The sequence below is a fragment of the Ascaphus truei genome, chromosome 7 (assembly GCF_040206685.1).
Source record: "Ascaphus truei isolate aAscTru1 chromosome 7, aAscTru1.hap1, whole genome shotgun sequence".
Classification (NCBI taxonomy): Eukaryota; Metazoa; Chordata; class Amphibia; order Anura; family Ascaphidae; genus Ascaphus; species Ascaphus truei.
Window position 1 is genome coordinate 28,394,258 of NC_134489.1, and position 72,089 is coordinate 28,466,346.

Below are 72,089 nucleotides of genomic sequence, written 5' to 3' on the forward strand. Positions count from 1 at the left end.
TTGGCCTGGTCTTCTTTTCACACCCCTGAGGTCACAATTATGGGGTATACTTTGCCAATCCTGATTTCCCAGTTTTAAGAAATAATATAAACCATGTCTAATGTAAAAAAGGAAAACATTTTTAATAAAAGCTGCAAGTATGTAGGTCTAATAACCCTCATGTCACACATTACAAATCTGCCAATCGGACTTTCAGGCTGTAAAAGCCGTGACAAGAACCCGGGGCATCTCTTTCAGTCATTGGTATATCCTGAGTTCTCGCATTCTGGCAGCTGATTGGCTGCTGCTTTGCCCCATCGCTATATATAAGGGACACACCAGGTTGGATGTTTAACCCAGATATCCAGAGAGAGAAGATCAGAGATCCCTCACACCTGTGCAGGACAAAGCTATTCAGAGAAACTTATTAGGCCATATAATGGATGTGAGAATATACATCCCTCTTCTGGCCTGTCTGCTGGGACCTGTCATGGGTTTACCTTTGCAGGTGAGTCACTGAAAAACTATCTGTATATGGACAGTATAGACCTACATAACATATTATGTGGACATGTTGCCTGATACATATAATACATATATATTTTATTTTATTATTCATTATAATACATTTAATTTGTATATTATCATATAGTAACAGATTTGTTTTTATATATTTCTTGCAGACTGTCTTTAGGAGCCTTAAAACAAGTGGTAAGTTGGACATATATTACTTAAATCAATTTGGCCAATGGTCAGATGTTATTTTATATATATATATATATATATATATATATATATATATATATATATATATATATATATATATATATATATATATATATAAAGCAACTGTAAATATTCCTGTATATTCATTTGTATGTCTTAGACTGCAGCCCTGTCTTTCACCATTATCACCCAGCACACAGCACTTCCACTGCAGCAAGGGATTCTGGGAAATGACATGCAAATGAGCACACAGTGCCACCTTTTATCTCAAGCTCACATTACATGAGCAACCCTTAGCCAATGCATGCTGCTTTAGTATGTATATATATATATATATATATATATATATATATATATATATATACATACTTACACACACACACAATCTTACATCTCTCACATTCAGGGACTATTTAACTCCTCAAGTCATAAAACGCACACTACACAGGGGGGGGGGGGATGGGCTCTAGTCACATTCCAAGATGCACTGTTTTTGAGTAAAACCCTTGCCTGCTTTATTCAATGTAACATCACTGGAAGAAGAGATCAGTGTATCTCGAAAGCTCGCACAAATAAAAGCATTTCGTTAGCCACAGAACGGTATCGCCACTGCTTTGCTAGTGCCCTAAGCATGTGCTTAGGCTGCCTATTGGTTAACCCGCCCTGGGATACTCAGCAAAGCATTGGATATTCAGACACAGTGACTGTTTAGTTATTGGATAGATCATTCCTGGATCTCTCTATCAAACCCAAGCAAAGTTTGCTTTGACGCACTGCACTTACATGTAATAAAATAAACCCAAATTCTTCCATCTGGTGCAGATTGTTAGGCAGAGATGTTTATTCCACCTCAGAGCTGGCAAATTTTCTGATGCTGAGAGGAGAGGAAGAATGAGGCTGAATATGATACATTCCATTATAATAAAGGGTTCCGGTTTTCGGTTTTAACCGAAAAAAATCCCAGATCAAACACCACCGACAGATCATTGTTTTTTTTTCGGTTAAAACTGATAGACCAAAAAAAGAAGACTGAAATTGAAATTAGCCGTAGACAATCTTCATTGTGGGAGTGTCCACATGCTTCCTGCAGGAATATGGCTGCGCGGGCATGAATAAAGGCAGCAGCACCGGGCAGCCAATGGGAGGAGGAGGAAAGGGCATACGGGAACCAGGTACTTGAACCCCTGCCCCCAGCACACTGAACTCCCCAGAACTTTAACCCCTTTCCCAAGTACACCGCCCCCATTGCCATGTCAGGTGGCATCTATGCTATTTGATGTGTGTGCATGAAAAACATGACAAAAGCTAAACACAGAATTATACTGTTTTTTTGCGCTTTTTTTATTGCTATATATTATTTAAACATAGAAAACGCAGATTTTTGGCATCTGGAAAAATATTAAAAAAATAAATTATATAAACACTGATTTTACCCCCCAAAAAATGGAATTCATAATTATAATGTGTGTTCAGGGAAACTCCTTCTAGTAACACTGCACAAATTACAAGCAGACACACCAATTACCACTATTAATTGATGCAAACAGACACAAAAAGAATATGATTTTCTTTGCACCAATTTAGGTCCAAAATATCCTTCATACATATGCCAGGATTCATCAGTCCCTGATGCGGAGTGTTGCCCCAGATGAGGCATTAACCACCATTCATGTCAAAAGCAACTAACGGTGTGATACCCCAGATCAGAACATGATGAAGGCACTCATATGCCACACGTAGGAGGGAGGTGTATGTCATACTTGGGTTATTATAGTGATGTTAGGGTGGCATAAACTGTTTTATAAGATCAATATATTGTATGTATTAGCAGTTCTAATCCAAGGTGGGGAATATCTCTAAATGGAAGAATAATTCATTATTCTAAATAATTGGTTAGATATAATTATCAATGGGATGTTCCAGCGCTATAATTTACATAGCAAGAGAAACACATCTTGGGATCTATATACTAAAGTGTCTGGGCTGCAAAACAGGGGCCAAACCAGTGGGGGAAAGCCTCATATTTATGAAAGGGAAGGAATCCCAATGAAAACAACTGAAGATTTTCCTTGGATAATTCTGGTGCAGTTTTTGCACTGGTTCTGCCTCAGTTTTGCAGCTGGAGCACGTTAGTGAATAAACCCCTTGAGTCTCCTCTAATTCCACATAACCCTCCTGCAGCTTATTACTGGTTATGCTTAAGCTTTAACATGGGTATAGAGTGAGGAGCATCTTCATTAGATGCAGCTACAGTTGTTAAGCGCTGAAAGATAATGTCGTTGAACAATATTACTGTTAATAGAAAATAAATGGAGCCCCCGTTACACAATCTGTGTGTGATTTTCAACAGGAGTCAAAGAACTGACAGAGACCGAGGATATTTTCAGCAGGATTTTACAATCAAATCAAGGTAATGCCAAAGGAATGATCTCTGAAAGCATGTGCTCCCAATACTGATTTCTATATTCACTTCTTATACTCATGATCAAATTTTTTTTTTAATATTTCTCCCTAATATTAATTTTCATTCTAAACCCTTCTCCCCCGCTACACACCTCCTTCACACTGCTGATGGATATATGGTCCTACATACTCTTCAAATATCTCAGTAACCCTTTCAGCCATTTATTGTCCTGTCTGTTTATTTACCCCGCTGTTATGAATTCTCCACAACTCCTATCTTAGATTATCTGGGGGGGGGGGGGGTCGGGTTCCATCTGTGTTAAACTCATGGAATCTCTGTAAATCAGAATTGCTTGACATGAGGAAGAGAGTATAGCTCTAAAAAGAATGTCTTAAAATATCATTTGGAAGTCCAAATAAAAAAAGGTATCACCTAATACTGATGTACTCATTTACTCTGCACTATCGTAACTGGACAAACACAGCTATTTATACTTCAGTCAAAGCAGCCAATACATACAATCTAAATACATCAGTCCACAGGGATTTCATATATCACCTTACAGTTACAGTTATAGAGATGTTAACAAAATGAATGAAAGTCATCATAGACCTCCAATTAGTGACTGCTCATACGTTTCTCCTTATTACATTCACTGCTATACATATTGCTCCACAACAAGTCAGATCACGAGGTTTAGATGAGCCTGAAATGTTCTGATGTTTTAAGTGATTCGCACTATTAAATCTATTAGGAGAGACATGTTTTGGAATAACATGTTAACCAGTGAAACAAACCTCTCTGACGGCTTCAGAGTTTATGCAGAATCCTAATTTGTGCTGCAAGGAGCAGGGATCTCTCTGCAGATCTGACACTATACAGATTGGAAAATGTACAGGGATCCCATTACAAGCCTCTGATAACCCAGGGCACATGTCTTAAAACCCCATATCTATTATAGGAATCTTTCTCGTCCCTAGTAATGTGGTATTTGGACCTAGTAAACCCTTTAATGAAGCAGTGACAGATGGTGCATCATTATTTTCAGCCCATAGAAAAATTGCACCTCACTCTCTAGTTCTCAGTACATTGGAGAAATAGCTCATTCTATTCTTTGGTTTGTTGTGCTGCTAAGAAAAGGTTTTGCAGGAAATCCGCGCTCGGGCTGTCCTCAATAAGGGCTTTTATTCTGGTGCTGCCATCCTTGAGGAGAACTCCTTAATCTCCTAAAGAGTGTGAGCTCCCATGCGGGGGCTCACACAACAAAATGCACAAAGAAAACGGAGAGAGCGCACTGAGTATAAAGTATATAAATGTACAGTATATATTAAAAAGTCCCACTGGGTGGGCAAGAACAATAACAATAAAAATGATGAAACAAATAACTTACAAACTAGCTAATTTTTATTGTTATTGTTGTTTCCCACCTAGTGGGACTTTTTAATATATAAATGTATATACTTTATACTCAGTGGGTTCTCTCCAGTTTCTTTGTGTATTTTCTGCGCTGTTAAATGCACGGAATGAAATTTTGATGACTTCCTTTTCCATACTTAATCCAGACAGCGAGAAGCTGTTGCGCGAAGGGGACATTGCAATTAAACCTGGTCGCAGCGCCAAAAAATGTGATGACTGCAGGTGGGACAAATCCAGCACTGGAAATGTAATTGTGCCGTACATCATGTCTTCTGGTTACAGTGAGTATCCATCTCTTCTATTGTGGGGTCTCCATTCTTTATTAGTAGATCTTCATTTCTCCTCCCCAACTGTACTTACTGTATGGTTAAATGGTTTCCTCTTCGTATATCTTTCTCCCAGATGACGCGGAAGTCTCCTTGATACATGAAGCCATGCAGGAGTTTGAAACTGTGACCTGTGTGCGCTTTATGCCTCACACTGCAGAGCAGAATGCCATCAACATTACAATTGGATATGGGTATGTTCTAATGTTAGGGCGGGGATACTTCTGTATATGATCTGTATTACTGATCAATATCTTGCTTTAGGTTTTCTGAATTGCACAAAGTATCAAGTTTTATACTTGATATAAAGCAGCAGCAAAACCTTCCAGAATTCTTTTTTTTTTTTGGAAGTGGCAATGTGTGTGTCCCTGGCCAAGATAAATGGTGTGAGAGATCAGGAGCCACAGATTTACTTTTTGCATATGACACGGAGCAAGAAACCTTTACTTGCTCTTCCTAACTAGTAATGTAAGTGTAGCAGGGTACCCTCCCTTGACTCCTCCCTGGCAGTGGTCCCGTTGTTTGGGAAAGTTTAGTGAGCTGTGCCGATCATGTTGTGGTTGGCGCAGCCACATATATAGGGGCTGTGTGTAAGGCAATGGCCATCTTGAGGTTGGCGCTGAAGGAAGAGTCCTGTCATTCAGGATTTCCTCTGTGGACTGGAGGCGGCGTGCTCAGTCCTGAAGGAGCCGATGAAGCGAGTTGTAGTGTCCAGGGAGCTTGTCAAGCCCCTTGACAAGGCCAGACCCATAGGCCCCAGCTAGTTCTCCTACACCATAGTGGAGTATTGTAGGGCTGGCCAACAGTAAGGGACTTGACCCTTAATGTGCGGACAAGTCAGGGGAGCAGACGGAACCACGGTGAAGGATTCTCCAGACCTGGTGGAATGGCCGCGTGGCATTTCCGGACATAAGGTGAGACGGAGATTGTGTCGGAGGCCCTGCATTGTGGGATCACTGATGCGGCCTGTCTGAATATACCCTGGTGTACCCGAGTACCCAGGAAGATACCCACGTGCACCAATACAACACGGGGAGGGTACAGCTGCCCTCACATATTTCTGGAAGGGTCTGTTCTGATGGACATTGGGTTTCAGGTGCCCAGGGCAGCCTCAATACTTTGGGGGGATGTTTACTGTGATTGTGTGTGTATACTCTATTGCTGAGACTGTGGGACCATAGTAAATAGGTTGCATATACTTTGTGTGGATTGTGGTTATTGGAGGTATACATATAGGTATACTGGTTCCCGTGAGGGGCTATCCCGCCAACACAGGGATCCTCACGGGTGGAGGTGCTGCACCAGCCACCCTAGGCTCCCCAAGCACGGAGGCTTAGGCCTCTTGTAAGCCTAACAGGTTAGCACCATAACACCGGGATCAGCCAAATCTCCCTGAGGAGGAGGGAAGTGGTGTTACATAGGCAACACAGTAACCATACCTTTGGTAGTTGTGCTTAGTGGTGTAGGACTCTGCTGTTGAATCTTTCATATGGAGTTTCTTCACATTGGAGGGGCTGGATTATCACAGCGAGTTATTATAAAGGGTTCAATTAACATGTAGGAAGTGTTACTTACTAACAGAAGTCCATAGTACACATATTGTTAAATTACCAGTGTCTTGTGCTTCAGGACACTATAGCAGGCTGTTCTTTAACCACTTTCCACACTCCCAGTCTTGGACTCACAACAGGTCAGCAAGATGTTAGTGGTAACAGGGTCATACAGGTCCTTCATAGCAGTATAATATAGCAGAAAGATCTGAAGTATCAGGGCGGTACTACGCCCTACATAGCAGCGCAGTTGAGCAGCCACTCAGATTCCTACATAGCGGGTTTCCTTACTTAGTCTCTGAGTTCAATTAGCCCTCTAGACTGAACTCAGGCAATCGTGGAACTTATTGAATCACATTCTCTAGTACAATTACTAGGGAGGATTAAAGATATGAAGATCTATACTATTCTCTAATGACAAGTTACTATTTTGTCACAGGTGCAGCACTGGTAATATTTAGTGAATGGTAACAGCTGTAACCTTTACAGGTCTGCTTACCAGAACACAGCTCTTATGCTTACATTTCTTCCAGTAGCTTGTACATGCATCTAAATGTACAGTAACTAGTAATAAGCCACTTACAGAAAAAATGTAGGTAAGTCTGTCTAAGAGAATTACATGAACAATATAGAGACCTCAAACTTGCCAAAAGTGACCTCTTGCATGTTGCTATTAAATACTAAATCATATCACAAAATATTTGTTCACACAGTCCAACATTATGTCCTAACTTGTCATATATACAAATATTCTCCATATGAGGATCTCAGAATAGTCTTTGCCAAAATAAGTGTGATTTTATGGTAAAGGAAAAATGGGAAAGAATCTGGTTTCATAAAAATGCAATGTGTGAAAAAATAAAATATGTTAGAAATCGAACCTTATGTATTTTATTCCTCCGTTTGTCATATCTTTTTTTCAAGGTGCTGGTCCTTAATAGGCAGGACAGGTGGTATTCAGGAAGTTTCAATAGGAGTTGGCTGCATGGCTAAAGGAATTGTTCAACATGAGATAATCCATGCTCTTGGATTTTACCACGAACACAAAAGAAGTGATCGGGATAACTATGTCACTATCATGACCCAAAATATCAACCCAAGTAAGCTGCAAAGCATGTACAGTATATTTTTTATTATAGGACTGAAAGTCACTATATTTAAAAGATTATGGCCCATGTTTACTAAGCAGTGCTATTCCATGAGACTGTTTTCGGTGCTTTAAGACACCTTATGGCCCATCCAAGTTAATGGATCAGAAGGTGTGTTCTTGCACAGGAAGGTGTATTATAGAATAACATTTAGTAAATATGGCCCTATGCACTTTAGTTTAAGTTAACATAGACACAATAGATACTGTAGTCTTTAGGCATGTTCAAAAAAACAAAAATAGGACTGAATGTATTTACTTTTTCAACCCTTCATAGACTATCTTGGCGACTTCATAATAAGTGATTCTGATAATCTGGGACTGGAGTATGACTATGAGTCTGTAATGCACTATGGAAGGTAAAACCCTACACACTAGAGTCAGCTGTGAAAGATTTGTAACATTTTTGTAAACTGTTTCTGTATGTGATCACTTAAAACTCCCAAAGAATTACATGTATGAACTTGTCTGTGTCATCACATCACTGTACTAATAAGTTATTCATTTCATGTTGGTATTTTACCATTTCCCAGTTGGTTTGGTTAACATTATGTTGCTCCGCAGAACCACATACACATCAATATATTCTCACAAGATGTCTCTTTCTCTGTCCCAGATATACATTCAGTAATACAGGAGAAGAAACCATAGTACCCAAGCCTGATCCATCTGTACCAATTGGACAGGGATATGGACTGAGCTCGTTGGACGTCTCTAAAATGAACAAGCTGTATCAGTGTGGTACGGATGCCATGAGCTGAGTGTTAGATACTGAGATTGTGCAGGAGGAAGTGTAAATACTGAGCCTTGTTTTTAATTAAAGTTATGACTATTTTATTTCTTGATTCTGATGGAATTTGAAGTAGGAAGAATGATTAAAGAGATCAAAGTGTGAGAACATTTAGGAGCAATGTACTTTTGCTAATATTACAATTCCTGGCTACCTCCCTTCAGATATCTGTAGTTCTTTGCTCCATCATCCCAGTGGAACTGTGATCTCAGCCAATTACCCCTCTGCATACCCGAATAATGCCAACTGTGTCTGGCTGATACGGACCCCATCTGATCAGGTAACTTATCCATGGGATTAATGCAAAATTCATACTGAACAAAATAAGGCACATACAGTAGGCATCGATACATCAAGCTATAATAACCCAAAAATATGCCATCACTGCCCCAAAAAAGGCAATATATATTTATAGTGCAATACATCATTGCAGCACTGCTAAAAAATAATGCATGTTTTATCGTATCTGGAAAAAAGATCACATCCGGTGAAAATAAGCCTAATAGCGTATTTTTTTGTATTATCGGCCACTCATCATGTTGAGTATTTATCGGAATGGGATTAACAGGAGATATACTGCACAATTTTAATCACCTACTCGAGGCTGGTGTTACCCCTATCTTTCCTTTGTGCAAAATGGCCAATATATTGACCATGATACATAAACAAGATAAGCTAAACCAAACTGAAATAGATGATAAAATATACCTTTAAAAATATTATAGTAAATATTAACCCCTTAGTAGCTCGTGGTCAACCAGTCATGTTTTTTTTATGATTAGCGGAGCACAAAGGGATAAAAAAGGGTTTAATATAAACATTGAACTACAACCTCTACCCCTGTTGGACGACCTAAATGGCTTATAAAGTATTGCTATGCAATACTTTACTAATTATTAATGTATTCGAGGGGTTAACCCCTGCCACCCTCCCCCTTTGTGGTCTAATCACCCACCCCTAGCAACTACTCTGATCACCCACCCCCCTAACTCCATCGTCATCAAACCTACCTCCACTTCACTAGACAAATGTGGCTAATAGGGCTTTTGTCCATTGAAAGCCATTTCAATAAAAATAAGTTTTAAATAAATACAGTAAAAAATGTCACATTATAGACAATTTTGCCATTAAATCTATTGATTGCCACTGTGGCTACCTAGGCCCGCAATGGAGGCCTAGATAGCCACATTGGCAATCTATTTTGGCCATTTAAAAAGAATGGATTACTTACCCCCGTTGGGATGAAGTCTGTCCTCCACATTTTCAGGGCGGAACCACCCCTTGCACCAATCCAATAAAGGACCAAAAACCAACTATAAAAAATGGCTTTCGTTCCAGCTGGGGCAAGTAATCATATTTTTTTTAATGGTCAACATTGATTGCCTATGTGGATATCTAGGCCCTGATTGAGGGCCTAGGTTGCCAAAGTGACAATTAATGGATTTATTCGCTATTTTGTTTATGTGATGTTTTTTTTTTAACTTTATTTATTTGAAGCTGTTTTCATTTAAATGCTTTATAATGGGTAAAAGCTCTATTAGCTACATTTGGTTAATAGGGTTATTGCCCATTAGTTTGCTGGGGAGGTGGGGTTAGGGAGGTGGGTGATGGGAGTATTTGCCCTGGGAGGTTGGGTTGCTTGGGGGGTGGGGGGGACGGTGTTAGGGGTTAACTCCTTGATTAAGTTAGCATTAGTAAATGCATTGCCACTGAGGTGGTCAAGGGGGGTATGTAGTATACTGTATATTTCTTTTTAAGGTATTAACCCTATTGGTGCCGGTGGTATACCTTGGTATGCAGAAGCCTTTGATAGAAATATTAGTAAAGCGATCGAAATGCGGTAATTAACGCATTATTAATGGTTGCATTAATTCCCACATCGTGACTCCGAGTCAAATATCACACCTGATACATTACCGCAATCTTCATAAATACCTGATTAAAATTGCAGCAATAAGATGCAGTTTAGTTTCTTTACCGGGTGCAATATTAACAATATTTGTACGGAGTTTGGTGTATTCGGGACATAGCGGTCTATGTTAAGTATTGAGGTAAATGTGGTACAATTCTGAGACACAAACACTGCGCCTGATGTAACAAAGTAAAACATAACCCATTTAAAGCCATTCTAATTTGATACAACTGTAATGTCCCAGAATTGCAATATTTATGCCTTCACCCATAGTCCAATATAAGCTTTGCAATGACATTGAACACCTCACCGTGCTGTAAAACACACAAGTTACTGGGCTGTAAGGTGTCTTAATAAATATGGGGCGTAATCTAATATATTATCTAAAATGATACAAATGAGCGCTTAAACTGAAAACATTTTTCAAAAGTATCAAGACAATACAAATGATGCTAAAGGCGTTTACTTCATGAGAGTAATACAGCTCAACTCCGGTATAACGCGATCCGTTACAACGTGAGTCGGCTTATAACGTAATGCAAGCGTGGCTCCCAATTGTTGTATTTATGAATACTTTACAACATGATTATTGCTATTTTAAATAGTTTATTGTACAATGCATACAATTGCACATTATTTCTAACGCAATCCACTTATAGCGCGATGTGATTCTTTGGACCCCAAGCACAGCGTTATAGGGGGTTGAGCTGTATGCGCTGTAAACCACATCAACTCAAACACAAGAAGAAAGTACCAGGTGACAAAGTTATAGTCTGTTTACTTTCTGCTTCTTATATACACAAATTTGCTTCCATACGAACGTGTGTTAAGTTAAACTTATGGTAATGTCCAATTATGGTTCATTGACTTTCAACTAATTTGCCCTCACCCTGCATAGCAAATGATTTCCCAAACTGTAACTTTATGTTTAACCAAAGTGGGTAAATAATGGAACTAACCAAATATTAGGAGGTCAGTGACCCTTATCTGAAGTTTAACATTTCCTGCTTTAATAGCAAACCATAACACTACCTTCCCGTGGCTTTATATTATCCCCTACACAGCAATGGGGTTCTGGGGGTCTCTGGCCAGGTAATAGTTAATAATTAGAATGATTATAAAGTCAACTTCACTTGATAGAGAGGGTAACATTCTGCTTGTTACTCATATAAATCAAGTCCTTTAAAAACCATACTGAATTCCTATGTTATTCATATTTCCAGGTTTCCCTGAAGTTTGACGCCTTTGATTTGCAGTCTTCTCCAAAATGTGTCTCTGACTACATTAAGATTTATGATGGAGCAAGTAAGACATCTCCTGTGTTACTGGACAGGACTTGTGGGGCTGCAAAGATCCCCCGACTAATCTCCTCCACAAACCTGATGCTGATTGAGTTTGTCAGTGATGGGGCAGTTACAGCGACTGGCTTCAAAGCTACATATAATGCAGGTGAGCATGAAACCTTATTGTTGATAGAAATGATGACCTCCTGTTCTACATAATATCTCTGTCCTACCTGATCTTGGCCACTGACACGATGTGGCAATTATTTTTGGGAACTAGCTAGATTTATAGGATTGGGGATAAATAGAGGGGGTGGTTGCAAAGATCTCCCTCTAAGAATGGGGTCTAAAAGATTCATTGAAATCCACATTTTCCATATTGAAATTCAGTATTCCTCACATAATTCTGGTCTACTAACATCTAAACATCACCTGATTTTAATTACAATGCCAACTCCTTGTCATTATGGCCAAATCCTTATACAGTATTACCATGTGCCTTAGGCTCCAAAATTAAATTACACTGTCTTTGGGGCAGGGATTTATTGTGTCTGTAATTGTGTATTCAATGTTCTGTGCTTGGTACTATGTAAAAAAAAATAGATGTAAAATGTTCCTTTTTCAAATAAACTTGCAACACCTGTTTATGCCAAACTCTTCATTTAACGTACAGATATCAGAGCACATGGGAAGTGGCAGTTATATTACACTACGTTATCTGGATGGGATACTTGTTCAGGATGAATATCACGTTATATTGTTCTAGAATTGTGTTTGGAAGCGTCTTACCTCCCATTGAACTGGAATCATAGATTTGATGCTGGTTTTATTAAGTGTGGGCCTTACTGTGAACTAAAATGGGCCATGATGGGTAACTTATGGTTTTATATGGCCCTAAATCTTTACTATTGAGTTGTTATGTTAGGAAGAAATTCTCACACTGGGTTGAAAGTGGAGAAGTCCTATTGAAAATGAAAAGTATAGAAATAAGAAAGGATATGTTTGTATTATAAGCTTATTGGAGCTCAGAGATTGTATGTATTGTATTGTTATTGTCTTACATAGTCCGTTATTCTGGTCTGTGGAATTGATTTGGGTTGTTGCTTAATACTTAAATTAATAATAATGTGCTTGCCCCAGAATGATGAATCAAATATATAAATAATATAAGTAGTAATATTTACAGATTGCTTTATTTTACACAGTATCGTATCTGCTTGTAAATGTTTTGTAATAGCAGAAAGCAATTCACTTATTGAATTTGTGTTTCCTTCCAGAAAAATGTGATGGGAAATTCTACACCCCATCAAGGAACTTCACCTCTCCTGGATACCCTAATGTATACCCTGCTGACATTGACTACTGCTTTCTTATCACTGCTCCTGCAGGATACAAGGTGAGCAGTGATTGCACCAATGGGTACAGTCAATGAAGAGCACTGGATTCTAATGAGCAGAGAAGTATATGGATACTTATAGCAGCTTTAAGGCACTCATTAAGATAACTTTATTATTTTATAGGTTATTTTCCACTTGAAGATACAATCCCACGTAGCTGGCCAGAAAATAACCTTTTGTAAATAATGTAACAATCTGATTCGCTTCCCTAAGCAAATCTAACCATGGTGATATGGTTGTCTGGTTTTGGAAATTAATTGAATGAAAAAGAAATAGCCATGTTAGTCCAGTTGCGATAGTGCAGAGTAAAGGAAGATACCTTTTTTATTTGGACAAACAATTCACATAATAAGTGTTCTCTCTCTTCCTCAGGTCAGCAATACTGATTTGAAAAATATTCAATGAGTTTAACACAGATGTAAAAAACAAGATAGCAATCTAAGGAGGATGATGTACTGTAGAGAAACAATGGAAGAGTTGATAGTAAATAAACACAGTGAGCAATACATGGAAATAAGGGAAAGTGAGTAATGTGGAGAGCATGTAGGACTATATATCCATGTGTGTGCTGGGGGAGGGAGAAGAGGGTCAGAAGGGAGTGAATAGGGGTTACGTTGTAAAACAGAGGCAGGGGAAAATATGATAGTGTGTAAGAGACCCCATATAAGCGTTAGGTTCGCTTTTTGTTAGTGTCAAAGAGCATTATCGTTTTGAGTTCAAATGTTTTCCATTCTTGAGTGCTTTTAAATATTCCGTTGAGGATTTGAATGTTTAAGTCATTTATGATCTGACTGTGAGAAGTGGGGTCCCACTGCAATGTAATATCTTCATGGTGTGTAATTATGTGTCTGTGTAGGTTCATTCTGGTATGAAGTTTTGGTCTCGTTTCACCGATGAAGCATCCATGGTCCCATTTGCTGCATTAAATCATATATTACACATTCCTACAGATGCAGCGGCCGTTATTCGAACATATCACTGAGCCGTTTTCGTGTGCGCTGCTGTACTCCACGCGGCCAAACACGTGGTTGATTTGTTTGAATTTCATGGATCCCGATTTCTTCGGGTGCAATTATTCGCGTTTCCGTGGCAGAAATGAATGAATTGTAATGTGTACAGTACAGTACTGTGTCAATTTGCAGGTGTTATCATAAGGTGATAAGAGGAGTGATGGAGGAGGGGGAGGAGCCTCTGTTTGTGCAGCTATTGTTAAACACACAATGATGACATCAAACAAAAGGGACTGAGTAGCCAGACAAAATCTATCCCCTCCCAAGTCTCAGCTCACCATGTTACCCAAGATTTAGGTAAAAAGGACATCAATCACTTAGATGTAATCTCGTAAACTCGCACTAGCATTAGTACACAGTTGGACCTTGGAGCGATTGCCCCTATAATGTTTACTACCTTAGCATATATCACCTTTTCACTCTTTCTATGGTTAGGTTATTATTTCATGTTCATATTGATCTTTAAATCTAGAAATAATATTAACCTTGTGTTCAGTCTCATTCTGTGGTATCATTAGCTGTGGAGTAATTTATTGTAACCTCTACCCTAATCTGATTAAATAAGAGCAGGTCTCTGTGTTAATAACACACTTACCTGAATAGATCCAGCGCATGTTGATAACAATATATTCTATGTATTTGTTACACACAGATCATATTAAATATAAGTGACTTCTTCCTGGAGTATGAAACGTCCTGCGGTTATGACTACCTCTCTATTTTTGATGGTGACAACTCTGCTTTTCCTCGGCTGTTCCATTCCTGCGGTAATGTGGCAGTTCCCATCCAGGTGTCTACTGGGAACACAATGCTGCTCCAGTTCCACACTGATAGCGCTATGGAATACAGAGGTTTCCAGGCTTCATACACTATAAGTAAGTATTCATGCCTTCTGTGACTTTATGATGCAATACATGCCCAGAAATACATCAATGATTCTAAATAAATTGAATAGTAGAGACACTGCAATGTGGATAAATACATTACAAAATAAAACAAGATCATATTCTAGTGCTGCAAGTGAACACCTCCCAGCATCTAGATGCATAGCCAATAAAAAAAATAATTCAACAACCCAGAAATAAAACTAATAAAATATCAGGGGCAATATATAAAGAATATCTTTTTTTTAATAAATTGAAAGAGTGCATTGCATCAAAAAATACCAATTTCTCACCAAAATATTGGCATTTGTTGGTGTGTCTTATTCATGTTCTTACATTTGACGCACAGTTTCTCATTCTTTGTATGGTGTGCGCCATGTTTATACATATGAATGTGTTAAGGAAAATATTCTTACAGAAGACACACAAACACTGGAGTAATTCTTCAGCTGGACTTACTATATAGTAAGATTCAAGCTACACTAAAAGTAAACTCACCTCACAAAAGAAAGAATATTACAAAAGATCTATTCATCATCCTACAGGGGAGTAACATACATTGATGGCATCGATTGGATAGAGCAGTGCGTGTGTGACGCATGCTGGTGTCTGAGTGGAGGGTGGAATGTGAATCTTGTCATATAAATAATAACGTGTGCAGAGAGGTCTGTGTCGGCAACGGATTGGCTATGGTAGAAAATATGTGAGGGTCGGGTGCAAAGATGGATGGGCAACACATTTAGTGCTGTGTAAATGTAAGTGCCGGGTGCAAAAACAAAAGTAACACTCTAAAAGAAAAAATGAACAAAGAAACAGCAAAGCAGATTTTGTACTTATCCTTAAAAGGCCATTCACACAAATCCTTTCAAATGCATTAAGGAACGCTTGCCTCTAATTGCATTTGTTTTTTTACGCCAAGAAAAAAGTTGACGGGCATTTGTGGCGCACAAAGTGGAGCATGTTGGCAATGTTTTTTTACATATCCCTTGCACCAACAGCATCCAAACTCCACCTGCAACTCCACCCCTGTGTAATTTATGTATTAATAAAATAAGAGTTATTAGACATGCCACACAACACATCAAAATATTTTTAGACATTGGTGCACAAAGACGCATCAATTTATTACTCCTCTGTGCGTCACATTTACAACAAAAATTGCTTTAAAGGACACTTTATGCATAAGCCCCGTATGGTGCATAAAAAATGTAACTGATGTTTCGTTGCCATATGGGGTTGTCTTCAGAATGGCCCCATAAGAGACCAAACGTTAATTCACCGTGGCCTCATTGTTTTCCTTTTTTTATAGTGAACAGAATTCTGCTTTACAGATCCCAACATCACGGGTCAGTGTATTTAGGCACTTTGCATCCCTTTGACTTCTTGAGTATCAAAGTAGCAATTTAGGGGTTTTTATAGGAATGGCGAAGTGACACACATAATAAACCTATTATAAAGGGATCTGCGCACTCACGTCCAGGTAGGTGTATATATTGAAAACAGAAAGAACACACAATAGTGCAATAGAGTATGCAAAATAGGGCAAAATTCCCAAACAGTGCCCAGATGTAATCCTACTCACATTTTATATGAGTAGTTAGAGCCTTGTGGTTATTAAGAGTAACCAACTCAGGTTGCAGATCACCAGGAGGATATGGAGGAGATATCCAATATATGGAAGAGAGGACACAAGATATAGTGCAGATCGCTTTATAAAAAATTAATATTAACAAAATAAGTAGCACTCACAAACATATATGGGTTTTGAGAATTGGGACCACCTTGGGTCATGAAGTGAGGGGAAGTCCAATGCTCCTTCTTTCTTAGGAGAAGCCTTATGGTGGCTGTACACAGCGGTTCCCCTGGATCCAAGCAGTCAATCGCGGGTGGCCAATCCCTCACAGAACACCATAGTCCAGCACATCACCTACATCCGTAGAACTGCCCTACGCGTTTCATTCTTTCAAACTTCTTCAAGGGACATGTGAGGGATTGCCTGCTTGGATCCAGGGGAACCACTGTGGACAGCCGCCACGAGGCTTCTCCTGAGAAAGAAGGAGCGTTGGACTTCCCCTCACTGCATGACCCAAGGTGGTCCCAATTCTCAAAACCCATCTATGTTTGTGAGTGCTACTGATTTTTTTAATATTCATTTTTTTATAAAGCGATCTGCACTATATCTTGTGTCTTCTCTTCCATATATTGGATATCTCCTCCATATCCTCCTGGTGATCTGCAACCTGAGTTGGTTACTCTTAATAACCACAAGGCTCTAACTACTCATATCAAATGCGAGTAGGATTACATCTGGGCACTGTTTGGGAACTCTATTGCACTAGTGTGTGTTCTTTCTGTTTTCAATATATACACCTACCTGGATGTGAGTGCGCACCCGATCATTTGCCTCTACTGCCTCTATGGATTTGGATTGAATCCATCTCAGGAGCTGCACCCATTACCAGACAGTATTTATACCTCTTGCTGTTTGTTTCTCATTTATTTTATACCATTTCTAATACAGTAGTTGTGCTTGATCTTTGTTCACACATGTAGGATATTACTTGAACTGCCACTTTAAACTCCAGAAAAAGCTTATTTGGTAACAATCTTTTTATTTACTTTATTGGATGAACTTTTACCCTGGAATCAAAGAAAGGGGGAGAATAAAATCAATATTTTGGTACTTATGCAAATCTTTTCCAATCATCGTGTGGATGGATAAGTTTTATTGAAAATGTATTCCATTACAAGCTCTTATTTTAATAACGTTGAGAATACTTTGATAGTTAACTTGGAACAACTTTTTATTAGATCAAATTCTGAGATCAATTTCTGATATTTAATCACAATTTAAAAATTTATTTTCAAAAGGATTGCATATATACTCTCAATTTACATGTATTTACATATAGCAATGACTTATTTTATTATTATTATGTTTGGGAACTAAGCTGTAGTTAGTTGGACACTATTATTATAAACCTCTGTGCAGAAAGCAGATCTCACTATTAGATTAGTTTGTAAATATCAAAATAATCATTGTGGAAAAAATATACGAATATCCCAGGTAAGTGCCGAGTTCTTTAACTGAAAGGATGTAACATGCCTGATCTGTAAAACCTATTATTACACTAATCCTCATTTATTTGTATCTGCTGCAGAGCCTTTAAGAAGAAATTGAATGGACTGGATCAGAGATGCAGAATGAGGTGGCTGACATAATGCTGGTACCATGGAATAAAAGACAAGAGATGAAGATATATAACACAATGCGCCTCTTCTTACTATTATACTGTATATCAGTTTAGAAACAAAATCAGATCATAATGTTTTCTCTATTATTCTGATGGATTCTCCAGTTATATATTTTTTTCTCTTGACAAATTAATTATTTACATTTTGATTAATGTTGTATCCTATTTGGTTAACTAACATCTGAGATCCACATGAGCTCTTGAGACCTCACAAGTCTCTAATTTTCTTGTAGGAATCTAGAGAAAAATAATTTATCACAATAAATTTGTAACTTTTCAGAGCCAACAGGGTTCCTGCAATTTGGCGTTCAGCAAACTGTGTTTTTTTAATTTAGTATTCCCGATATCATGACAACTTCATTACTTGTGTGATCCTATATATCATTTACATTATGTGACATCATTGAATATATACAAAGTTGGTTAATGATAATAAATAATTAAGTCACAAGGAGGTTGTGCTTATACAGTATGACCCAATGGGAGAAATCCCAAGTGTGTAACAAAGAATGCAGTTCTTCTGTGTAGTGCAATAAGCTCATGTAATGTTCACTTGTGGAAGGCATAAACCACACCTACAGTACAAGTCTCCTATCCTACTTAACCCCTATGTGGCTATAACATTTAAACATGATTAAAACGTCTTAATGTTTTATTTGATCAATATTAGTGTTAAAAATAAAAGATTATGAAAAGCAAAATACTAGTTTCCATTTCTTTACTGTATTAAACGTACATACCTTGTTTCTTGGCATATTTGTTTTGCAAAGGAAAAAGCCAAGATGTTTAAAAAAAAGACACAGATATTCAGTTAATAGTTTTCATGAGGATATCTGGAATAAAAAGTAAATTCTTCGTCACACCTGACATTTTCTGTACATTTCTATGCCAATTAAGTTTTATATCTATAATAATAGCAATTGATTTCAATGACCTCAATATCAGAAGTTTCAAACAAAATGTTGCAGACTATTACTTACTTGAGGAAGTTGAGATACATTGCATCCCTAGATAACTCAACATGCCCAGATACAGTATGTCTCAGAATACCACACAGTTTCCATCGGATATAATTTTGGAGTAAAATACTTTAGTACAGTATAGGACCCTACTGCATGTGATGTCAACAAGTTACATGGTTTTTAATGTTGGAAAGGACTATATAATAAGATATCTCTAATGTTGCGTGAGCTTCTGTTAGTAATTGTAAGTGTTTGGCCCAGAACTTCTTCAAAATCTTGATCTGACAGTAATATGTGCCAGTATTTTTTAAATATATGTTTAATTTAATTCAATTTCAAATGTAATACGTTTAAAAAACACCTGATATTTTTCTGTTGTTGTTGTGTTGAGTTTGCACGCAATGCCTCTCTGTCAGTGCTTACCGCCCTTTTGTAGTCTTTCTAAGAATATTTATACTGTAACCTCTATTGAGGAGTCTGACTTAGATCCTTAGCTTGCTTGTTAAACTCATCCAGGTGGGTGGAGGAATGTGATACAAAGTGAAGTGAAGTGCGCAACTACAATCAATCACATAGGTGAAATTATACAAGTGATGATAAAATTAAATAAATACGTGACCTTATGGACACTGATGGGAGAGCGTCTGCAGCCGTGAACACCAGGGATGGCTCAAAACACCCCCTACATGTTAGACAGAAAACACAAAAACACAGCGCACAACGCTCATAGTGCATTAAAAGAAATATTATTCCAATCAAACAGTATAGGTAAGTATTATGCGTACATCAAGGGAGAAAAAAAACCAGCATGTCAGGGGTTAATGTTACCCATGCGCCAACCGGATCTCCACGCAAGATGTCCTCTGCTTCCGGATCTCTGACGTCACTCAATGGCGACACCGCAACTCGCGTCACGATCTCCTCACCAATTGAGGAAAATAGGCCAGCCGTAGTAGGAAGAGTAATTCAATAGAAATAGAGCATAAATACTACCTGTACTGTTTGATTGGAATAATATTTCTGTTATTGCACTATGAGCGTTGTGCGCTGTGTTTTTGTGTTTTCTGTCTAGGGTGGAGGAATGTGCCTGGCCAACTGTGGGCTCTTCCTCCCAACTAATAAAATGGGCCCACACGTCAGGTCACCGAACTCTACAATGCCTCCTCTCCCACTGAAACACTTCTGCGGTATTGGATTGGAGGTTATTGCCGTAAAGTTATCATTAAAGAAATAAAATGTAATTGGCATACAATACAGTTGTTTGTATATTGCCCTTTGGGTCTTTAGTTATTATTAGGTTTTTAAGTAAAAAAACGATTAAGACCTGGAGTGCCTGTTCTTCTCTATTGGTTTTAGCACTATTGTTGCATTTTGCACCCAGGCAGTTAATTCTTTATTTTGATGGAGTGCTGCTATACTAACTTGTAATCATGTACTTGTATGAAGTGCTCCTTTTATAAATAATTTGTATCTAATTGACATTATATAAGGCGAACAACACTTAGAAATGACCTACACTATAAAACATTAACCGTAAGACATAGTTACTAGTACTTACATGGGGCATATAGAAATCCCCTATTTATACCAATTCTAGTTTGTTGGAAAGGACACGTGAAAGGATCTTGAATTATTCTGACAACTAATCTAAGGTGAGGACATTAAGCAGAGATGCAGCATAAGTGATAACGGTGTGTTCTTTATTATCGCTGTGCTTGGCACTCTGGCTGATCCAAAACTCCAACACTAAATTTCTACAAGCAAGTCTGATTGAATATGCTGTCGACAGGACTCCCTACCGGGGGGGGGGTGAGGGGGAGTTGGGGGGGGCGGGAAATTGGGTGGAGGAATGGGCCTGGCCAACCATGGGCTCCTCCCATCTAAAAGGAATGGGCCCACCAGTTAGGAAATGGTCCTCAAACTCTACAACTCTGTCTCCCCTCTTAACAACTTCAGTGTTTTTGGAGGTCATTGCTGTTAAATTATTATTATAGAAATTAATCTTAATATGCATAGTACTTTACAGAGAATGTGAGGTGTGATTAAGAAGTGACTTCATTGCAAATATTCTTGTGAAAAATGTTAACTGAATGTATTTTTGAAACACCTTCGCCTTGTTCTTTGCAAAATAAAAATGACCAGAAATAAGGTTTGTGATTTTAATACAGTAAAGAAATGGAAATTAGTATTTTGCTTTTGATAATCTTTTATTTTTAGCACGAATATTGATTAACAAATAAAACATTAAGAGGTTTTAACCATATTGAATAATTTATCATTTGTATGGCCGTGTAGGGGTTAAGTAGAATAGGAGACTTGTAGGTTTGGTTTATTCCTTCCACAAGTGAACATTACATGAGCTAATTGCACTATGCAGAAGATCCTCATTCTTTGTTAAATATTTGGGATTTGTGACTTAATTACCTATTATCAGTAACTTATCTTTGTATATATACAATGATGTCACATAAGGTAAATGATATGTAGGATCACACAAGTAATGAAGTTGTCATGATATTAGGAATACTAAATAAAAAAGCACAGTTTGCTGAACGCCAAATTGCAGGAACCATGCTTGCTCTGGAAAGTTGTAGATTTATTGTGATATACAGCTGAACCCCCTTATAACGCTGTGCTTGGGGTCCAAAGAATCACATTGCGCTATAAGCGGATCGCGTTAGAAATAATGTACAATTGTGTGCATTGTACAACAATGTATTTAAGATACCAATAATCGTGTTGTAAAGTATTCATAAATATGAAAATTGAGAGCCACGCTTGTATCACGTTATAAGCGGATTTGCGTTATAACGGGATTAAGCTGTATAAATTTTCTCTAGATTCCTATTAAAAAAATTGACCTTTGAGGTCTCAAGAGCTCGTGTGGAGGTCAGATGTTAGTTGATTACATTTTGATTAATGATTTATCCTATTTAAACAATTTAGAGGTCAAAACATACAACTGGAGAATCCATCAGAGTAATAGAGAACACATTATGAACTGATTTTATTTCTAAACTGTGATATATACTAGTAAGAAGAGGCGCCGCATTGTCTAATGCAGGGGGCGTTATGTTTTTCCCCTTTGCCCCCTGCTGGCTTTCCCCCTCTCCTCGCCCTCTCCCCCCCCCCCCCTACCTTGATTCAGACTTCCTGGTGTCATGACGTTACGTTGTCATGGCAACGCGATGTCACATGACCACGTTACGTCATTTGAAGCCGTGTAGCCATGGTGACGTGTCACCAGGAGCGTCTGAATCAAGGTAAGTAGATGTTTACAGAGGTCTTGCAGCTCCCCTGGCATTAATTTAAATGCCTTCAGGATGCGCTCGAGGGCCTCTGTAAACTCCCCTCCCCCCCGCAGCGAATCTCCCCCCACTTTGCACAGCGCTGGTCTAATGTATCTTCATCTCTTGTCTTTTATTCCACGGTACCAGCATTATGTCAGCCACCTCATTCTGCATCACTGATCCAGTCCATTCAATTTCTTTTCAAATTAATGGCTCTGCAGCAGATACAAATACATGAGGATTAGTGTAATAATAGGTTTTACAGATCAGGCATGTTATATCCTTTCAGTTAAAGAACTCGGCAGGTACCTGGGATATTCGTATATTTTTTCCACAATGATTATTTATATATTTTCAAAGTAATCTACTAGTGAGATCTGCTTTCTGCACAGAGTTATGTACCATAAATGTAATAATAGCGTCCAACTAATTACAGCTTAGTTCCCAAACATTATTATTAATAATAATACAATCATTGCTATAAGTAAATACACGTAATTATGGGATTATTCTGAAGACCTCCCTAAATGGGAAGCAAAATGTTGGTACAATTTATTATGCACAATATGGCGCCTAGGTATAGTGTCGTTAAAAGCAATTTTTATTATAAATATGATGCACAGAGTCATAAATGAATGCGACTTTGTGAGTCCATGTATTAAACCGATTTTGATGTGTGTGTGGCATGTCTATCAAATGTTATTTTATTAAGAAAACAATGACCCTGGCTGTGGAGTTGGACATGGAGTTTGGATGTTGTTGGTGCACAGGATACGTTTTTAAAAAATTGCCAGCCTGCTCCACTTTGTGCCTCAGAAATGCATCTTTTTTCGTCGCATAAAAGACAAATGCAATTATATGCAAGAAATTCTTAGTGCATTCATATGTATAAACATGGTGCACACCATACAAACAATGAGAAAATGTGCGTCAAATGTAAGAACATGAATAAGACTGTACCAACAAATGCTGCTTGTGATTTTTGGTGAGGAATTGGGATTTTTTTGATGCAATACACTCTTTAGATTCCTTTTTTTTTAAAAACTATTCTTTATCCATTTCCCCTGATATCTTACTCATTTTATTTCTGTGATATTGCGGATTTTTCTTTCAATGAGTTATGCACCTGGATGCTGGGAGGTGATTACTTGCAGCACCAGAATATATTCTCTTTGCTTTATTTTGTAATGGGCTTCTCCACATTGCAGTACCTCTACTATTCAATCGTAGCATCAATCCTTCGGTGTCACAACCACTGCAGTCACGTGACAGCGGCATCGAGGACACTAAGCTTTGCTATATCTGTATTTAGCATCATTGATGTATATCTGGGCATGCATTGCATTAGAAAGTCAGAGAAGGTAGGAATACTTACTTATGGTGTATGAAGCCTTGAATCCTCTCTCATGATTAGAGTTATCAGTGTGTAAGTAGAGCAGCATGGAGTTCCCAGTAGACACCTGGATGGGAACTGCCACATTACCGCAGGAATGGAACAGCAGAGGAGACGCAGGGTTGTCACCATCAAAAATAGACAGGTAGTCAAACCTGCAATTAGCTGCATTCTCCAGGAAGAAGTCACTTATATTTAATACGATCTGTGTGTAACAAATACATAGAATACATTGTTATCAACATGCGCTGGATCTATTCAGGTAAGTGTGTTATTAACACAGAGACCTGCTCTTATTTAATCAGATTATGGTAGAGTTTATAATAAATTACTCCACAGCAAATGATACCACAGAATGAGACTGAACACAATGTTAATATTGTTTCCAGAGCTAAAGATCAATATGAACATGAAGTAACAACCTAACCAAAGTAACAGTGACAAGTGGTGATATATTAATCTACGGTATTCTGACATTATTTGGTCAATTTCAAATGTGTAGAAATGCCAGCGCCAGTCTAAGGCTAAGGCCCCGGTATCTCCTCTGCAACGCGCGCCCGCGAGATTGGCGGCGCGTGCAGCCGATTACCTGGTCTGCAGCTCACTGCAGGAAGAGAGACCGGGGGGGGACGTGGCGGAGGAGTGACGGGGGCGCGGCCATGACGTCACCCGGAAGGTTCGCCCTCATTGGCTGAACCGCCGGGGGGCGTGCCGTATCGCTCGACGCGAGTCCTGCTCTCAATTCTATTGAGAGCAGGAGCAGCTCTCACCCCAGCGCTGCGGCCCCCCCTCGCAGCGGGCCCAGCGCCATTGAGGGGAGGACTCTCGTCTGTGCAGCGGGCAGCGGGGTCAAGGCCTAAGGAAACATGGTGAGCTGAGACTTGGGAGGGGGTTGATTTTGACTGGCTACTCCCTTTTGTTTGGTGTGTTTAACAATAGCTTGCCCATCCTGCTTAACCCTTACCCCGAGTAACCCTTACCCCGCGTAACCCTTACCCCGCGTAACCCATACCTTTATTGACTCACTGGATACGGACATGGTGGAATAAAGAAAACATTAGATTATTTGCCAAAACCAGAAAACCATATCTGCATGGTTAGATTTGCTTAGGGAAGCCAATTACACTGTTACATTATTTACAAAAGCTTTTTTTCCGGCCAGCTACGTGAGATTGTACCTTTAAATGGAAAATAGCCTATAAAATAATAACAATGTTATCTTAATGAGTGCCTTGAAGCTGCTGGAAATATCCATATACTTCTCTGCTCATTAGAATTCAGGGCTCCCTTTACTACTGTGCCCATTGGTGCAATCACTGCTCACCTTGTATCCAGCAGGAGCAGTGATATTGAAGAAGCAATCCAGGTTATCGTAGTATGTGAGAGGGTATCCAGGAGAGGTGAAGTTCCTTGATGGGGTGTAGAATGTCCCACCACATCTTTCTGGGAGGAAATACAAATTCAATAAGTGAATTGTTTGCTGGTATTACAAAACATTTATAAGCTGATAAGATACTGTGTATAATAAAGCAATCTGTTAGTCACAGTAAAGCCCACAGGTAGTAAAATCAAATCCATGATTTCCAGTGGAATGGGAGGTAAGACGGGTTCCAAACACAATTGTAGAACAATATAACGTGATATTCATCCTGAACAAGTATCCCATCCAGATAACGTAGTGTAATATAACTGCCACTTCCTATGTGCTCTGATATCTGTACTTTAAATGAAGAGTTTGGCATAAACTAGTGTTGCAAGTTTATTTGAAAAAAAGGAACATTTTACATCTATTTTTGTTCATAGCACGAACATGTACCCGGCACAGAACATCGAATACACAATACAGACACAATAAATCCCTGAACCAAAGAAATAGTAATTTCATTTTAGAGCCTTTGCAACTATCCCTCTATTTATATGCTCCTTTAATCCTATAAATCTTGCTAGTTTCCAGAAAATAATTCACACACCTATTGTAAGTGTCAGTGGCCAAGATCAGGCAGGACAGAGATATTATGTAGAACAGGAGGTCAGTGGTCATCATTTCTATAAACTTTAAGGCTGCATGTATGACAGTATGTATGTATGTATGTTTGTATGTATGTATGTATGTATGTATGTATGTATGTATGTATATCTTTATATAGCGCCATCTAAGTACAAAGCGCTTCGCAGCAGTAATACACATGACATAATAATATAACATAAAGAGAATAAGGTCTTCAGACATGAGAATAACATTAGGAATAGGAGTCCTTGCCCCAAAGAGTTTGCAATCTACGTGGTAAGTAGGAAGAACATACAGAGACTGTAGGAGAGTGATCATGGTCACTTAAATGTACCTGTGTTGTATGTAGCTTTGAAGCCAGTCGCTGTAACTGCCCCATCACTGACAAACTCAATCAGCATCAGGTTTGTGGAGGAGATTAGTTGGGGGATCTGTCCAGATCCACAAGTCCTGTCCAGTAACACAGGGGATGTCTTACTTGCTCCATCATAAATCTTAATGTAGTCAGAGACACATTTTGGAGAAGACTGCACATCAAAGGCGTTAAACTTCAGGGAAACCTGGAAATATTAATAACATAGGAATTCAATGTGGTTTTTAAAGCAGTTGATTTATATGAGTAACAAGCAGAAAGTTAACTTCTCTATCAAGTTAAATTGACTTTATAATCAATCTAATAATTAACTCCAACCTGGCCAGAGACCCCAGGAATCCCATTGCTGTGTAGGGGATAAAAAAGCTATGCTAAGTTAATGTTATGGTTTGCAATTAAAGCAGCAAATGTTGAAACGTCAGATAAGGCTCACTGATCTCCTAATATTACAGCTGAACCCCTTTATAACGCTGTGCTTGATGTCCAAATAAGTAAATCGCGCTACATGCGGATCGCGTTAGAAATAATGTACAATTGTGTGCATTGTACAATAAAGTATTTAAGACACCAATAATCGTGTTGTAAAGTATTCATAAATACAACAATTGGGAGCCGCGCTTGCATCGCGTTATAAGCGGATTCGCGTTGTAACGGATCGCATTATAAATGGGTTGAGCTGTATTTGGTTAGTACATTATAAGGCAAACACGATCTTATCTTGCATTAAACGGGAAATGGATGGAAGGGAAGTAAACATAATTATGCCCCTTTATAAAGCATTAGTAAGACCACACCTTGAAAATGGAGTACAATTTTAGTCACCACTCCTTAGATAAGACATTATGGAACTAGAGAGAGTGCCATCAAATTAATAAAGTGGATGGGCAATCTGTTTTATGAGGAGAGGCGAGTGTCTAATAGGGGATATGATACCTATATACTGTACAATTATATTCGGGGACAGTATAAGGAGCTTTCAAAAGAACTATTCATCTCACAGGCAGTACAAAGGACTCGGGGGCATCCCTTTAAGGTTGGAGGAAAGGAGATTGCCCCAGCAACTAAGGAAAGGGTTCTTTACAGTAAGGGCAGTTACAATCTGGTATTCATTACCCACGGAGACTGTGATGGCAGATACAATAGAGTTGTTCTAAAAAGGTTGGATATCTTTTTTAGAAATGAAAGGTATACAGGGATATGCCAAATAAGTAAACATAGGAAGGATGTTGATCCAGGGAGTAATCTGATTGTCAATTCTTGGAGTTAGGAAGGAATTTATTTGTCCCCTTATGAGATATCATCATTGGATGATATTTCACTTGGGTTTTTTTTTTTTTTTTTTTGCCTTCCTCTGGATCAATATACTGTAAGAACAGATATAGGATAAAGTATTTGTCGTCTAAATTTAACATAGGTTGAAGTTGAAGGATGCGTTTCTTTTTTCAACCTCATCTACTATGTAATTATGTAACAATAATTCTCCCACTTTGATTAAACGTTAAGTTATAGTCTCTGAAATCCTTTGATATTCAGTGTGAGGGCAAATCAGTTGAGTCAATGAACCATTATTAGACATTAGACATGTTTTTATGGAAGCAACTTTTTATATGTAAGAAGCACAAAGTAAACAGACATAAGCTTTATCACCTGGTTTGCTTTCTTCCTGTGTTTGAGTTGTGGGTTACATTACATATTACTCTCAGGAAGTAAATGCCTTTAACATCATTTGTATGTCTTGATACTTTCGTAAAATGTTTTCAGTTTCTAATATCCCATTTGTATCATTTTAGATAATATATTACATTACGCCCCATACTGTATTTATTAAGACACCTTACAGCCCATTCACTTGTGTGTTTTACAGCACTGTGATTTGTTCAATGGCATTGCAAAGCCTATTATATATTGGATTGTGGGTGAAGGCAAAAGTAGAGCAATTATGGTGCATTACAGTTGTATCAAATTAGTATTGCTTTAAATGGGCCATTTTTTACTATGATACATCGGGTGCAGTGTTTGTGCCTCAGATTTTGCATTAATCCCATGGATAAGTTACCTGTTTAGATGGGGTCCGTATCAGCCAGACACAGTTGGCATTATTCGGGTATGCAGAGGGGTAATTGGCTGAGATCACAGTTCCATTGGGATGATGGAGCAAAGAGCTACAGATATCTGAAGGGAGGTAGCCAGAAATGGTAATATTAGCAAAAGTACATCGCTCATAAATGTTCTCACACTTTGATCTCTTTAATCATTCTTCCTACTTCAAATTCCATCAGAATCAATAATTAAAATAGTCATAATTTTAATTAAAAACAAGGCTCAGTATTTACGTTTCCTCCTGCACAATCTCAGTATCTAACACTCAGCTCATGGCATCCTTACCACACTGATACAGCTTGTTAATTTTAGAGATGTCCAGCGAGCTCAGTCCATATCCCTGTCCAATTTGTACAGAGGGATCAGGCTTGGGTACTATGGTATATTTTCCAGATGTATTAGTGAATGCATCCCTGGGACAGAGAAATCGTGTGAGTATATATTGCTCTTTATGTTGTTCTGCTAAGCAACATAATGTTAACCAAATCAACTGTGAGATGGTAAGGCACCAACTTGAAATGAATAACTTATTGGTACAGTGATGTGATGGGAAGACACAGAAAAGGTACTGTAAAAGAGAGGGGGAATCAGGTCCAGCTACTTGGGATGCCCCTGCAGGGGTCTAAGAGAATAGAAAATAACAGAATGAGTGCTACGACAAATAATCCGATCAAGGAATAACAAGCATAAGCAAAAGGGAATCAAGCACACCAAAAATAGGAAAAAATCAAAACATGGCAAAAAAGGTAATTTAATGAAAGTCAAGGTTGCATCCAACGTTTCAGTGCCAACATGCACCTTCATCATAAATAACATTCTGTAAGTGATCACATACGCAAACAGGTTACAAAAATCAGGCAAATATTTCACAGCTGACTCTACAGTGTGTGGAATTTTACCTTGGATAGTGCATTACAGACTCGTAGTCATATTCCAGTCCCAGATTATTGGAGTCATAGCTTTTAAAGTTCTTGAGATCTCCTATGAAGGGTTTAAAAAGCAAAAACATTGATATTTTTGATTTCTTGAACATGGTTAAAGACTATCTATTGTATCTATGTTAACTGATACTGTACAACGTGCCAAATTTACTACTGTAAGTGCTATTCGATAATATACTTTCCTGTGCCGGAAGACACCTTCTGATCCTTTAACTTGGATGGGCCATAAGGTGTCTTCAAGCACCGTACGCTGTCTCATGGAATAGCACTGCTTAGTAAACAAAGGCCAAAATCTTTTAAATATAGTAAATTTCACTACTATGATAAAATATACATGTTTTGCAGCTTGGTGGTGAAATATTAAACTAAACTAAAACATATACTAAAGCGCTCAACCTATTAACCTAACTTAACAATCTAATTGTGATATATAAGTGCTCTATAATGTTAAATCCTCTTTCTAAGAAAAAACAAGATATGGAAGATGAATCCTGCAGACTAATTGTTAGACTGAGGAAGCGGCTGCCTAAGGATGAGAATGCACAAACCTATCCACAGGAATGTAAAACAAGGGTATACATACAATAACAAAACAAACAATAAACAAAAAAGTCCTTGGCGCACTATCTGGTATATAACCTGACAGTAATGAAGTACAAATGTCCTTGATGACAGGGATAATAAATCCGAAATCCAATCGCACTTGAGGTCCTTAGAAGTAGTTGACTCTAATCTGTGATGATATAAAAGACAGAACAACCATTGCGCAGTACTTCTGGTCACTTGTCAACTCCCCCACCGTTGCCAGCTACTTACTTAAAAATAGATTAAAAAGGGCCTCAAAAGGTATCTTTAACTTCTTTCCCCGTTGGCTGATCACCGCTTATTTGCCAGGCGAAAAGTCTCCTCCGCTCGGATATAAGCCTCTCATCAGCACAATACCGGAAAGTAAGGAAATAGGGGCCAATGGTATGATACCGTAACAATTTAATAACAATAAAACTACAAGACCATACAACAGTGCACTCACATGTTCATAGTCCCTATGAGTATGGTACAACGTGCCGTCCGCTTGCGTGGCAGGAAACTGGGATGCTGCAGATGGAGCAGCATCCCGGTTTCCTGCCACGCAAGCGGACGGCACGTTGTACCATACTCATAGGGACTATGAACATGTGAGTGCACTGTTGTATGGTCTTGTAGTTTTATTGTTATTAAATTGTTACGGTATCATACCATTGGCCCCTATTTCCTTACTTTCCGGTATTGTGCTGGTGAGAGGCTTATATCCGAGCGGAGGAGACTTTTCGCCTGGCAAATAAGCGGTGATCAGCCAACGGGGAAAGAAGTTAAAGATACCTTTTGAGGCCCTTTTTAATCTATTTTTAAGTAAGTAGCTGGCAACGGTGGGGGAGTTGACAAGTGACCAGAAGTACTGCGCAATGGTTGTTCTGTCTTTTATATCATCACAGATTAGAGTCAACTACTTCTAAGGACCTCAAGTGCGATTGGATTTCGGATTTATTATCCCTGTCATCAAGGACATTTGGACTTCATTACTGTCAGGTTATATACCAGATAGTGCGCCAAGGACTTTTTTGTTTATTGTTTGTTTTGTTATTGTATGTATACCCATGTTTTGCAGCTTACCTGGTGAGATATATTGTTCCATGATAGTGACATAGTCATCCCGGTCACTTCTGCTGTGTTCGTGGATAAATCCAAGAGCATGGTTTATCTCATGTTGAATACTTCCTTTATACATGCAGCCACCTCCTAGGGACACATCCTGAATACCACCTTTCCTCCCTATGGCAGACCAGCACCTGGAAAAAATATATGGCAAAAGGAAAAATAAAATATATTAGATCCAATTTCATACACAACCTTAATTTTTCACAAAGTGTATTTTAATCAAACCTGATTCTTTCCCATTTTTACTTTACTATTAAATCACATTTCCTTTGGCAAAAACTATTCTGAGATCCTCATATGGAGAATATTTGTATATATGACAGGTCGTTTTTGGCATGTTTGAGGGCCCTGTATTCTTCATGTAGTTGTCTTAGAAACCAGTGGTGTAACTGCTCTTTAAGGGGCCCCCAGGCAACATCGTGACGCTGCTGCGTCACATGGCGATGCGTCACCATGTGAGGTCACGCCTTTACGACCATGTTACCAGTAAGGGTATCATCTTGCTGACCTGTTGTGTGTCCAAGAACTGGGAGTGTGCAAGGTGGTGAAAGAATATATATAGTCTCCTGAAGCACAAGACACTGGTAATTTAATAATATGTGTACTATGAACTTCTGTTAGTAAGTAACACTTCCTACATGTTCATTGAACGCATTATTTTAGCTCTGCTGTGATAATATAGCCTCCATATGACAGATGAGTCTGTTGGCTGCCAGGGTCCTACCCCAACTAAGAACAACTACAAAAGGTATGGGTACTGTGTTGCTTACATTGCTAGTTAGGAAGAACAAGTAAAGTTTTCTCGCTCAGTACGCCGTGCATAAGGTAAATCTGAGGCTCCTGATCTCTCATCCCATTAATCATGACCAGGGACACACACACACTGCCACTTCCAAAAAAAGACATCTGGAAGGTTTTGCTGCTGATTTACATCAAGTGCAAATCAGAAGACCTTGAGCAAGATATTGATCAGTCCTACCATTTAAATACAGAAGAATCCCCGCCCTAACATTAGAACATACCCATGTGCAATAGTAATGTTGATGGCATTCTTCTCTGTTGTGTGAGGTACAAAGCGCACACAGGTCACAGTTTCAAACTCCTGCATGGATGCAGTTATCAAGGAGACTTCCGCGTCATCTGGGAGAAAAGAGATACAGTACGAAGAGGAAACCATTAACAATAAGTACAGTTTGGGAGGAGAAATTAAGAGCTTCTAATAAAGAATGGAGACCCCACAATAGAAGAGATGGATACTCACTGTAACCAGAAGACATGATATACGGCACAATGACATTTCCATTGCTGGATTTGTCCCATCTGCAGTCATCACATTTTTTGGCGCTGCGACCAGGTATAATTACAATGTCCCCTTCGTGCAACAGCTTCTTGCTGTCTGGATTAAGGATGGAAAAGGAAATCATCAAAATTCCATTCAGTGCATTAAACAGCGCAGTAAACCAAAGAATAGAATTAGCTATTTCCCCAATGTACTGGGCACAAGAGAGTGAGGTGCAAATTTTCTATGGGCTGAAAATAATGAAGCACAATCTGTCCCTGTTTCATTAAAGGGTTTACTAGGTTCACATACTGTGCCACATTATTTTTGACTAATAAGGATTTCTATAATAGAGATGGGTTTTATGACATGGTGTACGAAATATTGCATTTTTCTATAAAGTATAGAGAAATATCTTTCTGTATTTCTGTAAACTTCTGAATCTCTGTTTTCTGTTTGCTGGTTTCCTGACTAGACAATGCAAGCCTAGGTAACAGAAGTCTTCTCACATCCTGCCAGTTCCACTAATTGTCTTACAAAATAAGGAAGAATGTCTACAACACGACATAAGGTCATTTACATGACACAAGACTGCCCTTACTGATTTATAAAGGCATACCACAAGACATTTTCATGGGCAACAGCTAATTTACAGGAGCGTGGTGGTATGCTGGAACTGCAATAAATATTGTCGATATTACATCACAGATAGTGATCTGATTGGCTGGGACGGTTCTAATGGCGCGGTGTTTTAGGGACAGTATAAGTACTATAGTTTAGTCTGTGTTGAAAAGGTTTCTCAGGGAAAAAGCGCTTTGAAAATCTTGTTCAGTTCACACAACAGACAAAGTTGTACTACACTTGTGTTATATACTGAGCCTATTAAAAGTGAAGTTACTTGGAAGAACCGCTCTGTGTCAGAATTAGCCTTCTTTCATATACAGATGTAGCGGCCGTTATTCGAACAAATCACGGACTCTGCTGTATTCCACGCGGCATTAACGCTGCCAATCGCCACAAATAAATTTCATGGATTCTGCTTCTTTGTGTGCAATGAAATGAATTAATTGCAATGTGTACAGTACTGTGCTACTGTGCTACTGTGCTACTGTGCTACTGTGTTACTGTGTTAATTGCAGGTGTTTAAAAAACAGAACTCTAAAATGCCATTTTCTGCACTCGCGTCTTCAGGTGGTACGGTTGGAAGAAATCACGCGCCATGACATGGGTATTCCGAGGTATACACCGCGTGAAGTGTTCGAATAATGGCCGCTGCATCTGTAGGCACTGGGTTATCAGAGGCTTAGAATGGGATCCCTGTCCATTTTCCAATCTGCATAGTGTCAGATCTGCAGAGAGATCCCTGCTCCTTGCAGCACAAACTATGATTGTATATAAACTCTGAAGCCGTCATGGAGGTTTTTTAATTTTCACACCATATACTAACAGTTTTTTGTGAGATTTTCTGTATTTCTAAACACAAACTTTTGGTCTTTATTACATTTAATTGGTTAACATGTTATTCCAAAACATGTCTCTCCTAATAGATTTAATAGTGCGAATCACTTAAAACATTGAGAACATTTCGGGCTCATCTACAACTTGTGATCTGATTTTTTGTGGAGCAATATGTATAGCAGTGAATGTAATAAGGAGAAACGTATGAGCAGCCACTAATTGGAATTCTATGATGACCGTCATTCATTGTGTTAGCATCTCTTTAACTTTAACTGTAAGGTAATATATGAAATCCCCGTGGACTGATGTATTTAGGTTGTATGTATTGGCTGCTTTGACTGTCTTATTTGTGGCCATAGCACTTGCTTTCTGAAGTGAATATAGAAATCAGTATTGGGAACACATGCTTTTGGAGATGATTCCTTTGACGTTACCTTTATTTGATTGTAAAATCCTGCTGTAGATGTCCTTGTGCTCTGTGATTTCTTTAACTCCTGTTGAAAATCACACACACACATTGTGTAACAGGGTCTCGATTTTGTTTCTATTAACAGTAATATTTTTCAACGACATTATCTTTCAGCACCCGCTTGGAAATTGTAGCTGCATCTAATGAAGATGTTCCTCACTCTATATCCATGTTAAAGCTAAAGCATAACCAGTAATAAGCTGCAGGAGGGTTATGTGGAATTAGAGGAGACTCAAGGGGTTTATTCACTAACGTGCTCCAGCTGCAAAACTCAGGCAGAACAAGTGCAAAAAAAGCATTTGTGTGGCAAATAAAGATTTTTTGTGTCTGGTTGCTTTATAAAGGTAATTGTGGTACAGTAATTCTGTGCTTGTAATTTGTAGAGTGTTACCAGAAGGAGTTTCCCTGCACACACAGTATAATGGGATGTATCATATTCAGCCTCATTCTTCCACTCCTCTCAGCATTTTAAAATCTACCAGCTCTGAGGTGGAATAAACATCTCGGCCTAACAATCTGCACCAGATGGAAGAATTTGGGTTTATTTTATTACATGTAAGTGCAACGCGTCAAAGGAAACTTTTCTTTGCTTTGATAGACAGATCAGGAATGGTCTATCCAATAACTAAATACAGTCACAGTGTCTGAATATCCAATACTTTGCTGAGTATCCCTGTACACTGGTCTTCTGTAGAAGGCTGATATAGCCCAGTTTCAAAACAGAAATAATAGCTCAGAGTATCTCTACTGAAAGTACTGTATAACAACAGAAAAAATATGTTTATAAAACTGGTTTCCAACTTTACACAGATGTTAAATAAAACTGTTGCCCCAATACAGTAATAATGTTTTACTAAAAGGATATATTAGTTCTGCTATACCCTGCTGAAGTAAAATATTTTTTTTTATCCTAAGATTATTAAGGGCAACAGTGTTGTTTTAAGTCTGTGTTAAATTAGACACTATTTATATATTCTCAGTAGAGATAACCTATCCTCTACTGTATGTTTAATCTTTTACCATCAAATAGGGTTCAGATGCCAATTATTGTGTATATATATATATATTTTTATATATATGTATATACTGTATATCACAAATAACAACTGACCATTGTCCATTTTCATATAAGTTATATATGTTCAACTTACCACTTTCTTCAGGTTTCCTAAAGAAAACCTGCAAGGAAATGTTTTTATGTTACTATATAATTGAATACAGATTAAATGTATAATAATTCATAATAAAAATATATATGTATTAGGTAACATGCACACATAATATGTTCTGTAGGTCTATACTGTCCATATACAGATAGTTATACAGATAGTTTTTCAGTGACTCACCTGTAAAGGTAAACCCATGACAGGTCCAAGCAGACAGGCCAGAAGAGGGATGTATATTCTCACATCCATCATAGAGTATGGTATATAAGTATCTCTGAATATCTTTGTCCTGCACAGGTGTGAGGGATCTCTGATCTTCTCTATCTGGAGTACGGTGTTATACATTCAACCTGGTGTGTCCCTTATATTCAGCGATGGGGCCAAACAGCAGCCAATCAGCAGCCAGAATGTGAGTTCTCAGGGTACATCAATGACTGGAAGAGATGCCCCAGGTTCTTGTCATGGCTTTTACAGCCCAAGAGTCAGGTTGGCAGGTTTCTAATGTGTGACATAATGGTTATTAGTGGTGCTCAATTTTATAGGTGTGGTGTAGTGAATTAATTATTAAGGGTGGAACACTAGAAAATCACTAGTACCACACTAAAAAAGAAAACCAATATGCGTGTAGTAAATTAACACAAAAAACTTCCCTTGTAATAGAGGGTATGCTGCTGATCAATAGGATGCTTCGGACATCACAATCTAGAGATCTGAAAAAGAAAAGCGCCAAACCCGCATAGTGCAGTATTGATAACATTCAGTGGTAACAAAAGGGAAGGGGGGTGGTACAAAAAATCAGCGGTTTAAAAGCATTGAGGTATAAAAACCATGAGCCTGGACACCGGAGTAGGTCTTCACTCCAGCCCCGTATGGACGATGGTGGGAACATTCGAGACCACAAGCAGTCCAGTGCAAGAAGTCCCAAATTACAGCAGAGCAGGCTCTCACCACAATAATAAGCCCAAGCTCAGCAGGAACACCAGGCAGGAAGATGGTCACCCCAGTTTAACGGATAAACAGATAGCTGCCCGGATCGATACCAGCTCAAATGCAGACTAGTAATAGTCCAAATTAGACAGAAGCGTCTAGACCTCTCACTCAGCCCCGGCATGTAAGCACAGGTAGATAGTCACCTCTGTGTATAGGGCGTGCCAGTGAAGCACCAGAGCGCTCACATGTGACGTCACCCCCAACAAGGAGACAAGAGGATCGGACGGTCCAAAATGAACAAAGTTGCAAAATAGCTAAAATAGTAATGCACATAACTTTACTATCATCAAAGGATATTGGATGATACATTAAGAGGTCAATTATGTACAAACTAAATCCAATGTGTTTCGTAGCGGAGAGCAACTTCATCAGGGTTAATCAGATATGATATTCCATTTAATTTATTGGTCAGTTATATGAATACTGTTATGATATACAGTCTTTCACCATCAATCATAATATACTACATGATGCACACACTATGTTACCTTCAACAGGTGCTTATTTGTTATCCATTATTCAGATTTCTCTTTGAATATTTCCTATTTCCACATACGTACATTGATTCATATAATCAATTTTCAACATTTTATGCATATTCATATCATATGCATGATTCAACATAAGGATTCAGTTATATTTATATATACGTGTTGTATGCCTTGTTGGTCTTATTTTCCTTATTTTTTTCTTATTTTTGTTTCTGTTTAGTTTTCACCATCAATTATAGATGTACTTTGTACTAACCAATATATTATTATTATTATTATTATTATCTTTGCTGTATTTGAGTCTGTTTCTACAGTACATATCATAGTATTTATGACTCACCTGTATCTAATGGGATTTAATTAAGTACTGGCAGCCGCTACAAAAGGATCCCCCTGCATGCTGTTAGTCACTTTTTTATAAAGTACTATTGTGGTACAAAACGCGTCAGAGGTTGTTCTCTGGAGTGATGTGTTTTTGTTGAAGCCACAATAAATAATTTTTAACAGTTATTGGTCCAGCTTCTATTACCGGGTCGCAGTGCACTGCCATTTTCAACCATTTGTTGTAGATCCTCATTTAGCCCCCAAGGGACTAAAGTGTTTAGTTGGAAAATCCAATATCCCTTTTGTCTAGAGAGTGATTTATCTCTATCCTCTCCTCCCTGTCTGTTTGATCCACCTGGATTCCTTTATAATGCAAGGAAAAGGATCCTTATTATGACACCGTTTAAATGTCATGAGACACTGTGTTTATCAAAACCAATTTAGATGTTAGGAACATGTTTGAGGACCCTCCTTATCAAATGCCTCTTGGTCCTCTCAACATATTGGCCACAGAGACATTCGAGAAGGTAGACCACGAACATGGTGGTGCAAGAAATGCACTCTTTGATGGCAAAACTCTACTGTGTTACAGAAGAAATCACAGTTTTTCTGTCTGGATGAAGGAATTTACCGGCAATTTACAGGCAAGACATTTGCCACATGAGAAATTACTAGCAGGTCTGATTGTTAGCAGGATTGAGCCTGTAGTCGGTAGGGGACCCCTGCCAATATCACTTGGCGCTAAGGAATTCTTAAAGTTGTTGGGTTTCCTGAATAATACTGTTGGTCTGATGGCAAGTTTAGGTCCCAAAATTGGGTCGTTTGCCAAAATACCCCAATTTTTTTTATTATTTGTTGAATGGCTGGTCTGCAAGAATTGTATTTGGTAATAAATTAAATTTTGATACAGTGGCGGCCGCCTTTACTCTAAAGCCATTAGCACTTATCTGTTGAAGCGGCTGCGGCGCGGGAAACTCCGTTCAAATCGGAGAAAAGCCCCGCATTTAACCCGCATTTAACCCGGCAAGCATTAGAATAAAGCTGGCCGGGACAGTACTATCAGATACTGTGCCATGATTTAGTTGATGACGTACAGTATTTTCTTTTTACAGTATTTCTAAGTAGGTCCTTCTTGTCCTGATCTCGGGCCTTTTTCCAAGCCTCAGTAAGTAAATCAGGTTGATAACCTCTAGTTAGAAACCTGTCAAACAAACCTGAGGCCTGGTTTTCAAAGTCAGAGTTTGAGGATGCTGGTGTAAAGCGCCTGTATGTTACAGGTAACCTAGCGATATTCCGGTTCCCATTGAAAGTCCTTAAACACATTTAGAATACTGTAGATGTCATATCCTTGATAGAGGATGGTAACAACCTGACATACTTCTGTAGGAAGTGGTAACATATTGGGATACATTGGATGATAATGATTTAATCCCTGAGCTGATCGGTCCCCTGGGGGGGGGATCTGTTACTGTTTTATGGATTTTGGAAAGGTGATATAGTATAAGGATCCTTGGATTAGGTTCAAATAGAAAATCATATTCCAACTTCATCAAAACCCATTTGCTAGAGCCTTCAATCCCTTTGATGGGGTGGAGGCCCTTCCCCTCCATTCCCTACTTGTGTATACCTTCCTAATAAATAAACATGGGAAGGATGTTGATCCAGGGAGTAATCCGATTGCCAATTCTTGGAGTCAGGAAGGAATTTATTTTCCCCTTATGAGATATCATTGGATAATGTTTCACTGGGGTTTCTGTTTGCCTTCCTCTGTATAAATATACTGTAATTACGGATATAGGACAAAGTATCTGTCATCTAAATGTAGCATAGGTTGAACTTGATGGACGCATGTCTTTTTCAACCTCATTTACTAAGTAACTACTAAGTAACTACTATGGAGCTACTATGGACCTGCCATGGGTCATGAGAAAGAAAAAAGCATTGACAAACAAAAATCACACATGATATTTAAAGCAACAATCTTTTAAAAAAAAAAAAAAGTATTATTTTTATATGTAAAGCATGTGACAATATATAATTCTAGATTCTAAGCTGGCAATCATTTGGTGCTTCTGTTATAAATCTATAAAAATCCTGATTGTGTGCCTAACGAAATCGCCACCTTCTAACTTTGTGCTGTAGTCTGTGAGATGCTGCAGCTGATATGTAACATTATATTATTAAGTGTAACAGATTATTGTTATAGCTTTCAGAGTAATAAACAGTTTGCTGTTATGAAGACAGCAATATATCTGATTGTGATACTTTGTTGCCAAAGGTCAGAGCTCAAAAAGGTGTGTGTTAGAGTCTGTTTCAAAAGAGGAAGTGGATATGACTTTCTAAATGGGTGCTATAGTAACAAAAGGATGATCAGTACATTAACAACATCATTAAAAATGGCATTAGGGGTTTAAAAAAATGCAGCCAGTATTATCTAATACTACAGAACAGACTTATTTTTTCAAAAATATATAGGAATGTTCACGTTTTGCTGCTTTAATTTGTAATTTTATTTGAAAGACAAATAATTGAAACCTTTGATTGTAATATTTTAATAGATTGTGACCACATAAACACACAATATAACAATGCACCAGACCTGCTGAGGAACACACAGTACTGAGCCCTCAGGGTTTCACAGATATTCTCCCTGCTACTTTTCTAATTGAGAAGACACCGGTCATTAGAAGATTGGCATGAAGAAATTACACACCCCACCTGTATAGTACGTGCAGGTAACTCAACTCACCTTGGGCTGTATTGTTGTGAAATTCAAGGTAACATATAAAAGACACACTGTGCGATAACAGCTACACATTATAATGTAGGGAGTAATTATACATCTATTGTATAATACATGGAGAGCTGAATGTAACTGGAATTTGTTTGACTGTGTTATTGACACATTTAATGTAACATACATACAGGATATGGCACAAATAAAGAAAGACAAAACATGTTCTAGGTACACTAGTCCCAATTGATTCTCTTTAGTATTGTTGTTGTGTCACTTTAAGTCCCCGTAAACAAACGAGGAGGAGCAGATTTAGTTGGTAGGTATAGATAATCTTTAGGAGTGAGAGGAAGGCACCTACTTCAAAGTCAAAATGCACTCAAGTGATGAGTTTGAGATAGTTAATTGTATTCAAATATATCCTTTATTATATATACAATAAATGAGGACGCTGGCTTTTGTCCCTTATATTAGTCCCATTGTCCAATGTGGAAATCACTTAGGCCAATATTATTGCCAGCTCTGCATCGGAGCTCTTATCTGAAAATGACATGGAGTCACATTGCAGGCCTGTTAAGGGCAAAACATTTGTGAGGTGTGTGTGTAATACACAAAGGATACTCAAAATTTGTATAAAATGGCCTCCCGGCTGTCTGTTATCTGCTTCCCCTTTAATAGCCCGGCAAGTATCTGTCTCTCTCTTGCTGTGGGCTCTTCATCTCTCTCTTTCTCTGTGTGTAGGGGATGTGTTTCCCTGGTTAGGTTTATTGTGGAGTTATTTCCTAACCACTTGTCGCAAATTTTCTTTCCAGCCCCAATCACGGGAATAATGACCGTCCCCATATCTATAGCAGAATTCAGGGCTGTTGCTCTTCCTACCAGGGGCACCCTTAGAAGTCATCCTCCATCTGGGAAAAGGCTCCCATCTGGAATCCCATCAGGGTCTTCATTGTTGCTTCAACTGAGCATCTCCCCTCGGTATCTCCTCTACTCACATTGAAGCCATATACTTTTCAACTCCTTCCAATGGCTCCCCTCTGAATTTAGCCCCGACTCGGCCCTGCCCTCCAGTCTAAGTATTTCTAGTTGACAGGACTCGCTTTCCCCAGACCATGCTTCAGCACTTTTCACTGTCGGCCCCCAGTGGACACCCCCATTGGTGTACTCTGTGTCGGCTTCATACATTGAGGTAGTAGCGCATCTTGTTCCTCCTCATTCCTTACATCATTGAGAAGTTCCAAGAATTTAAGGGGCACTGCTTTTCATTATCGTAGCTTGAGATACAGCGTCATCATGTCATCGGATGGGACCCCACGGATTAACTGTAATATCCGTGCCCTGTTGGCCTTTTACGCCAAAACTTCACCTTTCCCCACAACCCTCTATAGGGTTGATCCCAAGATCCCAACTCCTGGGTTGTCAAGAAACTGACGCATGATCCAACCAAGGAATATACAAAGCAACTCATGAATCTCATCAAATATTCCCTAACCACCTTCAACGACAATTGAGGCAATTAATACCTGACAACCCAGGAGTTGGGATCTTCTACATGCGTCCAAAAATCCACAAACGAGGAAACGCCGGCAGACCAATTATAACAGGTATGGATACACTCAATGAACAAATGCCAGGCGAAGCGGAGAATATCCTCAAACCTTTAGTCCCAAGCACCAACAGCTTCATACAAGATACTACAGATTTTCCCAATAACTTTTTTTTGTTTCAATCTTTTTATTGTTTTTTTTTAGAGATAGACATCGTACAGAAAGCCTTTTCATATCGTACAGTAAGCCTTTTCACATACAAGATACATTTTGACAATCTTACACTTCGATTAAAATTAAACATTGCATTTAAACATTAACATGCATTGTTGACTTTTTTTTCCCCTGTGCATCTTCTTTCTTTTGTTGTGATCCAAAATAGTCTTTCGAGACTTATTGGGGAAGCAGCCGCTTCCTTGTGTATCCCTCTGTGATAGGACAAAGGATAAAGGAGAGGAGAGAAGAAAAAGAGGGGTAAGGGCAAGAGGGGAGGAGGGTAGACAGGGGGGGGAGGGAGTAGTCAGTCCTGACTTGCGGTGGCTCAGATCATTAGGTTGTTAATCTTCTGGCCAGATTTCCCAAGTCTTGTGGAATTTATCTACCTTTTGGCTAAGTTGTGCCGAGAGGAGTTCCATTATCCTGATTTCCCTAATTCTTCTTAATACTGTCTGTTTGGAGGGAGCATTGATCTTTTTCCAGGCCGCAGCAATCGAGCAACGGGCTGCTGTGAGGACATGGTTTATCATTTTACTCACTTGCGGCTGTAAGCCCTCTATTGGTTTAGCTAGGATCATGGACAGCGGGTCTACCGCTATGTCCACCATCAGGTGTTCTCGTACCATTATTTGTATCATGATCCAGAACCCCATAATTTTTGAACAGTTCCACCAGATATGAGCCATATCTCCTCTTTGTCCGCATCCTCTCCAGCACAAATCTGAGGATCCGGGGAATATCTTGCTCAGCCTATTCGGGGTTAGGTACCAGTGAAATAAGATTTTGTATATATTCTCTTTTATAGTGGTACAAATTGATGTTTTGGAGGCTGCTTCCCAAATATCCTCACAGTCCTCTCTATCTAAATCTAGATTTAAATCTTCTGTCCATTTGAGCATATAACTATGATCAGAGGGAGCTGAAGTTCTCGCCAAGCCCAGATATACCTCCGAAATCAGTCCCTTACAGTAATAGCCTCTTCTGCACATTCTCCAAAATTTTGTTAGGACCGAAAATGTTGAATCCTTAGAGACCGTTTGTAAATAATGTCGAATTTGTAGGAAGCCAAATACTGGTAGATTTGTAATTTGATATTTTTTCTCTAAATCTGGAAGAGGTAAGATCTTACCTTTAGAAACAAAGTCATCGGCTATTACCATCTTTAGCTCTTTGAATTTACTGAGTCCCCTTGGGAGACAGCCTCGGAGAAACTCAGGGTTATTGAATATAGAGGTTAATAATATAAGGGAGGATGCCAGATCATATTTCCCCTTGTTTCTAGCCAATATCTTCCATGTACATCTCATTGCTCCCAGTTTTAATTTTTCCGCGACGGTCTCTCTTCCTCCCTCAGCCCAAAGAGCGACCGGAAGAGAAAGAGGTCTCGCATAGGCAGACTCAATCTCAAGCCAACAACTTGAAGTTGGATCATTGTTCCACATTATTACTTGTTTTAGTTGGGCTGCCAGGTAGTATTTAGTGATATCCGGGACTCCCAAGCCTCCACATTCTTTAGGAGCTAGCAAAATTGATCTAGCAGCCCTTGGTCTTTTATTTTTCCAGATAAATTGAAAAATGCTGTTTTGAATGTTTTTGAGTTCGGACATTGGGACGTCTATTGGTAGAGTCTGGAAATAATATAGGAGTCTTGGCAGAATATTCATTTTAACTGTTGCTATTCTTCCCAGCCAAGATATCTGAAATTCGTTCCAGCTCTGGACATCTTTTTTTATATTTTCAAAAAGGGGGAGATTGTTATGTTGGTATAGAGCTTTATATGCACTTGCTATCTGTATTCCCAGATATTTAATCTTTGTCGAGCTCCATTTATAATTAAAGTTTGCTTGTAGCAGCTTAACTTCGGGTACTGATAAGATAAATTCAGTGCATCCGACTTATCCGTGTTAATTTTATATTCCGAAATTTTACTGAATTGGTCTAGTTGGGAATGTAAGTTCGGGAGGGACGTCAAGGGGTTGGCTAGAGTTAGGATAATGTCGTCAGCAAAAAGGGATATTTTTTAGTCTGTCTCTCCAATTTCAATTCTTTTAACATTCTTTTCGTCTCTGATTGTAGTTGCCAAGGGTTCTATGGAGAGGGTGAATAGAAGCGGAGATAGAGGACATCCCTGTCGGGTACCATTATTTATTTTTATGGGATTTGAGTCTCCTCCTGGGAGTTTCACGACAGCTGTGGGAGTTTTGTAAAGAGCTCTGATCCCCTCTAAATACTGGCCCCTAAATCCGAATTTAATCAGTGTTTGATCTAGAAAGTCCCATCTTATCTTGTCGGATGCTTTTTCAGCATCCAGACTCAGCAGGATAGCCTTCGTGCTTGAGAGGTGTACATGGTCTATAAAATTGATAATTTTTTTAGTATTATCGGAGCCTTGTCTTCCCGAGACAAACCCGACCTGGTCTATATGGATTAAACTGGGTAATATTGGGGAAAGTCTGTTTGCTAAAATTTTGCTGAAAAGTTTTAAGTCCGAATTAAGGAGGGCTATGGGGCGATAGTTATAAAAGTCTGATTCAATATGCTGTCGGCAGAACTCCTTACCGGGGAGTGGGAGGAGGGGAGCATGTGGGTGGAGGAATGTGCCTGGCCAACTGTGGGCTCTTCTTCCCAACTAATAGAATGGGCCTAAGGTCATCCAACTCTACAATGCCTCCCCTCCCACTTAAACACTTTGGTGGTTTTGGATTGGAGGTCATTGCAGTTAAATGGATTTATTTCCTAATAATCTTAATTTTCATACATATGTACAGAGAATGTCTGGTGTGACAAGGGCTGGTGCCATGGTACCGCAGACTGTGCGGAGGCATGCGCACAGAAGCGGGAGGGGGCGAGTGTTGCGCAAGAAATCAGTTCAAACTGATTTCTTGGTGCGACAGGCCAGTCACGTGAGCGGTTTGCCCAATGAGGGGGAACCAGCACCGTGATGCCCCCTAGGCACGCCCCCAGAGCACGCCCCCCCACGGCCAGGCATGGCCCATCGACCATGGCCAGGGAAAGCACCCACTTTCCCACAGCTTCCGCACACCTCAGTGCTGGCGAAGGCACCAAGGCCCGGGCCTAAGAATTTACTTTTCACTCCAAATTTACTCGTGGAAAATGTTTACTGAATGTTTACTTTTTGAAACAGCTTGGGCTTTTTCTCGGCAAAACTAAAATGACCAGAAACAATGTATGGGATGTTAATGCAGTAAAGAAAGTAGTACTTAGCATTTGATAATCTTTTATTTTTAACAGTAATATTGATCAAGTAGAACATTAAGAGGTTTTAACCATATGGAATCATTTATCATTTGTATGGTCATGTAAGGGTTAAGTAGAATAGGAGACTTGTAGGTTCGGTTTATTCCTTCCACAAGTGAACATTACATGAGCTAATTGCACTACGCAGAAGATCGTCATTCTTTGTTACACACTTTGAATTTCTCCCATTGAGCCATATAAGCACAACTTCATTGTGACTTAATTATCTATTATCATTAACTTATCTTTGTATACTGTATATACAATGATGTCACATAATGGAAATGATATATAGGATCACACAAGTAATGAAGTTGTCATGATATTAGGAATACTAAATAAAAAAAAGCACAGTTTGCTAAATGCCAAATTGCAGGAACAATGCTGGCTCTCGAAAGTTGTAGGTTTATTGTGATAGTACATGAGTTTTCTCTAGATTCCAATAAAAGAACAAGAGACTTGTGAGGTCTCAAGAGCTTGTGTGGTGGTCAGATGTTAGTTGATTACATTTTGATTAATGATTTATCCTATTTAAACAATTTATAGGTCAACACATACAACTAGAGAATCCATCAGAGTAATAGAGAACACATTATGAACTGATTTTGTTTCAAAACTGATATATACTATTAATAAGAGGCACCGCATTGTCTAATGCATCTTCATCTCTTGTCTTTTATTCCACGGTACCAGCATTATGTCAGCCACCTCATTCTGCATCACTGATCCAGTCTATTCAATTTCTTTTTAAAGGCTCTGCAGCAGATATAAATAAATTAGGGTTAGTGTCATAATACTGTAGGTTTTACAAATCAGGCATGTTACATCCTTTCATTTAAAGATCTCGTCAGGTACCTGGGATATTTGTGTATGTTTTCCACAATGATTATTGATATATGTTTAAAGTAATCTAATAGTGAGATCTGCTTTCTACACAGAGGTATGTACCACAAATTTAATAATAGGGTCCAACTAATTACAGCTTAGTTCCCAAACATTATTATTAATAATAATACAATCATTGCTATAAGTAAATACACATAATTATGGGATTATTCTGAAGACCTCCCTAAATTTTGGTACAATTTTTAATGCACAATATGGCACCTAGGTATAGTGTCGTTAAAAGCAATTTTTGTTTGTAAATATGACACACAGAGTCATAAATGAATGCGACTTTGTGAGTCCATGTATAAAACTGATTTTGATGTGTGTGTGGCATGTCTATCAAATGTTTGTTTATTATGAAAACAATGACCCTGGCTGTGGAGTTGGACATGGAGTGTGGATGTTGTTGGTGCACAGGATACGTTTTTAAAACATTGCCAGCCTGCTCCACTTTGTGCCTCAGAAATGCATCGAATTGTCCATCAACTTTTTTCTTCACATAAAAGACAAATGCAATTATATGGAAGAAATTCTTAGTGCATTCATATGTATAAACATGGTGCACCCCATACAAAGAATGAGAAAATGTGCATCAAATGTAAGAACATGAATAAGACTGTACCAACAAATGCTGCTTGTGATTTTTGGTGAGAAATTTGGATTTTTTGATGAAATGCAATCTTTCGATTTCTTTAAAAAAAAAAACTATTCTTTATCCATTACCCCTGATATCTTACTCATTTTATTTCTGTGATATTGCGGATTTAAAAAAAATGAGTTATGCACCTGGATGCTGGGAGGTGATTACTTGCAGCACCAGAATATATTCTCTTTGTTTTATTTTGTAATGGGCTTCTCCACATTGCAGTACCTCTACTATTCAATCGTAGCGTTAATTCTTTGGTGTCACAACCACTGCAGTCACGTGACAGCGGCATTGAGGACACTAAGCTTTGCTACATCTGTATTTAGCATCATTGATGTATATCTGGGCATGCATTGCATTAGAAAGTCAGAGAAGGTAGGAATACTTACTTATGGTGTATGAAGCCTTGAATCCTCTCTCTTGCTTATCACCATCACTGTGTAAGTAGAGCAGCATGGAGTTCCCAGTAGACACCTGGATGGGAACTGCCACATTACCGCAGGAATGGAACAGCAGAGGAGACGCAGGGTTGTCACCATCAAAAATAGACAGGTAGTCAAACCTGCAATTAGCTGCATTCTCCAGGAAGAAGTCACTTATATTTAATATGATCTGTGTGTAACAAATACATAGAATACATTGTTATCAACATGCGCTGGATCCATTCAGGTAAGTGTGTTATTAACACAGAGACCTGCTCTTATTTAATCAGATTAGGGTAGAGTTTATAATAAATTACTCCACAGCAAATGATACCACAGAATGAGACTGAACACAATGTTAATATTGTTTCCAGAGTTAAAGATCAATATGAACATGAAGTAACAACCTAACCAAAGTAACAGTGACAAGTGGTGATATATTCTACGGTATTCTGACATTATTTGGTCATTTTAAACGTGTACAAATGCCAGCGCCAGTCTAAGGAAACATGGTGAGCTGAGACTTGGGAGGGGAGTGATTTGGTCTGGCTACTCCCATTTGTTTGATGTCATCACTGTGTGTTCAACAATAGCTGCACAATCAGAGCCCCTCCCCCCCCCCTTTCCCGTTACACCCACCCCTTCCCCTCTCTTCCCCTTATCTTTATTGGCTCATAAAGACAATTGGCTCCTTATCCATAAAGACTGGGTGGAATAAAGAAAACGTTCAATTATTTGCCACAAACCAGACAACCATATCAGCATATTTAGATTTGCTTAGGAAAGCCAATACACTGTTACATTATTTACAAAATGTTATTTTTTGGCCAGCTACATAAGATTATACCTTTAAAATCACACTCAATTCTCCTCCTCACTTTTAAAGCTTTACACTCTTCTGCTCCTCCTTACATCTCAGCCCTAATTTCTCGCTATGCACCAACCGGACTCTTGCATTCTGCTCAAGGATGTCTTCTTTCTACCCCCTTTGTATCTAAAGCCCTCTCCCGCCTTAAACCTTTCTCACTGACTGCCCCACACCTCTGGAATTCCCTTCCCCTCAATACCCGACTAGCACCCTCTCTATCCACCTTTAAGACCCACCTTAAGACACACTTGCTTAAAGAAGCATATGAGTAGCACCGTAGATATTACTAGACACACGATACATAAAGCTTGGCCCCCTGCAGAAGCACTTACCAAAATGCCCTCCTACTGTCTCTGTACGTTCCTCCTACATACCAATTAGACTGTAAGCTCCTCGGGGCAGGGACTCCTCTACCTTAATGTTACTTTTATGTCTAAAGCACTTATTCCCATGATCTGTTATTTATATTATCTGTTATTTATTTGATTATCACATGTATTACTACTGTGAAGCGCTATGTACATTAATGGCGCTATATAAATAAAGACATACAATACAATACAAATAACCTATAAAACAATGTTATCTTAATGAGTGCCTTAAAGTTGCTGTATATATCCATATACATATCATTAGAATTCAGGGCTCCCTTTACTACTGTACCCATTGGTGCAATCACTGCTCACCTTGTATCCAGCAGGAGCAGTGATATTGAAGAAGCAATCCAGGTTATCGTAGTATGCAATAGGGTATCCAGGAGAGGTGAAGTTCCTTGATGGGGTGTAGAATGTCCCACCACATCTTTCTGGGAGGAAATACAAATTCAATAAGTGAATTGACTGGCTTGCGCAGCACGCGTCCCCTCCCGCTTCTATGTGCACGCCTCCGCACGGTACCATGGCGCCAGCCCTTGTCACACCAGACATTCTCTGTACATATGTATGAAAATTAAGATTATTAGGAAATAAATCCATTTAACTGCAATGACCTCCAATCCAAAACCACAAAAGTGTTTAAGTGGGAGGGGAGGCATTGTAGAGTTGGATGACCTTAGGCCCATTCTATTAGTTGGGAAGAAGAGCCCACAGTTGGCCAGGTACATTCCTCCACCCACATGCCCCCCTCCTCCTCCTCCTCCTCCCACTCTTCTCCCACCCTTGGGTAATAAGTATAAAATAAATAAGTCAAAACCAATGTGGCTAAATAAACAGGTAGGGGAGGAAATGGACAAGAAGAAGAGGAAGGCGTTTAGATTCTTTAAGTCAGAAGGGACGGAGACATCGTATCAGAATTATAAGGAATGTAACAACAATTTCAAAAGGGCAATCAAATTAGCAAAAATGGATAATGAAAAAAGGATTGCAATAGAAAGTAAGGTCAACCCTAAAAAGTTCTTTAAGTACCTTAATAACAAAAAAATGAGAAAAGAAAAATATACTTTCAGTGTGAAATGGGTAGGCAGATTATTGGAGATAAGGAAAAAGCTGAGGTATTAAACAAATTATTTGCCTCTGTGTTTACCAGGGAAGAATCAAGTTCAATAGTAGTGCCGCAGGAGGAAGCCACAACCTCCATATTAATGAACAATTGGTTAACTGAGGAAGAAGTTCATAAGCGACTTGAAAAAATTAAAGTAAATAAGGCACCTGACCCCGATGGCATACATCCAAGAGTTCTCAAGGAGTTAAGCTCAGTAATAGCCAAACCATTATATTTAATATTCAAGGACTCCATTTCCACAGGCTCAGTACCACAAGATTGCCGTAAAGCAGATGTGGTGCCTATATTTAAAAAGGGAGCTAGATCACAACCGGGAAATTACAGACCTGTAAGCCTGACTTCAATTGTGCAGAACATTGAATACACAATTACAGATACAATAAATCCCTGTACCAAAGACAGTATAATTTAATTTTAGAGCCTTTGCAACTATCCCCCTATATATATGCCCCTTTAATCCTATAAATCTTGCTAGTGAAACATATTGTAAGTGTCAGTGGCCAAGATCAGGCAGGACAGAGATATTATGTAGAACAGGAGGTCAGTGGTCATCATTTCTATAAACTTTAAGGCTGCATGCAAGCATGTATATATGTATGTATGTATGTATGTATGTATGTATGCATGTATGTATGTATGTCTTTATTTATATAGACGCAATCTATGTACATAGCGCTTCACAGCAGTAATACACATGACATAATAATATAACATAATGGGAATAAGCACTTCAGACATGAGAGTAACATTAGGAATAGGAGTCCTTGCCCCAAAGAGCTTGCAATCTAAGTGGTAAATAGGAAGAACATACAGAGACTGTAGGAGAGTGATCATGATCACTTAAATGTACCTGTGTTATATGTAGCTTTGAAGCCAGTCGCTGTAACTGCCCCATCACTGACAAACTCAATCAGCATCAGGTTTGTGGAGGAGATTAGTTGGGGGATCTTTGCAGCCCCACAAGTCCTGTCCAGTAACACAGGGGATGTCTTACTTGCTCCATCATAAATCTTAATGTAGTCAGAGACACATTTTGGAGAAGACTGCACATCAAAGGCGTCAAACTTCAAGGAAACCTGGAAATATGAATCACATAGGAATTCAATGTGGTTTTTAAAGCACTTGATTTATATGAGTAAACAAGCAGAATGTTAACCTCTCTATCAAGTGAAGTTGACTTTATATTTATTGTAATAATTAACTCAGAATCCCATTGCAGTGTAGGGGATAAAAAAAGCTACGGGATGGTAGTATTATGGTTTGCAATTAAAGCAGGAAATTTTAAACTTCAGATAAGGGTCACGGCCCTCCTAATATTATTTGGTACGTACAGTACCATTATTGACTCACTTTGGTTAAACGTAAAGTTACAGTTTGGGAAATCATTTGAGATACAGGGTGAGGGAAAATTAGTTGAGTCAATGAACCATAATTGGACATTACCATAACTTTAACTTAACACGTGTTCTTATGGAAGCAACTTTGTGTATATAAGAAGCACAAAGTAAACAGACAATTTGTATCATTTTATATAATATATTACATTACGCCCCATATTTATTAAGACACCTTAAAGCCCATTCACTTGAAAAGTGTTTTATAGCACTGTGAGGTGTTCAACGGCATTGCAAAGCTTATTAATTATTGGACTGTAGGTGAAGGCAAAAGTAGAGCAATTCTGGATCATTATAGTTGTATCAATTTAGTATTGCTTTAAATGGGCCATGTTTTACTATGATACATAAGATGCATTGTTTGTGCCTCAGATTTTGCATTTATCCCATGGATAAGTTACCTGATCATATGGGGTCCGTATCAGCCAGACACAGTTGGCATTATTCGGGTATGCAGATGGGTAATTGGCTGAGATCACATTTCCACTGGGATGATGGAGCAAAGAACTACAGATATCTGAAGGGAGGTAGCCAGGAATTGTAATATTAGCAAAAGTACATCGCTCATAAATGTTCTCACACTTTGATCTCTTTAATCATTCTTCCTACTTCAAATTCCATCAGAATCAAGAAATAAAATAGTCATAACTTTAATTAAAAATAAGGCTCAGTATTTATGATTCCTTCTACACAATCTCAGTATCTAACACACAGCTCAAGGAATCCTTACCACACTGATACAGCTTGTTAATTTTAGAGATGTCCAGCGAGCTCAGTCCATATTCCTGTCCAATTTGTACTGATGGATCAGGCTTGGGTACTATGGTATCTTTTCCAGATGTATTACTGAATGCATCCCTGGGACAAAGAAATTGTGTGAGAATATATTGATCTGTATGTGGTTCTGCGGAGCAATGTAATGTTAACCAAACCAACTGGGATATGGTAAAGTACCAACTTGAAATGAATAACTTATTGGTACAGTGATGTGATGGGAAGGCACAGAAAAGTTCAGAAATAACATTCTTTAAGTGATCACATACACACACAGGTTACAAAAATCAGACAAATATTTCACAGCTGACTAGAGTGTGTGAGGTTTTACCTTGGATAGTGCATTACAGACTCATAGTCATATTCCAGTCCCAGATTATTAGAGTCATATATCCTAAAGTTGTTGAGATCTCCTATGAAGGGTTGAAAAAGCAAATACATTTATATTTATGGTTTCTTAAACATGGTTAAAAACTATCTATTGTGTCTATGTTAACTGATACTGTACATACTCTAGGGTCATATTTCCTGAGTGCTATTCCATAATACACCTTCCTGTGTCGGAAGACACCTTCTGATCCTTTAACTTGGATGGGCCATAAGGTGTCTTCAAGCACCAGAAGCTGTCTCATGGAATAGCACTGCTTAGTAATCAAAGGCCCAAATCTTTAAATATAGTAACTTTCAGCACAAAGATAAAATACACACGTTCTGCAGCTTACCTGGTGAGATGTATTGTCCCATGATAGTGACATAGTCATCCCGGTCACTTCTACTGTGTTCGTGGATAAATCCAAGAGCATGGTTTATCTCATGTTGGATACTTCCTTTATACATGCAGCCACCTCCTAGGGACACATCCTGAATACCACCTGTCTTTCCTATGAAGGACCAGCACCTGGAAAAAATATACAGTATGGCAAATGGAAGAATAAAATACATAAGGTTCGATTTCATACACAACTTACATTTTATAACAAAATGCATTGTTAATGAAACCTGATTCTTTCCCATTTTTCCTTTACCATTAAATCACATTTATTTTTGCAAAAACTATTCTGAGATCCTCATATGGAGAATATTTGTATATATGACAGGTTAGGACATAATGTTGGACTGTGTGTAAGAGGTCACTTCTGGCACATTTGAGGTCCCTGTATTCTTAACGCAGGTGTCATAGAAATCAGTAGCATAACTACTCTTTAAAGGGACCCCGGGCAACGTTGGGACGCCACTGTGTCACATGACGAAGACGCAACATCATGTTGGACGGCTTCTCTGTTACAGAGGCCCCGCTCTCTCCCTGACAATTAGTTTCATTGCTGTGGGGAAGCGTGCGGGGCCTCTGTATCTTCTCGGGGGGAGGGTTAGGGGGGGGGGTAAAACATGTATAACTTCTTACATGTTCATTGAAGCCATTATAATAACTGCTGTGTTAATCCAGCCCCTCCAATGTGAAGAGCCTCCATATGACAGATGAGTCTGCTGACTGCCAGGTTCCTACCCCAACTTCAAATTCACAACTACCAAACGTATGGTTACTGTGTTGCCTACATTGATAGTTAGATAGAGCAAGTAAAGGTTCCTTGCTCAGTATTCCATGCAAAAGGTCAATCTGAGGCTCCTGATCTCTCACCCCATTTATCATGACCAGGGGGACACACATTGCCACTTCCAAAAAAAGAGGTCTGGAAGTTTTTGCTGCTAATTTAGATCAGGTATAAAACTGGATACTTTGTGCAATTCAGAAACCTGAAGCAAGATATTGATCAGTCCTACCGTTCATATACAGAAGTATCCCCGCCCTAACATTAGAACATACCCATCTGCAGATACAATGTTGATGGCATTCTCCTCTGTTGTGTGAGGTACAAAGCGCACACAGGTCACAGTTTCAAACTCCTGCATGGATGCACGTATCAAGGAAACTTCCGCGTCATCTGGGAGAAAAGAGATACGAAGAGGAAACCATTAACAATAAGTACAGTTGGAGACAAGAAATGAAGATCTACTAATAAAGAATGGAGACCCCACAATAGAAGAGATGGATACTCACTGTAACCAGAAGACATGATGTATGGCACAATGACATTTCCATTGCTGGATTTGTCCCACCTGCAGTCATCACATTTTTTGGCGCTGCGACCAGGTTTAATTGCAATGTCCCCTTCGAGCAAAAGCTTCTCGCTGTCTGGATTAAGGATGGAAAAGGAAATCATCAAAATTCCATTTAGTGCATTTAACAGCGCAGAAAGCCAAAGAATAAAAGTTTCTATTTTCCTAATTTCCTTCACAATATGACCCTGTTTCATTAAAGGGTTTACTAGGTCCATATATCACGTTATTAAGGACAATTAAAGATTCCTATAATAGAGATGGGGATTTAAGACATGGGCCCTGGGTTATCAGAGGCTTGTAATGGGATCCCTGTACATTTTCCAATCTGTATAGTGTTAGATCTGCAGAGAGATCCCTGCTCCTTGAAGCACACACTAGGATTCTGTATAAACTCTGAAGCCTTCAGGGAGTTATTTGCATCTCACACCATATACTAATAAAGATTTTCTGTTTTTCTAAATACAAACTTTTGGTCTTTATTACATTTCACTGGTAAACATGTTATTCCAAAACATGTCTCTCCTAATAAATTTAATAGTGTGAATCACTTACAACATCAGAACATTTCAGGCTCATCTAAACCTCGTGGTCTGACTTGTGGAGCAATATGTATAGCAGTGAATGTAATTAGGAGAAACTCATGAGCAGTCACTAATTGGAGGTCTATGATGACCGTCATTCATTGTGTTAACATCTCTATAACTGTAACTGTAAGGTGATATATGAAATCCCTGTGGACTGGTGTATTTAGGTTGAATGTATTGGCTGCTTTGACTGTCTTATTTGTGGCCATAGCACTTGCTTTCTGAACTGAATATAGAAATCACTACTGGGAGCACATGCTTTTAGAGATTATTCCTTTGACGTTACCTTGATTTGATTGTAAAATCCTGCTGAAGACGTCCTTGGGCTCTATCATTTCATTAACTCCTGTTGAAAATGACACACACACACACACACACACACACACACACACACACACACATTGTGTAACAGGGACTCGATTTATTTATATTAACAGTAATATTTTTTAACTACATAATTTTTCAGCATCTGGTTGGCAACTGTAGCTGCATCTAATGAAGATGCTCCTCCCTCTATATCCATGTTAAAGCCAAAGGATAACTAGGAATAAACTGCAGGAGGGTTATGTGGAATTAGAGAAGACTCAAGGGGTTTATTCACTAACGTGCTCCAGCTGCAAAACTCAGGCAGAACTAGTGCAAAAACTGCACCAGAATTATCAAAGGAAAATCTTCAGTTGTTTTCAATGGGATTCCTTCTCTTTCATAAATATGAGGCTTTTCCCCACTGGTTTGGCCCCTGTTTTGCAGCCCAGACACTATAGTAAATAGATCCCAAGATGTGTTTCTCTTGTTATGTAAATCATGGCGCTGGAACATCCCATTGATAATTATACCTGCCCAATTATTTAGAATAATTAGTTATTCTTCCATTTAGTTGTATTCCCCACCTTGCATTAGAACTACTAATATAAACAATATGCTGATCTGATAAAACAGTTTATGCCACCCTAACATCACTATAATAACCCAAGTACGACACACACCTCCCTCCTATGTGTGGCAAATAAGAGTCTAACGGGCACATTCATTTTTTGTGTCTGTTTGCATCACTTTCTAAAGGTAATTGTGGTAATTGTTTGTTTGCTTGAAGTGTGTGGAGTGTTACCGGAAGGATATATTTGATATATACTGTACTGTACAGTATATATCAAATAACAACTGATAATTGATGATTTTCATTTTAGTTATATACTGTATGTTTAACTTACCACTTTCTTCAAGTTCCCTAAAGAAAACCTGCAATGAAATGTTTTTATGTTACCATATGATTGTATATAGATTAAATGTATAATAATTCATAATAAAAAATATATGTATTAGGTAACATGCTGAAAAAGAGGAACAAATTCTCAATACACAGGTAACATGCCCACATAATATGTTCTGTAGGTTGATACTGTCCATATACAGATAGTTATACAGATAGTTTTTCAGTCACTCACCTGTAAAGGTAAACCCATGACAGGTCCCAGCAGACAGGCCAGAAGAGGGATGTATATTCTCACATCCATCATAGAGTGTGGTATATAAGTATCTCTGAATATCTTTGTCTTGCACAGGTGTGAGGGATCTCTGATCTTCTCTCTCTGGAGCTTGGTGTTATGTCCAACCTGGTGTGCCCCTTATATTCAGCGATGGGGCCAAACAGTAGCCAATCAGCAGCCAGAATGAGAGATCTTAGGATATACCACGGCTTTTACTGCCCGAGAGTCAGGTTGCCAAATTTCTAATGTGTGACATGATGGTTATTAGACCTACATACCTGCAGCTGTTATTAAAAATGTTTTCCATTGTTACGTTAGTCATGGTTTATATTCTTTCTTGAAACTGTGAAATCAGGATTGGTAAAGTATAACCCATAAATGTGACCTCAAGGGTGTGAAGAGAAAACCAGGCCAAAGTTCAGGAGATATCATGATACAAAGAGTTCTTTCCACTTGTAAACCTTAGCAATAACTATACAATAACATTGTTTCCCCAAATAACACCACATAACCTATTATAACCACTGCTTTGTTTCTACAAAGATGTCTGCGCAGCCTTCGCCTCTACGTGGGATGGTATCCCGCGAGGATGGTTCCACCATGAAGAAAGTCACTCTCTCTCTCGTAGGAGTAATCCAGTCCTGGACCACCCAGGGCCAGGTTGCAGCTGCATCCTGGCAGTTCCCTTCACACTTGTGCTACCGGGCAAGGTCCCTATCTATGGGGGTCCCTGCAGCAACCACAAACTAGCACAGGGAGTCGGGGCCTAGCTGGGGCCTACGGTGGGCTCTGGACTAATGCAGGGGTCAAAGACACCCTGCACCTACACACTCTATCCCATCCTCGTCCCAGCTCCGACTGGCGTGCTCCCAGTGCACTAAAAGTATCTCTTTCCCTTAGCAGGGGAATGCTACAGCCCTATTGGCTGGTTCACACCATGTGATGCCTTACCCTGTGCATTTTGGGGGCTGTAGTCCCCGTGGAGCTCTATCCAGATAATCCAATACCAATAAAAATACAATGAAAAAACCTGTAAAAGAAAAATAACATACATTCAATTTTTTTCCTTACCTTTAGATGTCTTCACCCTCCGATTCCTGGGGTTTCCAGAAGCTATCGACCAATACACGATCCCAAACAGCAACGGGCCTCAGGTAAAAAAAATCCAAAGTCATTTTCCTCTTTCTTTATCTTCATCTGTTATCTGTAATCCATTTTGGGGTCTTTTGGGGTCTTCTACTGTAGCTTCTTCTTCTTCTGTATCTTCTTGTTCTTCTTCATTTTTATCTTCTTCTTCATCCATCTTCATCCGGAACGCATTGTAATCCTATTGGTGGAGGAGGTCCTCCCTCCTCGGCTTCTTGCCGTCAAATGAGTCCTTTATAGGCCTGTGACGTCACATTTGAGTGCAAATGTTTTTTGTGTGATATCATGTAAAGGGAGTGAAGCCAGCCAATCAGAATGGCTGTGCTTCCTTCCCCTTTAACATGATGTCACAAAAAGCAACCTGGCTGCCGTCACATGGTACTTCAGCCAATCCGATTGGGAGATGTATATCCCCAATCTGATTGGTTGTAGTAGACCATGTGACTCCCGTTGTTTGACGTCACATCCTTTACCAAAAATTACTCTGTCACAGGGTCTACTACAATCAATCAGATTGGTGATATAGTTCTCACAATCTGATTGACTGAAGTACCATGTGACGGCAGCCATGTTGGATTTGTGACAAAAATAAGGCACATGGTTTTCACGGGCCAATCAGATGGCGTGTTAACCATCTGCACTCAAATGTGACGTCACAGGCCTATAAAAGCTTGTACAGCCACATTTGATGGCAAGGAGCCGTGGAGGGAGGATCTCCTTCACCAATAGGATCACAATGCGTTCCGGGTGATGATGAAGATGGATGAAGAAGAAGATACTGTACAGATGAAGAAGAGCAAGAACATACAGATGAAGAAGAAGAGCAAGAAGATACAGATGAAGAAGAAGAGCAAGAAGATACAGATGAAGAAGAAGAGCAAGAAGATACAGATGAAGAGCAAGAAGATACAGATGAAGAGCAAGAAGATACAGATGAAGAGCAAGAAGATACAGAAGAAGATACAGAAGAAGAACAAGAACAAGAAGAACAAGAAGAAGAAGAAGAAGAAGAACCCCAAAATGGATTATAGTTAACAGATGAAGATAAAGAAAGAAGAAAAGGATTTTGGATTTTTTTTACCAGTGGCCCGTTTCTGTTTGGGATCATGGATTGGCTCAAGAGCTTTCTGAGACCCCAGGAATCTGAGGGTAAAGATATCTAAAGGTAAGGAAACAAATTGAATGCATGTTAATTTTCTTTTACAGGTTTTTTCATTGTATTTTTATTCTGATGTAATTTTTTTGAATTGACCATTGATTGCAAATGTATATGCCTTTAGCTGGTGCAAAAATGTGGCGTGCTTTTCAAGTATGATTCACTTATCACTGCTTAGTGAATGGCACTGGCACTGGCACTGCACTGGCACTGGCACTGGCACTGAGCATTTGCCTTTTTTGCCGGATCGGACGAGTTTCTTTTCCAAGTTTTTTTTGGGTGAAAAAATGCCTTTTAAGGCAGATAAAGCGCTGTTATCACTGCTTAGTGAATCGCGCATCAGGCAGTATTGGTCTTAAAAACCATTTATCTCACTTAAAAGCAGTTATCACTGCTTAGTGCATAGCCCCCTATGATACTGAAAATGATTTAGCAATATTGTGAATTAGTCATTGTGTCTATATTAATGGTTACACTGCTTATGACATAATAGGCTTCAGAATACCAGGGGCACCTGTGATGAGGAGTGATCACATGACCCAAAACTGCTTGGGGTCCAGTGGCACTTAAAGCAGCAATGTAATTATTTATTTTTCAGGGTTGGCACGGGGGGTCCTCCGAAGCCGAGCCGCATTATTTAACTCCGGCAACCTCCCGGTTTAGTTATCAGTGTTACTTTATGGGAATGTCTGTCCAATAGGAAGCCGCAGCGTCACCCCTCCTGTTATCTCACATATAAGTGACTCTGTAGTTTGTGTGAGAAAGATAAGAGCACTGACCAAAGAAAATCACACATTATATTTATGTTGTCGTTTAATTTGAAAGACAAATAATTGAAACCTTTGCTTGTAATATTTTCATATAATGTGACCACAGAAACACACAATCTTACAATGCACCAGACCTGCTGAGATAGACACAGTACTGACCCCTCTGGGGGTCACAGATATTCTCCCTGCTACTTTTCTAATTGAGAAGACGCCGGTCATTAGAAGATAGGCATGAAGAAGTTACACACCCCGCCTGTATAGTACGTGCAGGTAACTCAACTCACCATGGGCTGTATTGTTGCGAAATTCAAGGTAACATATATGAAATATACATTGTGTGATAACAGCTACACATTATTATGTAGGCAGCAATTATACATGTATTGTATAATACATGGAGAGCTGCATGTGACTGGAATTAGTTTGACTGTGATGTTGATGGATTTATTGCGACACATGTGGGATACAGTGTGACACGTGGGATACAGTGTGACACATGTGGGATACAGTGTGAAACATGTGGGATACAGTGTGACACATGTGGGATACAGTGTGACATGTGGGATACAGTGTGACACATGTGGGATACAGTGTGACACATGTAGGATACAGTGTGACACATGTGGGATACAGTGTGACACATGTGGGATACAGTGTGACACATGTGGGATACAGTGTGACATGTGGGATACAGTGCGACACATGTGGGATACAGTGCGACACATGTGGGATACAGTGTGACATGTGGGATACAGTGTGACACATGTGGGATACAGTGTGACACATGTAGGATACAGTGTGACACATGTGGGATACAGTGTGACACATGTGGGATACAGTGTGACACATGTGGGATACAGTGTGACACATGTGGGATACAGTGTGACATGTGGGATACAGTGCGACACATGTGGGATACAGTGTGACATGTGGGATACAGTGTGACACATGTGGGATACAGTGTGACACATGTAGGATACAGTGTGACACATGTGGGATACAGTGTGACACATGTAGGATACAGTGTGACAAATGTGGGATACAGTGTGACATGTGGGATACAGTGTGACATGTGGGATACAGTGTGACACATGTGGGATACAGTGTGACATGTGGGATACAGTGCGACACATGTGGGATACAATGTGACACATGTGGGATACAGTGTGACACATGTGGGATACAGTGTGACACATGTGGGATACAGTGTGACACATGTGGGATACAGTGTGACACACGTGGGATACAGTGTGACACACGTGGGATACAGTGTGACACACGTGGGATACAGTGTGACACACGTGGGATACAGTGTGACACACGTGGGATACAGTGTGACACACGTGGGATACAGTGTGACACACGTGGGATACAGTGTGACACACGTGGGATACAGTGTAAAATAGCAGGCGGGCATTACAAGTCTGGAATAGTATTTAAGATTATGGGCCATATTTACTAAGCAGTATTATTCCATAAGACTTCTTCCAGCTCCGAAAGAAACCTTAAGGACAATTCACTTGAATGGACCAGAAGGTTACAGGCATCGGAAGATGTCTTATGGCAAAACAACGCGTAGTTAGTATTGGGACGTTATATCTGATCTTTCCAACACAGACCAGCAGGTAATGAAACTTCTCCTGCCTGTAATGTGTAGGAATGTAATGAAATATGTACTACAGAAATCAGTCATGAATATATAGGCATGAAGGGGTTATACACTTGATACTTAATACGCAGCGCATTCTTTATTCAATGCAAAGTCCTAGTAGTTGTGTAGGTCCTGTCAACAGAGTAGTTTTGTTGCAGATTGTGATGCACTTTAAAAGACAACAGGTCACAGGCGTCTAAAAGTAGAGGGACCTCAGCATCTCTGGCCACATTATTACACTTATGAAAAACTCTGCTGTTGGTCTAATTCTTCAGTGTCAGAAACGGCAACCCAGTGTTAGCTGACATTCGCATACACCGCACACGTAATATTATTGCCTGAGTAGTCTGTACGGGTTCTTCCAGCACCGAAAGGTACCTTATAGCAGGACACTGCTTAGCAAATATGGGCCTTATTTCTTAAAGCTGCAGTTCAGTCTTTTATTTTTTTAATTTATTTTTTTACTTCAATAGTTTTATGTGTGCAATCTCTAATTACCTAAAGAACTGTATAGCTGCAGGTCAATTCGTTCTCCATGTATTGATAGATCGAAATTTGGTGACATAATTAGTGAAGGGATCTGTTTATATTCTGCTTGTCTGTCAGTGGAAGCTCATGAATATTCATGAGCAATCCTGCATTGACATGTGCTAGAGTGAGGGCAGGGCTGACAAAGGGGTGTGCCAGGGCGTGTGACAGGAAATGAGGGGGCAGTGCCTTAGCAAATGGCAGTTAAAATAGAATTCAAGAAAATTGGTCTTTAAAAGTTGTTTTAAAATGCTAAAAGTATTCTTTCTTACTACAGAACTGATTTATTAAAAAAAAACACACATGCAGGATATTGACTGAACTGCAGCTTTAATCTAAGCTGGTGATTTTATCAAATATTTTTTTTTGTATCAATCTTTTTTATTGGCATTGACATTTACAGATATGGGTACAATATGGTCAACAACATATATCTTTTTAACTTTGCTTGTACTGTGAGAGAACTGGCCAACATATTTTTTAATAGTTGAGGGTATGGGTAGAGAGGAGGGGAAAATGTGAGGGGTGGGGGCTGAGGGGGGGTAGACAAACAGAGGGGGGGTTGGGGAGGGAGGGGGGGAGGAGGGGGGATCACTCGTGGCTCATCCACTCCACCTACATTTGGGTTCTGAACTCGTGTCCTCCATCCAGTTTTCGCTTTATCCCAGGCCTTGGGGGCCTATCCATGGGTCCCATGTGTTCCAGAACTGCGGCATTTTTTTGTGTATCATGGCAGTTAGTTTTTCCATTGACATTACCTTGTCAACACGCCTAATGACCGTGTTTCTTGCCGGAGCTTTGATTTGCTTCCAGGCTGCTGCTATTGAGCACCGGGCTGCCGTCAAAATTGCAGAGACCAGTCTACTCATTGGTGGGGGTAGGTCGTCGAATGGCTTACTCAGCACCAGAGACAGCGGATCTAGGGGGAGAAGGATCCCCGTCGTCTCGTAGAGAAGCGTCTGAATCTTTTCCCAGAACCTCTGGATCTCTGGACATGACCACCAAATATGGGCCATGTCTCCCTTTTGACCACATCCCCTCCAGCACAAGTCTGGTGTGCCAGGGAAGATCTGGCTCAGTCTAGTCGGGGTCAGGTACCATTGGAATAAAATTTTGTAGATATTCTCTTTTGTTACTGTGCAGATTGAGGTTTTTGCCGCCATCTCCCAGATATCCTCCCACTCCTCTTTGTCAATTTGTATGTTTAGGTCCGCAGACCATTTTTGCATGTATTGGTGGGTCGGGGATTCTGATGCTGACTCTATCCCCCTATAGATCTCAGAGATTAGGCCTCTTTGGTACCTTCCTTTACTGCATAGCGTTTCGAATCTTGTGGGTGGGGGAAATTTGGAGTTCTGAGTTAGGGAAAGCAGGAAATGTCTAATTTGTAGGTATTTCAATAGAGGGAGATATTGTGATTGGTATTTGTCTCGTACTTCTTTGAAGGTTAGGATCTCTCCATTTTTCAGCAAGTCGGCAACCAGCCTTATTCCAAGGCCCGATTTTATCAAATATTTTTGTAATAAAGCTGTTTTTACTTATTTGGTATCCTGAGTGCTATAGAAATGACTGCATATTTGTGTTTGTGTATTTAGATACAAACGCTCAGCACGGCCCATTAATATGTAAGAACTTAATTATTGCTGCTGATAATAAGATGCAGTTCTGGTTTCGGTCGAACTTTTGTATTTCTCCCCGTATGGCCTCCCGTCTCGCACTACTGTGAGTAGTAATTTTCCCCGCAGTTTGCCCATAATTTAAAAGCGGGCAGAAAAAGGAAATTTAGCGTTTTCTGCAATACCGGCCAGAAACACAAGTCGGCGACCGCGAGTTATCGTGTCTTAAAAATCGCGCAATGCAACCCGTCACATTTTTCCCGTTCATGTGCACATGATCCGATATCACAAAGTTGGATTCGGGTGATGACGTCGCAGTACGAGAGATTCCAGATACATTGGGATTCGGAGGGTGAAGACTTCTAAAGGTAAGTAAAATATTGAATGTATGTAAATGTCTTTTTTTCCAGGTTTTTTCATTGTATTTATTTATATGCTTGTGATTGACCATTGACTGATAATGTATTAATCTATGCCCAGGGTACAGATAAATACAGTGACAGCCAATTGCTTTTTTTGGCAAATGCTTGTTTTGAATTGATTGTAATTTTTTCTATTTGTTTTTATTGTTTGGGTTCAATTGTTTGGATTTTGGAAGGTTTGCTTTTAGTACATTTTAGGATTGGTTACCATTTTAAATAAATTATTTGTTTTGCTGGCTACTGGTTTAAATTCATTTAATTGTTTTGTTGGCTAGTGTTTAAAATGAATTAATTGTTTTGTTGGTTAGTGCTTTTATTTATTAAATTGATTGGTTGGCTAAAACGTTTATTTATTAAATTGATTGGTTGGCTAGTGCTTTTATTTATTTAATTGGGGTATTTAGGTGCTTGTGTATATCTTTTATTATTGTGTATTTTTGGCCTTCATGCTTTTTTATTAGGGTGACCATTGACTGCTATAGTTTCTTATCATGTCCATATTATATGGGTATGATGTACCACTATGCCAATCAATGTGTAGAGTAGTGGAGGTATTCTGCCAGTTCGCACCGGCTCGTGAGAACCGGTGCCTAAAATTTTCTTCGTTCTTAGAACCGGCTGCCTTCCCCCTTTCCCCCCTCTGTGTCCTGCTGCTGCTTAGACCCCATGCAGAGAAGCACTCAGCCTCCGCTCTGCCTGTAACACCTTCACAGCGCCACTCAGGTTGGGGCGAAGGGGGTCAGAGTATGCCCAGTTACACAAGCTGGCATCACTCCAGTAAGAAGTTGAAGGAGAGAACTTGCCTGCTGCTGCTCCAAAACTGTCTCACTACCGGGTAAGCGTTGCAGGCAGCCGCTCAGTTGAACCGGCACACAACCCACCCCCCACCCCCTCTCCCCACCTTCCTCCCGGCACACTGTTTAGCTGAGAGAGAAAAACATAAAATGTGTCAAATTTGTACTTGCACTGCTTGCAAGTTGCACTTTGGAAAATGCATAGCACTGGTTCCCACTGGTCTCTCTGCTCCTCCATCTGTCTCTCTGCTCCCCCACCTGTCTCTCTGCTCCCCCACCTGTCTCTCTGCTCCCCCCCTGTCTCTCTGCTCCCCCCTGTCTTTCTGCTCCCCCCTGTAATTCTGCTCCCAACTATCCCTCTGCTCCCCTCTGTCTCTCTCCTCCCCCCTCCCCTGGTTTCTCTGCTCCCCCCCCCTCCCCTGGTTTCTCTGCCCCCCCCCTCCCCTGGTTTCTCTGCTCCCCCCCCTCACCTGGTTTCACTGCTCCCCCCCCCCCTCCCCTGGTTTCACTGCTCCCCCCCCCCCTCCCCTGGTTTCTCTGCTACCCCGCCCCTCCCCTGGTTTCTCTGCTCCCCCCCACCTCCCCTTGTTTCTCTGCTCCCCCCCCTCCCCTTGTTTCTCTGCTCCCCCCCTCCCCTGGTTTCTCTGCTCCCCTCCCCCCCTCCCCTGGTTTCTCTGCTCCCCCCGTCCCCTGGTTTTTCTGCTCCCCCCCTCCCCTGGTTTCTCTGCTCCCCCCCCTGTTTCTCTGCTCTCCCCCCCCCTCGTTATCACTGCTTAGTGCATAGCCCCCTATGATACTGAAAATGATTTAGCAATATTGTGAATTAGTCATTGTGTCTATATTAATGGTTACACTGCTCATGACATAATAGGCTTCAGAATACCAGGGGCCCCTGTGATGAGGAGTGATCACATGACCCAAAACTGCTTGGGGTCCAGTGGCACTTAAAGCAGCAATGTAATTATTTATTTTTCAGGGTTGGCACGGGGGGTCCTCCGAAGCCGAGCCGCATTATTTAACTCCGGCAACCTCCCGGTTTAGTTATCAGTGTTACTTTATGGGAATAGCTGTCCAATAGGAAGCCGCAGCGTCACCCCTCCTGTTATCTCACATATAAGTGACTCTGTAGTTTGTGTGAGAAAGATAAGAGCACTGACCAAAGAAAATCACACATTATATTTACATTGTCATTTTATTTGAAAGACAAATAATTGAAACCTTTGCTTGTAATATTTTCATATAATGTGACCACAGAAACACACAATCTTACAATGCACCAGACCTTCTGAGATAGACACAGTACTGACCCCTCTGGGGGTCACAGATATTCTCCCTGCTACTTTTCTAATTGAGAAGACACGGTCATTAGAAGATAGGCATGAAGAAGTTACACACCCCGCCTGTATAGTACGTGCAGGTAACTCAACTCACCTTGGGCTGTATTGTTGCGAAATTCAAGGTAACATATATGAAATATACATTGTGTGATAACAGCTACACATTACAATGTAGGCAGCAATTATACATGTATTGTATAATACATGGAGAGCTGTATGTGACTGGAATTAGTTTGACTGTGATGTTGATGGATTTATTGTGACACATGTGGGATACAGTGTGACACATGTGGGATACAGTGTGACATGTGGGATACAGTGGGACACATGTGGGATACAGTGCGACACATGTGGGATACAGTGTGACACATGTGGGATACAGTGTGACACATGTGGGATACAGTGTGACACATGTGGGATACAGTGTGACACGTGGGATACAGTGTGACACATGTGGGATACAGTGTGACACATGTGGGATACAGTGCAACACATGTAGGATACAGTGCGACATGTGGGATACAGTGTGACACGTGGGATACAGTGTGACACACGTGGGATACAGTGTGACACACGTGGAATACAGTGTGACACACGTGGGATATAGTGTGACACACGTGGGATACAGTGTGACACACGTGGGATACAGTGTGACACACGTGGGATACAGTGTGACACATGTGGGATACAGTGTGACACATGTGGGATACAGTGTAAAATAGCAGGCGGGCATTACAAGTCTGGAATAGTATTTAAGTTTATGGGCCATATTTACTAAGCAGTATTATTCCATAAGACTTCTTCCAGCTCCGAAAGAAACCTTAAGGACAATTCACTTGAATGGACCAGAAGGTTACAGGCATCGGAAGATGTCTTATGGCAAAACAACGCGTAGTTAGTATTGGGACGTTATATCTGATCTTTCCAACACAGACCAGCAGGTAATGAAACTTCTCCTGCCTGTAATGTGTAGGAATGTAATGAAATATGTACTACAGAAATCAGTCATGAATATATTGTGTGACAAACCGCTTACTCCGGGGCTCCGCCGTTTGTCCGGGACTGTTAGAACACGGTCTTTTAGGGTAGGTTAAATGATGAGGCGTCACGTACTGTTCCTTTAAACAGGTTATGCCTGGTTTATTCAGTCCCAGGCACTGAGACTGCCACAGTGCATACAACAGAAACACATAAAAACAAAAAGCTGCTCACCTGAGCGATAATTTAACTTAGATTTTCCCTAACTCAGGGTGGAAGTGGCTTATCCACTTCCAACAACAAAACAAGGTACTTTTCAGTTTTAGACAAAAAGGAACAGAATCATTTAACCTGTTTGGGAAGAGGCTTTTCCCCTCTCTGCTTCCAGCAGCCTTCCTGTCTCCAGGCTCTTGGGGAGAGGGGAAAGGAACCAGGAAATCAGTCTTAAATACCTGATTTCTAATTTGCATGATAGGTGACAGAAATCAGGCAGCAGACAAACTCTGGTCTGGATCCCTCATCCCTTAGTTCCAGCACTTGCCAATCTGTGGGATGGAGTGCATGTATTGAGGCTGCACTCCCAGGCCAAACAGGATAGAAACTGTTCAGTATCCTGGGAGCCCTATATATGGAATTTATGACCATCCCCTGGTTTCTGTCACAATAGGCATGAAGGGGTTATACACTTGATACTTAATACGCAGCGTATTCTTTATTCAATGCAAAGTCCTAGTAGATGTGTAGGTCCTGTCAACAGAGTAGTTTTGTTGCAGATTGTGATGCACTTTAAAAGACAACAGGTCACAGGCGTCTAAAAGTAGAGGGACCTCAGCATCTCTGGCCACATTATTACACTTATGAAAAACTCTGCTGTTGGTCTAATTCTTCAGTGTCAGAAACGGCAACCCAGTGTTAGCTGACATTCTGATACACCGCACACGTAATATTATTGCCTGAGTAGTCTGTACGGGTTCTTCCAGCACCGAAAGGTACCTTATAGCAGGACACTGCTTAGCAAATATGGGCCTTATTTCTTAATCTAAGCTGGTGATTTATTTTTGTAATAAAGCTGTTTTTACTTATTTGGTATCCTGAGTGCTATAGAAATGACTGAATATTTGTGTTTGTGTATTTAGATACAAATGCTCAGCACGGCACATTAATATGTAGGAACTTAATTATTGCTGCTGATAATAAGATGCAGTTCTGGTTTCGGTCGAACTTTTGTATTTCTCTCCGTATGGCCTCCCGTCTCGCACTACTGTGAGTAGTAATTTTCCCCGCGGTTTGCCCGTAATTTGAAAGCGGGCAGAAAAAGGAAATTTAGCGTTTTCTGCAATACCAGCCAGAAACGATAGTCGGCAACCGCCAGTTATCGTGTCTTAAAAATCGCGCAATGCAACCCGTCACTTATTCCCGTTCATGTGCGCATGATCCGATATCACAAAGTTGGATTCGGGTGATGACGTCGCAATACGAGAGATTCCAGATACATTGGGATTCTGAGGGTGAAGACTTCTAAAGGTAAGTAAAATATTGAATGTATGTAAATGTCTTTTTTTCCAGGTTTTTTCATTGCGTTTATTTTTTTGCTTGTGATTGCCCATTGACTGATAATGTATTAATCTATGCCCAGGGTACAGATAAATACAGTGACAGCCAATGCATTTTTTGGCAAATGCTTGTTTTGAATTGATTGTAATTTTTTCTATTTGTTTTTATTGTTTGGGTTCAATTGTTTGGATTTTGGAAGGTTTGCTTTTAGTACATTTTAGGATTGGTTACCATTTTAAATAAATTATTTGTTTTGCTGGCTACTGGTTACAATTCATTTAATTGTTTTGTTGGCTAGTGTTTAAAATGAATTAATTGTTTTGTTGGTTAGTGCTTTTTATTTATTAAATTGATTGGTTGGCTAAAACGTTTATTTATTAAATTGATTGGTTGGCTAGTGCTTTCATTTATTTAATTGGGGTATTTAGGTGCTTGTGTATATCTTTTATTATTGTGTATTTTTGGCCTTCATGCTTTTTTATTAGGGTGACCATTGACTGCTATAGTTTCTTATCATGTCCATATTATATGCGTATGATGTACCACTATGCCAATCAATGTGTAGAGCAGTGGAGGGATTCTGCCGGTTCTTAGAACCGGCTGCCTTCCCCCCTTCCCCTCCTTCCCCCCCTTCTCCCCTCTGTGTCATGCTGCTGCTTAGACCCCATGCAGATAAGCACTCAGCCTCCGCTCTGCCTGTAAGGCTAAGGCCCCGCTGCACGAGCCCGCACGGCAAGCTTGCTTGCCGGCGGCGCGTGCAAGTCACTGCACCGCGATTTGCGGTCTGTAGTGAACTGTGTTGCGCGCTGGGGGGGCATTGCCAATTGGGTCGGGTGGGCAGGGGCAATGACGAGGGTGGGCGCGGCCATGTTGTGTGTCAGGGAGGAGGGGAATCCGTTCTAAACAGGGACTCATTCCGCCCACAATACATGCAGCTCCCAGCAAATTAGGAAATACATAATAAAGCAGAAGTTTGTTCCCCCATCCTGCTAGGTTCCGGACCTCTTGCGTCGTCCTGTCCCTCCCCCCTCCCCCACACACACAACACACACACACTTCCCCCCCTACCTTTTGGAGGGAGGGGGAGAAAGGGAGGGAGAACCATGCACGGCTGCCTCAGACTTCTCTCACAAGCCACCTCCCTCCTGCCGTAGCTCCTTCCTACTCCCCTCATTGGCTGACGCGTGCACCACGTGACGCGTCAGTGTTGCAAAGCACAAGGATGTGGTAGCTACAGCAGGCTGACGCATGACAGTACGCAGTCAGCCCTGCCGGAAGGAGGCAGCGGGGACAAGGACCATTCGGGTGGGGGGGAAGGAGGGTCAGAGTATGCCCAGTTACACAAGCTGGCATCACTCCAGTAAGAAGTTGAAAGAGAGAACTTGTGTCAAGGATTGGACTTCGGCTGAAGTGGATCCCAGTGGCAGGAACAGCAGGGAGCGAAGTAGGGGTCACAAGCAGAGATCAGAGGAAGGCGGCAGGTAGCGAAGTCAGGAAACAAGCAGGGGTCCGAGGCAGGCGGAGGGTAGCGAAGTCAGGAAACAAGCAGAGGTCGTCAACGAGGAAACTGGAACAGGATGATAGCAATAGCTAGCACAGCAGTAAACACAGGAACCCTGTAGGAGCAAAGGAACCAGTATAAACAGGCATGGAGGAACAGGAAAGGGAGGTTTATATAGGCAGGCTGGGAGGTGGAGCACAGGTGCAGAGGTGTCAGGTATCAGGATCTGGAATGTTCCTTAGTTTAGCAGCAGCAATCCCGGTGGACAAGTATAGGTACTGCAGGCTAGAACAAGACATTGAGAGTGGCAGCAGTCCCGGTGGCCAAGCATGGGTACAGCAGGCTAGAGAATATGACATTACTCCCCCCTCCCAAGAGCGTTCTCTGGACGATCCTTGCTAGGCTTGTCTGGATATCGTCGGTGGAAAGCTTTGACTAGTCGCGGAGCATGTACAAAATCTTTGGGTTCCCAAGATCTCTCCTCTGGGCCATAGCCCCCCCCAGTGAACCAGGTACTGTAGTTTCCCTCGGTGTAACCTGGAATCCAAAATTCTTTCCACAATGAATTCCTCTTCGTTATCCACGAGGACGGGTTCAGGGGGAGGAAGTCTCCGTCCAGGAAACGGGTTCTCACGGAAAGGTTTCAGCAGAGAAGAATGAAACACAGGGTGTATTTTGATGGTCTCAGGAAGCTCTAATCTGAAGGACACTAGATTTATTAGTGCTGAGATGCGAAATGGCCCGATGTATTTTTGGCTCAATTTAATGGTTGGAACCTTTAGACGTAGATTTTTTGTAGAAAGCCAGACTTTATCCCCGACTTGAAATTCTGGGGAGGGTCTGCGGTGTTGGTCTGCTGCTCTTTTGTACTTTACTTGAGTCTCACGAAGTGTCTCTTTGAGGGTCTCCTGGATGTCTCGCAAAGTCTCCAGTTTCTCTGTAACTGCCGGAATGGGGCCCGAAGATGGAAAACGAGGAATAAAGGTTGGATGAAATCCATAATTTGAGAAAAAGGGGCTCTTCTGAGTCGATGAATGATGTGAGTTGTTGTATGAAAACTCAGCTAATGGTAGGAAATCAATCCACGGTGTACTTAAATGATTTGAATAGGCGCCACAATTTCCTTTGATATCAACAATAATATACAAATTCAAATAAGATAAACATGAGATGTTACCCAACAGGATACTTCTCAACCTTTCCAGGAAATATGCAAAGATTTCCCACAGATGCAGTCTTGGTTTGGGGTGGGAAGGGAGCGATCCAATCAGGAACACATCATGTGAATAAAAAACATAAAAAACAATAATTGTGCAGTATATTAGTACAGTGTGGACTAGATGCAAGTCTTGGCTCTTTGGGATTTCCTACTTACAACAGAGGTTATAATATAGCGCTTTTGTCTGACTCAGTCAGGAGATGTATAGATGGATAATATTCCTTTTGGGTGTGTGTTGGCCCAGATCGGTTCTCATGTAGAGGGACTGTTCCAGCAGTGATGGTGCTCAAATCCCAATGTGGTATATGCAATAAAAAGCAGAACAGCCCAATGATATAGGTTGCAAAACAGTGGATTTATGTAATAAAGGGATAGGAGATGTACTCACAATAGGTACAAACAAATTGTACGTAGTTCTTCTACTATAGGCGAATGTGCCCTCCCAAGTCACATGCAGACGTGTTTGTATTGTATGCGAAACGCGTAGAGCCAACTCATTTGCTGCAGCTGCCTTCACAAAGAAGACGCCGGACGCTTGAACTCTCCCGCAGACTCTCTCCCAGAGCGTCGCCATCCATCACCACCGGATGCGGTCACCCGCGAGACGGAAGTGACGTCAGACGCCACTGCCGCCGGCAAGGCTGGTAATAGAGGAGGATCGGGAGAAAGACCGCCGCGAAAACGAGCATCAGATCGTTAAAAGAAACCTTTACATGTACAATTTGTTTGTACCTATTGTGAGTACATCTCCTATCCCTTTATTACATAAATCCACTGTTTTGCAACCTATACCATTGGGCTGTTCTGCTTTTTATTGCATATACCACATTGGGATTTGAGCAGCATCACTGCTGGAACAGTCCCTCTACATGAGAACCGATCTGGGCCAACACACACCCAAAAGGAATATTATCCATCTATACATCTCCTGACTGAGTCAGACCAAAGCGCTATATTATAACCTCTGTTGTAAGTAGGAAATCCCAAAGAGCCAAGACTTGCATCTAGTCCACACTGTACTAATATACTGCACAATTATTGTTTTTTATGTTTTTTATTCACATGATGTGTTCCTGATTGGATCGCTCCCTTCCCACCCCAAACCAAGGAAATCAATCCAGTCATCCTGGAGATGACAAACAAAACATCATAAGTACTGTTCCAAAGTCTGATTGGTCCTTTCTGTCTGGCCATTGGATTGTGGATGATAGCCAGACGATAAATTTAAACGAATTCCTAGAGAGGAACAGAAGGTCCTCCAAAATTTTGAAGTGAATTGTACCCCTCTATCGGATATGATCTCATCAGGAGCCCCGTGAAGCCGAAACACCTCTTTCACAATCAACTTGGCTGTCTGGTCTGCAGAAGGAATATTCTGTGCTGCAATGAAGTGAGCCATCTTTGTAAGTCGATCCACCACTACCAGGATGGTATTATGTCCATTTGATCGGGGCAGGTCAACAATAAAATCCATTGATATGGACCCCCAAGGACGAGTTGGAACCGGAAGAAGCTGCAGTAAACCCACAGGTGATGCTCGAGGGGTCTTGTTCCTAGCACAAGTCTCACAGGAGAGGACATAGTCGTTAACATCTTGTGCTAATTTAGGCCACCAAAAAGAGCGTGACAACAGTTCCTGTGTCTTGAGGACACCTCGGTGACCAGCGGGTCTGGAGTCGTGCATTAATTGGAGCACCTCTAATCTTACCTCCTTAGGGATGAACAGACGATCCTTACAGTTCTAGAGACCATCACATAGAAATAGTTCTGCTTCCGGAGGAGGGTTTTTAAGAAAAGTGTCATTTGAGTAGGCTCCCTTTATTCGTGTGAGGAGATCGGCAGAGAATGTGACGCCCAAAAAAATTCTTTTTTGGAAGAATAGTTTCTTCTTGCTCTTTGTCTGAACTAGGATTAGGAAAGGACCGTGACAAGGCATCAGCTTTCCCATTTTTGGAGCCAGGGCG

General features: G+C 40.0%; 3 protein-coding genes across 5 annotated transcripts; 1 reads left to right on the forward strand and 2 right to left on the reverse strand.

The window, feature by feature from the left end:
* Positions 1-418: 418 nt before the first annotated feature.
* LOC142499933 (embryonic protein UVS.2-like) lies at positions 419-18,691 on the forward strand. The gene is made up of 13 exons (XM_075609988.1): positions 419-487; positions 663-690; positions 3,056-3,115; positions 4,672-4,806; positions 4,928-5,045; positions 7,326-7,501; positions 7,826-7,907; positions 8,165-8,289; positions 8,503-8,618; positions 11,474-11,699; positions 12,811-12,929; positions 14,593-14,815; positions 17,986-18,691. Exons 1-13 carry the CDS (start codon positions 419-421, stop codon positions 18,003-18,005), a joined length of 1,497 nt encoding a protein of 498 aa, XP_075466103.1. The 3' UTR covers positions 18,006-18,691.
* On the reverse strand, positions 18,287-35,461 carry LOC142499934 (embryonic protein UVS.2-like). Its single transcript, XM_075609989.1, has 13 exons — positions 35,393-35,461; positions 35,198-35,225; positions 34,012-34,071; positions 32,102-32,236; positions 31,863-31,980; positions 30,796-30,971; positions 29,104-29,185; positions 28,490-28,617; positions 28,161-28,276; positions 26,066-26,291; positions 25,048-25,166; positions 23,706-23,928; positions 18,287-18,315 (listed from the first exon to the last, which is right to left on the reverse strand). Exons 1-13 carry the CDS (start codon positions 35,459-35,461, stop codon positions 18,287-18,289), a joined length of 1,509 nt encoding a protein of 502 aa, XP_075466104.1.
* A 9,262-nt stretch (positions 35,462-44,723) lies between these two features.
* On the reverse strand, positions 44,724-55,189 carry LOC142498858 (embryonic protein UVS.2-like). Of its 3 annotated transcripts, XM_075607462.1 has the most exons (11): positions 54,253-55,189; positions 53,321-53,455; positions 53,087-53,204; positions 51,987-52,162; positions 51,596-51,677; positions 51,221-51,348; positions 50,892-51,007; positions 49,947-50,172; positions 48,283-48,401; positions 46,696-46,918; positions 44,724-45,528 (listed from the first exon to the last, which is right to left on the reverse strand). In XM_075607462.1, the coding sequence occupies exons 1-11, from the start codon at positions 54,299-54,301 to the stop codon at positions 45,509-45,511; spliced, it is 1,392 nt and encodes a 463-aa protein (XP_075463577.1). In that variant the 5' UTR covers positions 54,302-55,189; the 3' UTR covers positions 44,724-45,508. The 3 variants fall into 3 exon arrangements, with proteins under 3 accessions (XP_075463577.1, XP_075463576.1, XP_075463578.1); XM_075607461.1 differs by having other exon boundaries at positions 44,725-45,528; positions 53,321-54,315; XM_075607463.1 differs by lacking the exons at positions 44,724-45,528; positions 48,283-48,401 and having other exon boundaries at positions 46,818-46,918; positions 53,321-54,317.
* Between the last annotated feature and the right edge of the window lie 16,900 nt (positions 55,190-72,089).

What these genes read in the sequence shown, in the direction of transcription:
- LOC142499933 (XM_075609988.1), top strand. Translation starts at nt 419, where the DNA reads ATGGATGTGAGAATATACATCCCTCTTCTGGCCTGTCTGCTGGGACCT. An exon ending in TCATGGGTTTACCTTTGCAG is followed by an intron (nt 488 to 662) that starts GTGAGTCACTGA and finishes TATTTCTTGCAG; the next exon opens with ACTGTCTTTAGGAGCCTTAA. An exon ending in CTGCTCCTGCAGGATACAAG is followed by an intron (nt 12,930 to 14,592) that starts GTGAGCAGTGAT and finishes TGTTACACACAG; the next exon opens with ATCATATTAAATATAAGTGA.
- LOC142499934 (XM_075609989.1), bottom strand. Translation starts at nt 35,461, where the DNA reads ATGGATGTGAGAATATACATCCCTCTTCTGGCCTGTCTGCTTGGACCT. An exon ending in AACATTACTATTGCACATGG is followed by an intron (nt 30,972 to 31,862) that starts GTATGTTCTAAT and finishes TATTTTTTCCAG; the next exon opens with GTGCTGGTCTGCCATAGGGA. An exon ending in TCTGTAATGCACTATCCAAG is followed by an intron (nt 28,618 to 29,103) that starts GTAAAATTCCAC and finishes TCTCTGTCCCAG; the next exon opens with GGATGCATTCACTAATACAT.
- LOC142498858 (XM_075607461.1), bottom strand. Translation starts at nt 53,597, where the DNA reads ATGGACCTAGTAAACCCTTTAATGAAACAGGGTCATATTGTGAAGGAA. An exon ending in TCTGTAATGCACTATCCAAG is followed by an intron (nt 51,349 to 51,595) that starts GTAAAACCTCAC and finishes TCTTTGTCCCAG; the next exon opens with GGATGCATTCAGTAATACAT. An exon ending in CAAAGCTACATATAACACAG is followed by an intron (nt 48,402 to 49,946) that starts GTACATTTAAGT and finishes ATTTCCTCCCAG; the next exon opens with AAAGATGTGGTGGGACATTC.